The sequence below is a fragment of the Emys orbicularis genome, chromosome 3 (assembly GCF_028017835.1).
Source record: "Emys orbicularis isolate rEmyOrb1 chromosome 3, rEmyOrb1.hap1, whole genome shotgun sequence".
Classification (NCBI taxonomy): domain Eukaryota; kingdom Metazoa; phylum Chordata; order Testudines; family Emydidae; genus Emys; species Emys orbicularis.
The window spans coordinates 33,648,587-33,720,675 of record NC_088685.1 but is presented as its reverse complement, the minus strand read 5'-3'; the positions used below and the strand labels follow the sequence as shown (position 1 = coordinate 33,720,675).

At 42.8% G+C, this 72,089-nt stretch overlaps 1 protein-coding gene across 1 annotated transcript; it reads right to left on the bottom strand.

Annotated features, from left to right (window-relative positions):
* Window positions 1–24,630: 24,630 nt before the first annotated feature.
* Window positions 24,631–60,502, bottom strand: YWHAQ (tyrosine 3-monooxygenase/tryptophan 5-monooxygenase activation protein theta). Its single transcript, XM_065400418.1, has 6 exons — window positions 60,342–60,502; window positions 58,471–58,849; window positions 32,967–33,090; window positions 27,220–27,383; window positions 26,688–26,783; window positions 24,631–25,720 (listed from the first exon to the last, which is right to left on the bottom strand). The coding sequence occupies exons 2-6, from the start codon at window positions 58,762–58,764 to the stop codon at window positions 25,661–25,663; spliced, it is 738 nt and encodes a 245-aa protein (XP_065256490.1). The 5' UTR covers window positions 58,765–58,849; window positions 60,342–60,502; the 3' UTR covers window positions 24,631–25,660.
* Between the last annotated feature and the right edge of the window lie 11,587 nt (window positions 60,503–72,089).

Below are 72,089 nucleotides of genomic sequence, written 5' to 3'. Positions count from 1 at the left end.
GGCTCCTCTGGCCGTCGGGGGACGCTCAGGCTCCAGTGGGCAAGGAGGGTGGAAGGGATGGGGTAGGGGCAGGGCATTGGCAGAACTAGCCCCTGGTAGCCCTAGAATTGGAGAAACACAAGCCACTTCTCCTCTGACCCTGTGTTGGCCCAGGGATGAATCTGTCACCGAGGCCTTGATTCTTCACTGTTTTCTACCTTGTGGAGTCATTCACATCTGAACAAAGTGAATGTCAACCAGAGCCATTCTGGCCTGGTAATAAATGGTGTAAATGACTGCACAAAGTGGGGAATCAGGACTGAGGACCAAATCCTACTTCCTTTCTTACTACACAAGTAGTCCTGTGGACTGCAATGGAGGGTCACACCTGAGTAAGGCAAACAGGATACAGTCCATTTTGAGGACCTCCTCAATGGTTTTGGGTAGTATCCTGACCCTATGGAAGTCAATGGCAAAACTCCCATTTTGACTTCAGTGAGGCCAAGATTTCATCCCTTGTGTATAATCCTTCTGTGGAAAGTATCCACTCAGATACCTATTTCATTAAAGTTAGTGATGTTCTGTCTTTACCACTTCTGTGAAATATATTAGTAGGGTTCCCTCCCTTCCACAGGTGTCCCTCTATTCCCCTTGCTCCTGGGGACCCAGTCTCTCTTTAAGTCTGTCCTTGTAACCCTAAGAGCTCCTCCATGCCAACTGGCAAAGGGTCACTGTTCTGTAACAGCAATGTCTATCAGGCCTGACAAACTTGCTACACCTAACATTTTGCTGTCATAGTATTTATCTAGGTGTCGTGTGAAATCTTAAATGAAAGACAGCATCATGCTGATCCTTAATATCATTGTGAAATGTATCTACTGATCACATTAAAAAAATTATGTCAATATATTGAAAATATATCCACATAGTTTGTATCAAGCTGTTACTCCCCAGCAGGGGCAAAAAACCACTTTTGACAGACAAAGGGATGTGTATTCATGGTCTGCCTAGGATTAAGCATTGTAAGCCAAACACAATGGGAGCTACAATTGCATTTCAAGTCAACAGGAGGCTGTGAAGACAAGCTGAAGCCAGCACACAGGGGAACAAACAATGGGACAGCCTCCTGATTTTGGGGTCAAAACAATGAGTTTTGGAAAATATAAGTGAAGCAAAAAGCTATTTTGATACCCATTTACTGGGGAAACCTCTGGAAGGCCTGGGGATAATAATGAAAAAGTGGATCCTCTTTTTGACTGAAAACCAGCAGCTCTATCACAGACTAAATGCTTGGGAGAAGATCTACTTTATTAAATAGGGAGGGGGGTGACCATTACTAAGGGTAGTTGATTATGTGTTTTTGTTTTACATGTGTAACCAGCTCTGTTTCCACTCATCTTTGCTCAATATCTCTTAATCTTTCTTAATAAACTTATGATAGTTGGCACTAGAAATGTATTTCAGTGCTAGGTTGTTATCAAGGACCTGATCCTATGCTGTACCAGTTAAGCTGTGTGTATGCTGTCTCTTTGGGGACAGCCTACCTGGGAATTATGCTGAGTGTCCACTGACAGGGGCTAGGTACTGCAGGGAGCACTGTGAGGACTTGGTGGCTGGTGTGTACCCAGCACTAGTCTGCACAGAGAGGGTGAGGTTTGCGGAGACCTGGAAGTCAGTACTTGTGAGGCCAAAGACTGGTGGTTTCAGCAAGCTGATCCATAGTAGGCACAGACCAGGCTGCTTCATGCTAAGGGCAGGTAGTGACAACCTCTCCCACTCCCCCTTGCTTCCTTTCAGTCTTTGATCTCTCATGAGGTCTCCCTTTCTGTTCACTGGGATTTCCCTTTGTCTTCCTTCTCTTGCAGGAGGGCTACTGCTTCATCAGCTGCAGGAATGCGTGCAAGATTTGGGTCCTCTCTAATGCCTCCATTGTGTCAGCAATGTGCAAATAAGCTGGATCATTCACTGGGCTGCACTTAGGCGAGAAGCCACACTGGCCACTCAGCAAATGAACGAGCTCAGCTTTGCAGGCAACTGGTAGCTAAAAAGAAGTTGGGGTGGTTGTAACACTGCTGGTAGCAGACTAGCTCCACTCAGGGCCGGCTCTAGGCACCAGCAAAACAAGCTGGTGCTTGGGGCGGCACATTTCTAGGGGCGGCATTCTGGCGCCGGCCATGCCGCCCCTAAAAATGTGCCCTGGCCACCCTAGCTCACCTCCGCTGCTGCCGCTCGCGCGCCACAGCGCGCGAAACAGCTGATTCGCGCGCCGCTGCTCACCCTCCCTCCCAGGTTTGAGAGCCTGGGAGGGAGGGGGAGACCCCGAGCAGCCGCGGCGCGCACGCTGCTTCTCCCCCTCCCTCCCTCCCTCCTAGGCTTGAGAGCCTGGGGGGAGGAGGCAGGGCTGGGGATTTGGGGAAGGGGCGGAGTTGAGGCGGGGCCGGGGGTGGGGTAAGAAAAAAAAGGCGGGGCGGCCAAAATTGTTTTTGCTTGGGGTGGCAAAAATCCTAGAGCTGGCCCTGGCTCCACTGCAAACTGGTCATAGGTCATCCCAAAAATCAGATGACCCTTAGATAAGTCACCTCCCGTGCCTCAGTTTCCCTATATTTGAAATGGGGATAATTATACTGCTCTCCTGTGTAAAGCACTTTGAGATTTACAGATGAAAAGCGCTACATAACAGCCATAATGGGTCAGACCAAAGGTCCATCTAAGCCCAGTGTCCTGTCTTCCGACAGTGGCCAATGCCAGGTGCCCCAGAGGGAATGAACAGAATAGGTAATTGTTACAGACTTCAAAAGTCTCAAGAACCTGTCCTGGGTAGCTGGAGTGCTGTCTCTGAATAATTACTGACAAAATGTCACTGCTAGTTATGTTTTCATTTTGTAGGTTACCTTTGCATTGAAAATAACTGATTGACAGACACTTATAGGGTCCCAAAAATGGACCCTGTAGGTGTGGACTTTGCAAAGGCCCTAGTGGCCAGCCCTGAAGAACTCTTCCTTATTTCTTACAATCCTACTTTTCAGGATGGGTGTGGAGCACAGGCAATTTGAGCAGGGTGTTAACAATTAGATCTGGGGTAGGACTTCTGCACGCTTGTCACGGCTCTGAACCTCATAAGAACATAAGAACATAAGAAAGGCCGTACTAGGTCAGACCAAAGGTCCATCTAGCCCAGTATCTGTCTACCGACAGTGGCCAATGCCAGGTGCCCCAGAGGGAGTGAACCTAACAGGCAATGATCAAGTGATCTCTCTCCTGCCATCCATCTCCATCCTCTGACGAACAGAGGCTAGGGACACCATTCTTACCCATCCTGGCTAATAGCCATTTATGGACTTAGCCACCATGAATTTATCCAGTCCCCTTTTAAACATTGTTATAGTCCTAGCCTTCACAACCTCCTCAGGTAAGGAGTTCCACAAGTTGACTGTGCGCTGCGTGAAGAAGAACTTCCTTTTATTTGTTTTAAACCTGCTGCCTATTAATTTCTTTTGGTGACCCCTAGTTCTTGTATTATGGGAATAAGTAAACAATAGTACAATAGTACCTCAGAACAATAGTACCTCACGACTGACTCAGGGAACTAGTTTAGCTAAAAGCAAATTAAAAAGCTCTGCCTTAGAAAATGTAATGTTCAATTGAATTTATATTTTGAGAAAATGCCTGTTATTTGAGACTATGGTTAAGCAGACAGAGCTGTAATCAAAGGAGTCAAGAAACTCTTTTGAAGTTCTAGAGGAAATATGTGGCAAATGCAGTCAAGAATGAAGTTCAAAAGGAGTCTCTGCATTTAGACAAAAACATGGGGCCTGATTCTGATCTTACACTAGTTTTACAGCTTTTTACCGTCAACTGTTACTTCTGATTTTCTCCAGTAACACCCCCATATGGGCAAACCCCGATCCTCTCTTCTGTGGCCACAGAGGGACCGGGGTCAGTTCTGCTATAGAAGAGCATGGAAGGGTTTAGGGCTCTCCTACAGTGGATGTTATGGATGAAGGGAAGGTGGTTACAAAACAAAAATATGAAGCCATGTCACTTCCTACTGAGCTAACCTCTTGATCTTATCATCACCCTGGAACCTTCTTCTTTTACCTCCTTGACTGGTTATGAACTTAACAAAGACCAAGCATGTTAACCACTTTCTTACATGGTTGGTCCTTGTCTACACTTGTAATCAAACCATGCTCAGCACTGGTTTAGCTACCCTCCCCCGCATTGCTGACATCCATTATTAGCAGTCTCTTATTTGTATAGCATAGACTAGGTTTATTTGTCTGCCTCAAACATAGCTGGAGAATAGTTATACAGAATCAAGAGAGCCTCCACCTGCAGCAGATTCTGGACTAGAAACAAAGGCATATTCAGAGTTTCCAAGAGTCATTTGACCGAGGAAAAAAGCAGACACAGGTGAATTTTGTGGCACTGTCCCAAGGCCATTTGCTTATCTTTTGCATAGGAGTTGGTGATCTCAGTCTAGCTTCTTGTGAACAGGTGTCTATGTCACAAAACCACCACCATTCTCTTTACTAATTGACTCCCTTATTGGCTTCCTTCTGCAGGAACACTAAAAGGCCATGGGACCAGATTCTGCTAGTCACACACAGATTGAGTAGTACCTGACTCTAGTAGTAGTATCACCAAAGGAAATGAATAAAGGCAGCAGAACTTGGCCCATGGAAATTAAATTATCCTCTCACTCATTGAGATGTTCCTTCTAAGCCTCATGGTGGAGGCACATTGGTAGGGCCAGTGGAAGGAAGTCTGCATTGCCCTTTTACTTGGTCTGACTTTTTGGCTAATAAAGAGGGCTTCACTTTCACAAACTCTAGACTCACTACAAAAATTAAGGTGGAGGGGGGGACCCAGCAACTCCAAGTGATATTCACGGTGTATAGTTATCAGACATACTCTGTCATTACCCTCAGCTGATATAAATGCAGGGCTCTTTGGCATTTAAAATTGTCAAGAAATTACTTGACTTTATTGGTATCAGAGTAATATTTAATTCAAAGTATAAACCCCAAGATACCTGCCCACCTAGAGTGGGATGAAGGGTACTGATATTTCACAAAGCTTAGTCAGCATAAATGTTCTGAGTTACCACAAGGTATAATTTGGAGTTCAAGAGCTTTAGTGTGTTTCTAAGGCATCAATTTTTAAAATATATATAAAATTTAATTTTTATAAGCAACATGACCATTGATTACTTTGCTAAGTGGCTTTGAATGGTGCTCTACATGTGCTATGTGGCGTTTTTGATGTATAATTGAGTCCTAGAGACATTTCTCTTTTTCTATTTAAAAACAGAAATCTGAATCCTGCAGGGGATTGGCTGACTCAGACGACTGAGGTCCTTCACCTATAAACTACTGGTTTGAAGCCAACCAGCTCAGTAGTAGCTGAAAGCAGTAACCCTCAGCTAACTGTTCGGTAGCCAAAATGAAATGACTCATGGTCCAACAGTAGACAAGCGTCCACCTCCTACACCAACAATTCACCATTGCAATTGGCACTAATTGGTGCTTCCCTCAAACATACTGTATCCCTTCAATTATATGTTTGGGGTGGAATAACTCTGTTCCCATTGGAGTCAATAGGAGCCTTACCCTTAATTTTTATTATTTTTGTAGTCAGTTAAAACTCCTTCTAATGAGTCAATTTTGCAGGGCTGTGTGTGTATGTGTGTGTCAGATTTTGGGATTCAACTCAGACCAGTGAGAGGTTGTGTCACTGCCTGCCCTGTAACCCTGGGTGGCTTAAATGCTCTAATGCTGCGACTCACAGCCCACACAACAAGAGCCAGTGGACACACATGCAGTTCCCTGAGTGTCTGTGCAGCCCGAGTTCAGTGCTCTGACCCCATCAGCCTGCCTACAACGCAACAGGCCTGCTGTGGTTTCCACCAGCCTTGGTTACTACTTGCAGTAGTGACCCCAACACACTCCCAGTTCTGAATTTCCTCAACATGGTCTGCCCTGAAATGTCTAGCCCTCTCCTGGAACACTCAGAGGAGTAATAAGGCCCGTTGCTCTTTTAAAGAAACAAAAGCAGAGCAGCTTGTTGCTTTACCTGGAGTTAGCAATCACTTCAATACAAACACAGCACTGGGCTGGTTTAGATTAAAGTAAAACAAGTTTACTAACAACAACAACAACAACAAAAAAGAGGTTGTGAGTTCAAGCACAAGGGATAAAGACAAAAATGGTCACAAGCAAATAAAAGTAAAATACACTTTCTAATGGCTAAGTCCTAACTTTACCAGCAACAGCCTTAGTTCTAGCTGAATTTTTTTTACCAATCTTTTTCTTTTCCAGCCATGGCTGACTTTCTCTCAGTCAGGACCTTCCACAGAAGTACAAGTGTCAGGATTCCCTTGTCTTCCTAGGTGAAAAATCTTTGTCTAAGCAGGTTTCTCATATATATTCAGTTCCCAGAGACTTCAAACCAGAGGTTGGCAAACTACGGCCTGCGGGACCGTCCTGCCCAGCTTTTGAGCCACCAGCTCCTCCCCTGCTGTCCCCTCTCCCCCTGCAGCCTCAGCTCACCATGCCATCAGCACTCTGGGTGACGGAGCTGTGAGCTCCTGCCAGGCAGCACGGCGGCGTGGCTGGCTTCGACCGGGTGGCACGGCTGCCAGTCCTGCTGCTCTGAGCGGCATGGTAAGGGAGCGGGGGGAGTGGATAAGGGGCAGGAGGTCCCAGGGGGCAGTCAGAGGACGGGGCAGTTGGATAGGGCGGATGTTCGGGGGGGGGGGGCGGTCAGGGGATGGGGAACGGGGGGTTGGATAGGCGTGGGAGTCCTGGGAGGACCTGTCAGGGGGCAGGGGTGTGAATAGGGATCAGGGCAATCAGGGGACAGGGGGGGTTGGATGGGGGTGGGGTCCCAGGGGGCGGTTAGGGGCAGGGGATCCCAGGAGGGGGCGGTCAGGGGACAAGGAGCAGGGGGGATTGGATGGGTCAGGGGTTCTGAGGGGGGCAGTCGGGGGTGGGAAGTGGGAAAAGCAGATAGGGGACGGGGGCGAGGCTGTTTGAGGAGGCACAGCCTTCCCTACCTGGTCCTCCATACAGTTTTGGAACCCCGATTTGGCCCTGAGGCCAAAAAGTTTGCCCATCCCTGCTTCAAACCCTGTAGCTGAAGGACCCATCTTTTTCCACTTGCAAGAGCTCTGGCCCCTTGTGTCTGTCCAGTGATGGATGTCAAGATGGCTTCTTCTCTCTCCTTATACCTTCCCAAACTCATTGTTTTGTCCCCAGATTCCGGGTGATCGTGTGCTGTTCTTCCCTTTCTGTAGGCTTCCCATGCCCTGCTGATTTGTATGCCAATTAGGCTTCCATTGTTTTTGGTCATACCCTGTGTCAAGGCTGTATCCCTACTTTGAACTTTAGGGTACAAATGTAGGGGCCTGCATGAAAACTTCTAAGCTTATCTACCAGCTTAGCTCTGGTCCGCTGCCACCATCTTAAGAATTCCCTCCCTGGGAAGCCTTGAGAAACCTTTCACCAATTCCCTGGTGAATACAGATCCAAACTCCTTGGATTTTAAACAAGGAGAAATTGACCCTTCCCCCCTCCTTCCTTTCACCAACTCCTGGTGAATACAGATCCAAACCCCCTTTGGATCTTAAAACAAGGAGAAATCAATCAGGTTTTAAAAAAAAGAAGGCTTTTAATTAAAGCAAAAGGTAAAAATCATCTCTGCAAAATCAGTATGGAAAATAACTTTACAGGGTAATCAAACTTAAAGAGCTCAGAGGAATCCCCTCTGTCTTAGGTTCAAAGTATAGCAAACAAGATAAGCACTTTAGTAAAAGGTACATTTACAAGTTGAGAAAACAAAGTAAATCTAAGACGCCTTGCCTGGCTTTTACTTACAATTTTGAAATAAGAGAGACTTGTTTAGAAAGATGGGGAGAACCTGGATTGATGTCTGGTCCCTCTCAGTCCCAAGAGCGAACCACCCCTCAAACAAAGGACACACACAAAAGCCTTTCCCCCCCCAAGATTTGAAAGTATCCTGTCCCCTTATTGGTCCCTGGGGTCAGGTGTCAGCCAGGTTACCCGAGCTTCTTAACCCTTTACAGGTAAAAGGATTTGGAGTCTCTGGCTAGGAGGGATCTCAGCACTGTACACAGGAGAGCTGTCACCCTTCCCTTTATAGTTATGACACCCTGCTTAATTTCATTGGAGATAGCTGCCTTCCTTCCTGTCTGGGTGAAAACCTGTGAGTATTCATAATTCCTCATATAGTTTTAACACATACATTTTACAATGATATCAATCACCAGTACATCATTAGCTTTCATAAAAGACTTTAACTAACACACTTTTATAATACTGTATACAATCAGTTGATTTGATTACTTATCATTTCGGGATCAAACCCCTTCTCTTTATAGTTAAGAGGCTATCTCCCCCACTTGCTAGATTGATGGCTTTGTTTACCTTTTATGTAAACATGCCTTCATTGTCTCTGCCTGATGACCAGGCTGGCCAGCCAAGCAAATACACATCCTATTGTCTAGGGCAGACTGGGTTTATGCACTTATGTTAAGAACATAATTCTAGCACATATCCATAATGCTTTGCACAAACCCCATACATAGATCATGCAAGAATATTAATGACCAGTGAGCTATTAGTTTTCCATAGATGCTGCCTAGATACAGATTATGACAACAGTGTGTTAGATGTAATGAGTATGTCAGGCCTGAGAAGAGCTGCTGACACAGAGAACTGAACCACCAGTGGGCCTGTCTTATTACTCCTACATTGTCCCACTAGAGCCTTTCTTTGGTTAGTCCAAGATTTTTTTTTTAATTCCACTGGCAGATCTAAGAACCTTGCTGAGGAGTCAGGTTCTAGGATCCTACCAGAAATGCAGAGCTATCCAAGTACCACCCTACGTGTGTTCTAAGAGTACAAAAGCATTTGAGTGTGTCTGAGGCACTGAGAATTAGGGACAGGGAGGCCTTACAGGGGGATGCCCAGGCTGAGGATTAGGTTTTTCATTGTTTAAGTTAACAATAAAAGCCAACTCCAGAAAATAGGTACATTTGGATCATATGCAGTATACAAGTGCAGTATGAGGAGCGGGGTGGAAATACCACCTGAGTACAGTATTTTTGGGCTTCACGATCACATTAAGAGTCAACAGTGATGGTTCTGCTAAGGCTACAAGTGCTGTTTTCTTATCCAATAAAGAAGATCACTTTGATCTTTTGGATCCAATCTCTTTTTATACACTTTATTTTGTATGTTTTAGGAAGAAATGGTTACTCACCCTGTGCCGTAACAGTGGTTTCTTGAGATGTGTCCCCCTATGGGTGCTCCACTCTAGGTGCACTTGCAGCCCCTGTGCCTTTGATCAGAGATTTCTCATAGCGGTGTCCGTTCAACCCGTGCATGCATGTTACTCAGTCTTGTGCTCCGTGCTGTTGTATATAGCACTGTGCAGGCAAACTGCTCTCAGTTCCTTCTCTACCGCAAAGCTGCACAGCAGAGAACTCCAAAGCCGAGGGCAAGGACAGTGAGTAGTAGATCACGCATAGGGGGACACAACTGGAAGAACCACAGTTACTGCACAGGATGAGTAACCATTTTGAGTAGTATCCTTATGTGTGCTCCACTCTAGCTGACTACCGATCAGTTCCCTCAAAGAAAGAAGGGGGGGCTTCAAAGTTGAGTCCAGTTTTGAAGAAAATGTAGCCATGCCGAATGCAGCACTGGAAGCAGAGTCATGAGTTATTGCATAATGCTTAGCAAGTGAGTGTATAGAGGCCCAAGTTGTGATGGGGACTGTGGCAAAGCAGAGGAACCACCCACCAGCACAGAAGGGGCTCAGGAGAGCCTTTAGGCCTAGCTAGTCCCACTCCATTATACCCACGGCCAATGGCAGGCCTATAGAGGAGAGAAAAGGAGGGAGCATGCCTCAGTTCAGGGTTGACTGGCAAAGAGGCAGGAGCTAGCTGCCTCCCTATCTGAAGGAAGGACCACTAGCCTGCCAGCTGAGGCAGCCCCCAGGGACCAAGCAGTGTCTCTGTGGTCAAAAGAGATCAAGAAAGAGGCCTAGGAGGACCCGGCCTGAGAGAAAACCGGGTGACTGAAGCATGGAGACCTTGTGGGGGTTCTGACCCTGTCAAATTTACGGCTGCCCCCACTGGAGGAACCGAGGACCACAGCAGAATGCTACCCAGGGTCCACAAGAGGACACTACTAAGAGGCAAGCCACCACAGGAATTTGGACTGTAGGGACCATGCCCCAAACTAAAGGGGCAACAGTAGGAAGTAGTCCAGGGGAATGAATGTAGACTCTCCGCTAGGAGGTCCCCTACGCAGGGGTGACTTACACAGAGACCTGGGCTGGGACCTGGTGGAATGGGAGGGCATGGGTCTCCCTACTCCCCTAAATATTGAGGCACCTTGACCCCAGAAGCCAGGTACTCTAACCATAGACTGACTGGCCCTCCAAGCCCCTCTTGTTACAGGAACATTTTTTGAGAAAGGCTGTAGAAGTGGAAATAGATCACGTAGAATGAATTTGTATGTCCAAGTGTGCTTGGAGATTACAAGGTTGGTAGCAGTAACTAATGCAGTTGGAGATCCACTTGGAAAATCTTTGTTTAGAGAGTGCAGACCTTTTCAATCTGTTTTGCAATTGAGACAAATAATTTTGGAGTCTTTCTGAAAAGTTCAGTCCTGTCAACATAGAAGGCCAGGGCTGTCCTGATATCAAGGGCGTGTAACAGTACCTCCTCTTTCTCCAGGTGAGATTTAGAGTGGAAGATTGGGAGATGAATGGGATTGGTTAATATGAAACTCAGAAGATATTTTTGGTAAAAACTTGGGTGTGATCGTAGTGTGACCTTGTCTTTGAGAAATATTATGAAAGGGGGGGCGGTATGCCATAAGGGTCCATTGGTTCAAACGGAGATCTTGTAAGGTGTTTAAGAACCAGATTGAGGGCTCAAAGTGAAGGATGACGCTCTCTGGAACCCTAGTTTTTAACCTGTGACCTCCACTCCCGTCCCTGTTATTCCTTAGTTGTCCTCTGTACTTAGTTGGATCCTGGGTCCACTGGTTCCTCCCTCAAGGCTGGGGGAGGGACCTTTTGACATGGGCAGGTTTCCGCCCGCCCACCCCCCAGAATTTCAATAAGGCTTGACTGGTAGAAAGAGACATTCCCAACCCCCCTGGAGAACCACATTGTTGTTGGATGGGCAAATATGGAATAGCATTCTGTTGGAGAACAGAAAGCCATGATGGCTGCCAAGTGGATTCTAATGGAACTCAGTGACAGCCCCAAGTCTTTTAGTTTTAGGATGTAGTCCAGTATATCTGACAGTGATGAGGTTGTTGGTGGAATGTGTAAGATGTCACATCAGCAGTCAAATCTTGTCCATTTTTGTAAGTAAGTGTAATGAGTAGATAATTTTCTGCTGTGTAACAGCACTGCTTTTACTTCCTCTGAAAGGCTGTTTCTAATCCTGTGACCCATCAATCAGCCATGCTTTAAGGCAAAGAACTTTAAGATTGGGCTGAATGATCTTCCCACCTTCCTGGGAGAGGAGATTTGGAGGGCCCTGGAGAGTGATTGGTGAGTAAACAGCCAGCTGAATCAGGTAAAGAAACCATGTTTGTCTGGGCCAGATGGAGACTATTAGAATAGCTCTGGCTTTGTCCTGTTTTATTTTGAGTCGAACTTTGGATACGAGAGGAATCATGGGAACACATACAGTAGACCCGACAACCACTGAAAGTGAAAGGCATCTCCCAAAGATCGGTGACCCAGATCGTCTCTGGAGCAGAGTTGGGTGTATTTCTTATTTGTCACCCAGGTAAACAGGTCTATTTGAGGGGTGCCCTATTGTCAAAATATGTGGTGTAGTATGATGGAATCTATTTCCCACTTGTGGTCTTGAGAGACGGGTCTGCTGAGTGTGTCCACAGTCACATTCTGTACTCTTGGAAGGTAGCTGCTATGATGACGATCTGATTGCATATGCACCAATTCCAAAGCATGATAGCCTTGGCACAGTGGGAGTGGGATTTGCCCCTCCTTGTTGGTTGATATAGAACATGCATGACCTGTTGTCTGTATTTGCCCAATAAGTGGTAGAAATTGGAGACAGAAGTATCTGATGCCCTGAGTTCCAGAAGGTTGATGTGCAAAGTACCAACTGCCATATGCCCCAAGAGCTGAAGATAGTTCTTGAGGGTTTGAGGGCTGATCTGGATCGTGTTGGCGGTTTTGGACAGGGCCACGAATCTGTGCATTGGGAGGTAGGCTCTTACCACTGTTAAACTGAGATGAGCTCCTATGAATTCTAACTTTTGCACAGGGGTCAAGGTGGATTTTTGAATGTTCAATTGTAGGCCTGCAGGTCTATAGATTTGCAAGTTGGCTGTGAAGTTATGTCCAGAGAGTGACCTTTCAGAAGCCAATCATCTAGGTAAAGGAACAGCAGAATTCCTTTTCTGCAGAGGTGTGCCACTACTACTGATATGTCCTTTGAAAAGACCCTTGGGCCCTGAAGTTCTTTAACGTGTGCAGAGATTCATCCATGTTGTCAGCAAACAATTTAGTACCATTAAAGGGGAGGTCCTTGATGATATTTTGGACCTCCTTTGGAAATCCTGACAGCCGGAGCCAGGAGGTCCTCCTCATAACTACTGCTGTAGAAATCAAATGGGTAGCAGTATCAGCAATGTTGAGGGAGGCTTACAGAGATGTTCTGGTGAGCAACTGGCCTTCCACAATAATTGGCTGGACTTGCGCTTTATGTTCTCCTGGTAGATGCTCAATAAATTAGTTCAACTTGATATAATTTGTATGATTGTATTTTGCCATTAAAGTCTGGTAGTTGGTGATTCTGAATTGCTAAGTAGATGCCAAATACAATTTTTTAATCAAACAGGTAAAGGCGCTTATGATCCTTGTGATAGGGTGTGGATTTAGCGTGGTGTTGCCTCCCACATTCGTTAACCATGTTGACAACCAAAGAGCTAGGAGAGGGATGAGAGAATAAAAATTCTGAGTCCTTAGATGGAACATAATATTTCTTATCTGCTCTCTTGCATGTAGGTGGAAATGTGGATGGGGTGTGCCAGATAATGAGGCCCTACTGGACCTTGCAAAGGTTAACAGGCAAAGCAAGGCAGGCAGATGAAGTCATATGAAGGATGTCAAGCAGCTTATGATGTGATTCTTTGACCTCCTCAGAAGGGATCTGCAAAGAATCTGCAGTTCTCTTCACAAGGTCCTGAAACTACTTGAAATCATCTGCCAGGGATGGAGGAGGTGGCATAACCACTTCATCTGGAGATTAACATATATTGGGTGGTGGAGAGATGTCTTCATCAGCCCCATCAAAGGTTTTTTCCTGAAGTTCCTGTGTCCTAGAGAGGGAGGGGGAAGAAGGTTGTCTCTCTCTGTGGTGGGTGGTGTGAGACACCCTAGAGAGAATTGCTGGGGATAGGCCATCCAAGGGTCTCAGTATTGCCAAGGAGGTGGTGCATATGGCATGGGTGGAGACATACCAGCAAGATGGTGGTTGTGGCGGTCTCTCATGAGTGACACCAATCTTCTCAGGAGACCTCTGGAAAAGAGCCTGTATAGGAATGAAGAGGAGAGCCTTGCACCCCTATTTGGGAGACCAAGGCAAGATCTTCATCAAAACCCTCTTCCAAATCACTCCGTAGCAGTGGAGCACGGGAAGAAACATGGGGTGAACCATCTAGGAAATATGAGATTCCCTGAGGAAACGGATGCACCTGGAGTGTCTGTCACTAAAATTGCGTCCTGGCACAACAGGCAACATTTGAGACCGGGAGAACTGAGCATGCCCTTTCAGTAAAGAAAAAACTCCCAAGGAGGGGAGAAACTATCTAAAAGATACTACTACTAAGTACTAAATACTAACTATTACTAAGAACAGCTATAATAAACTAAGTACTAAAAGAGCTAAGGGGACACATTTGACGTAAAACTCAACATGGATAAGTGCTAAGGCTCCTTCTCAGGCCCAGGAGGTTGAGAAGGAACGGATGGCGCATCACCCACGCTGTGCTGTATGCCCCATTAAAGAGTCATCTCCCTGTACACAGAGGGACATTCCAGTAGTTTAGAGCTCTTGTAGTAGCTCCCATGTCATAATTCTACCAGGCTACCAGTGCGGGGGGGCAGGGGGAAGGGGGAGCAAAGAGTCAGGGGGAAAGGGTTATGACCGCAGATACCCTGTGTCCTAGCAATCCCCATTTACTGTAACTTCCCTCAGAGGTTGTTGGCAGCCACCACACCTGTGAGCGACACCACTGAAATGCAGCCACCTCTGGCAGAGACAGTGCTTCAGTGATGGGAGGGGAAATAAATATCAGGACAGGCTCCCATACTTGTTAAAAATCCCTTGAATCTTTACAGCAAGATTGTGAAGCCCAATACAGCTGTTTTGTGCTGCTGTGCACAAAAGCCAGCTCAACCAGCTACCTAGGGAGTCTCCTGGGGTAGAACTGAGCTGGACACCCACCCCTGTGCTGCCACCAACCTACCCCGGGCCTGCAGGGCATGGTGGTGTAGGAGTGGGTATGGCCACAGTGCTGCTGCACTCCAAGAATCCCTGACTTCAGAACAGTTGTTTTGGGGCCATTGCAGCTGGGCATAATTTAGAGCATTCCTGAGCCTGCTACTGAAAGTTATGCAGAGGTCTGGTGCACCTGAGGACCTATTCCTTAGTGTCTATATGGCGCCGATGGGAACATGGTTTTTAAGGTGTCAGCTAAAAGACTGACCCACACACAGAAAATTGTATAGTGTTCCATTAATCGATGTCTGAAAAGGTGGCTGAGTCAAGCATAGCAGGGTCGCTGTTGCTTGTTTCTTATGCAATGAGCTTTTCATAAGTTTTTGAACTTTCAGTCATGTGCCTTCATGACTAGACACAGAATCATCAACTTTAATGGAAAAAGACAAATTAGGTAATCTAGACTATCATCACTGCCAGGCCAGGATTGCTCCCTAAAGTCAATTACTTCCCCCACTCAGTTATCTTTCCAGTAGTCTTTTACAAGATGGACAGCAAGTTCAGATTTCCCTTTGAATTTCATAACTGGAAGTTTTGAGAACATCTACTTTTTTCAAATACATTACTCTGATAAAAGTGTTAACATGATTTAGAGAGCTGAACCCTCAAAACTAACTGAAATTTTAAATACATGAAGGAAAAAAATCCTAACCCTCCCTGGGTCTGAGGAATGTTGCAACAAGACTCTGTTAGTAAGAGATGTGTGGTTTTTTTGGTGCAGTGTTTAGGAAAACCAGGGGGACACAGCCTCTCTCTGAGCCAGGAAATTGTTTCTGTGACTCAATGTTACCAGTCAAACAATAGGTTTCCTGCTACAGCATCCAGCAAGTAAGTATGCTGTTCAGCAAGACACCAGCATTTGTGAGGCTATTAGCAGGTCCCCATCAGAAGACTCACTGCTTGTGTAACCCTTCTGCCAGGGTGCAGCAAAAAAGGGCTGAGGTCAATATAGCTTATGTTCCTCTTGACAAATAACTAAACTGTCTTGAACCCCACCCAGAAACTTGGAAAAACAACCCTCTCTCTCCCTGCGTGCCTCTAACCGACAGAGCTTCCCCTCTCACAACCACTCAAACAAGGAAAACTTTATTAGTGGAAAGAACAGTCACAAACTTGGGAAAAACACTGCAATAGCATAGCTATGCAAATAAAAAAATAAAATACCCCCTCCTAGTAACACTGACAGTAGCCCATTTAACACCTTTCTCACCCACTGGTGAGAATGTCACCAGTGCACCAAACCTCACTCATGGGTTGGGTCAGTGAGTAGCAGCAGTCTCGGGGGCCCTTTGGAGCTCAGTCACCTGTCCCAAAGGAGCCACTTGCTTGGTCTCACCTGGAGATACCACAACCTGACCCAACTAAGTGATTCAGTCTTGTTAAGTTTCTGGGTAGGCAGGGCTTCACTGGAGTCCACTCAGCTCTCCCGTCGCCCTCTGCATCATCTTTCAGCATGAAGTCCTCACTCTCAATCATTTCTCACTACAAAATACTTAAGTTTGTGTTATCCTTTGCCACAAAGTCCTCAATACTTTCTCTTACAGCAAAATCCTCATAGGAAAGAAATGAAGAACACTTAGAACCCTTGAGCAGAGCCCTAAACTACCTAGAAGTGAGAGCTTTCTCCCACAAGATCAGAAATCTTTTCCCACTTTCAGCCTCTAAGGAACCCACTTTCCCCTTGCCCTATAAAATACAAGTTTGTGTCTGCTTATGGTGACTTCCCAAGGGGTCACTAGAGGAATTGTGGGTAGGGAGTGTGTGCAAATGAAGCTAAGGGAGCACTTCTCCCTTTTCACCAATAGATGGAGTAGAGAGCTCCTTCCCCTACAGAAATTCTGACCATAAGGTTTACACTTACACTGCTTAATGGAAACATGAATTTACTTCCCCCTGACATCTCTTAGATGTGTGTGGCTATATATAAAAAACAAGAATTCTGCATATGACTGGAGAGGATACCCTCCCTAGTCACCTTAATGACTAAGCAAATTCATCCACAGATCCTTTTCTGAAGGGAGCAAATAGAACAAAGAGGAACTGAAATAGATACAATGAATAAGTTCTCTTAAGAAAGCTCTAGAAACAACTCAGAAACAACTCATCTCATGTTCCATTTTCTACTACATCAGATTTTGCCCTCAGTTACACAACTCCAGGGTAACTCCACTGAAGTCAGGGTAGAACAGTCATCTTTCTGTTAGGAGCAGTTGATTCCAAAGGCTTTCTTGCGGAATAGATTCAGATTCCTGAGATGGGAGTCTATTTAAATTTGGCTCTTCTTTACAAACAAATAAATCATTGCATAGCTCTTATTATAGTACTTAAACTGTTAAGTGTATGCAGGTGCCAAGGAGGTTAACTCCTTTTTTTTTTTTATAAATTATACTACATCCTGTTTTAAATGAAATTACCTAGATCTTATATTTTCTGCCATGACTGAGTGGTCCAGTCCAAACTCCCAAAGTCGTCAATGGAAGTTTTTCCATCAAGTAATGGGAGTAGGAGCAGGTCCTCAGCGTGTAAGCTCTTTTGGGCTAGGACTGTCTTAATGTTTGTAGGTACACAACTAGGCCCAGATTAGGGTTTCTGACTACTACTGTAATACAAGGACAGTAGAATCTTAGAGTTATGAACACCTCAGGAATGGAGGTTGTTCGTACCTCTGAAATGTTTATAACTCTGAACAAAATGTTATCATTTTCAAAAGTTTACAAACTGAATATTGACTTAATACAGCTTTGAAACTCTACTATGCAGAAGAAAAATGCTGCTTTTAAACATTTTAAAAAACAAGCACAGAAACAGTTTCCTTATCTTTTTTTTTTAAACAGTTTACATATAACAAAGTATTGTACTGCCTTTTTTTGGCCTCTGCTGCTGCCTGACTGTGTACTTCCGTTTCCAAATGAAGTGTGGGTTGACCAGTCAGTTTGTAACTTTGGTGTTTGCAACTCTGAGGTTCTTTTGTAATAAGCAGATCCACTCTTCCATCACAGAATGTCAACTGATTTTCTTGAAGTAATTCTAATAGTAAAGTCAGAGCCACCCACTTAACAAGAAAGAAAGAAAGGGCAGGTGCCATCATTAACAAAGGCAAATGCTAGTACAAGGGGAAAAAATAGTTTGTGATGAAATTATGGTGCCTTTTTTTTCTTGTGGTTACTTCTTCACACTTATGGAAGAAGATGGTTAATGAAACCACTTGATATGAAGTCACTGTGTGGTCATTTTGATTTATTTCTAATTTGTCATAAAATTTCTTTCATCAGTTGTAATGTCTATTAATTAATAATGCCCAGCTGTCCCTTCAGGTGAGTGTTTGGAATGTAGAATACCCGCTAATGATGGAGGAGTATCAAGGTCCAGGATATTGACAGACTCGTATTTACATTCAAATTGTGTATTGCAGTACATTTATAGGATTCAAGTGTTTTTTTAAAATAGTATTTTTTATATGCATGGCTGACTTTAATCTATTTGGAACCCAAATGGAGAGGCCATCTTTGCAGAGGGCCCTTTCCCAGACAGAAGCAAACAAGCAAGAAATTCCTACAGCAAACACTTCCTCCCTTCCCAGGGCAGTGCAACAAACAGGAGACCACCTTTATACACAGCAGTCTTCTGCAAAGAGAAATGGAATGTGGGTGTATATAGGAAAAAGGCTCCGGTTTTTCTGGAGAATGGTGATGGGTGCTAAATTTCCTTGCAAGATAAACAACTACAGCATTGTTACAGAGCATTACATGCTACCATCCAACACTGATGCGTGCTACAATAAACAGGCAACCACGGTAAGAGTACAAAGGATTTTCCCCCCTTTTCATTCATCCTCCTTGAATGTAAAGATTTTGCAAAAACAAAGTTGGCTACAATCACTAATCAACACAATACAGACCTATGCAGCAAGCCATCAGCATACAGAACACCCACTGAAATCAGCAAGAATTGAGAAGCAGAGGGTTTGCTACATTAGGCCCCATCTACGAAAACCTAGGACTGGTTTAGAAAAAGTAAATATACTCAAGTCTATACACAAGTCCTGTCATTCTTGAGAACTGCAGAACCTACAGAAGGTGCCTGGAATACTCTAGTCTAATGATTCATGGGAAACAGATGCCTTTCTGCTCAAGCCAACCTGAGGATGGAATGCTTACCAGGCACAGGCCTATAAATTGCTCAGGCCAGTGCAAAGGCTTAATTCCCCCCCGTGGAACACTTCTGTCTCTTGTGAGGGACGTTCTTCATGCGGGTGTGTAGGACACTTCTCTAGTACTTTCTTACTGGTCCCCAGGAAACCACTTCCATGACCTTTGTTTAAATCATTTTAAAAAGGTGTTACTTACCAGAGCTGCTTCCTGTACTGTATTTTTGGACCACAATCAACTACACGGTCAGAGGTAATGATACACTCTTGATAAACCACAGAGTGCAAGCTATTTTATTTGTAAGGTTTGAAGAATGGATTGCTATACATTAAGATAGTTACACTTATTTGACTTTTTACATTCTGATTGCGGAGGAAGATGTGTACCGCGACACCTCTACATGCCAGATTTAGGGCAATACATTTTACTAGTATTGTCCCACTTTTGAGAGAATCCCCAATAGCCTGGATGTTAACACTGAAATCAGGAATTTTAGCAACTGCAGGAAATTTCCCATCTCACAAAGCCACCATTCAGCGGCTTCTCCAGCTTCCTATACCCCACCCATCTCTCATCTGGGAATGCAAAAGATTACAGTTGCAATAGCCCATGAACAATCTCTCCCCACCCACAGCCCAGCAGCCCAATCTTTAACCCTAAGTCCAGGCCTTTGAGGGTTGGTCTATACTGCAATTAGGAGTGAGCCTCCCAGCCTGAGTAGACAGACTTGTGGTAGCGGGGCTCAAGCTAGCTTGTTAACAAATCAGTGTGTGTGTGTTGTGGCTGAGGTTGGAGCTCAGGCTCTCAAGCCTACGTGAGACACCCTAGGTTTGACACCGAGCTCCAGCCCAAGCCACAATATCCACACTGTAGAGCTGTCCTTTAGCATGAAACTGACTGCCACAAATCATGCTGTGGCTAATCAGCTGCTAGACTCCCACCAAGAACAGTATTTACTAGGAACTTCTTAACTCTCTTTCTCAGCTTTTTTAAAAGCACTTGCAATATAAATGGCATTTGGTGTGCCTGTCCATCAGAGTGTTTGCTATATAAGCCTAATGAGCATGAAGATGTGTAATTGCTCATCTAAAAATAAGTCACTTCAATAGGGAGCATAAAATCCTGCAAAACTGAAATCCAGATTGAACTACACGAATTAGTCATATGGATAAGGTCCACTATTTAAGCTGATAAATCATATCCCGTATTTAATACAGCTTTAATATTAAATATTTGAATAGATTACTAAAATTGTTAGCAAGATTTGAAAATGCCTATTCTATCAAATCCTCTCCAATGTGAATTTAATGCATTTATTTAGACCATACATTTGAAGACTGTTGGTACTGGTCCTAATTGTAGCAGAATAGTTCTGTTCCAGTCAAAACTTTCTCAAAAGGGATGGTAGAATAGCACAAACCTGACTGAGTTGGATTATAAAACGGCTTGGATGAAAGCAGCCTTCTGAGTGCCAAAACTAATTGTCTCCCAATACATACACTTAGAATATACAGTCAGCAGATTAGGTCACTGACATTTTGTAAAATAAAAATATGATTTTCAAATATTTTAATTCCTGAGTGAGCAATTGTACTTGAGATGCGCACTTATGCATGTGTGGTCTCGCTGGCAGGCAGTTCAATGGAGATGGCTTTCAGTTCACCCTTTCCACATTCATTTTTTCCCCCCTCCACCTGCACTTCTGGGACAAACAGCCCAAACATTTGTAAGTTTTGACAAAACTTCCCAGCTAGCACATCTCCAATAGTGCTGCAAGGGTCAGAAATAGACCTTTAGTACTACAGTAGTGACATCACTAAAGATAAATTGCCATTCGTGCATTACAAGAGAAAAAATAGCTATGTAGGGCAGTGCTTCCCTGCTAAAACATTTTTCCCAAATACGACCCAATAACAGGCTGTCTTCATTGCTTCCCCCAGATTCATAATAATGCCAAAGGGTCCAGCAACTGCTCCAGCAGTGGTGAGCACAGAAGCAATGAGCTGACTATAGTTTTTCAGGCCGGGACTTCAAATGTTTCAGGAACTGAGCTGTGGCTCGAAAGTACAAGTGTTTGAGGGTTGGGAAGGAGACTACAACCTGGAAGCAACAAAAACAAGAAGGAATTGACTGAGCAAAAAGAGACGCGATGACCGAAAGCTGTAACTTGTACTTTTCAGTAAAATACCATTTTTTGTAAGGAGCATATTTTGCAGAATTGCTGGTCCAGATTGATCCCTCCATTGATCTATGTGGAATTACAGAAGTTATAGTAGAACTGAATTTGGTTGTGTTTTTCTTTTACAGAACTGAAAGTTCTCATGTACAGAAACCTCAACTTTAAATACTTAATCATGACTATTACCTGTAACTGGCAAAGATTAGACATGAGGCACACTGGTAGTTACCAATTTAAAGATTCTGCCACTGAAAGCCTGGGAGGACAATCTTTGCCAAACTAGAGTCTCCACAGTAGAACATAGTTTGGCAAAAGTCCAAACTGGCACTTGTACCTTACCCTTCCCCTCACTGACATCTTATTCATCTGAACACCAGCCCAAACTGTTATTGTGCCAGCCTTCATCGATCATGACATCTTATATTCGCAAAGGGGGGGAGGAGGAGAAGTAATTTCTGAAGTTGCAAGTCTAGGACTTCATTTGCAGACTGATGAACTTGAAGTTCCAATTCCACCAACACCAAATATTAGCAAACTTGCCAGTAGAAAAGCATTGACTGCCAATCAATATATAGTTGGTCATGTTCCACCTTACAAGAAATAGGCTGTTAAAATTGGTTTGGTTTAGTAATGGAGAGGAATTTCGTGGGGCCTGGAACCCTGCAAGTAACATTTTAGATCCTTCTATGGCTATTATTAGCCAAAATGGGGAAATGGTATTACTAGTGTTATGTTGCAGTCAGCAGATTCATTCAGTGTGCTCCTGGAACCCTTGGCTGTTTCAATCAGCCATTTCTTTCTTAATTTATGTTTAGTTTCTTTCTACAAGTCAATATAAACACTTAATTCAAAGCTTGCTCTAGACACCATATGCTGCTTTCAACTGTACACTGATGAAGGAAAGGATGGTTCTGAGATGGCAAACTTCCTGCTTGTTTTATCTACAGTTGGTTGTGTAATGAATAGGCAGCCACCGTGCCAGCAAAATGAATGCAATGGAATATTAAACCGAGTTAAAAAGAATAGCAAACATTTTGCTTGAAGTTAAAGATTTTGAAAGAAAGTAGTATATGGCTATTGAAAAGTTACTGAATTTTAACAAAGTTACCTCACCAAGTTCCTAAGAAATAAATTGAAAGTTTCCTTTTCTCTGCTAAAGTGAGTTACAGTATAGAGACCCAAATAGATCCAGGAGGAAAACAATAAAATAACTCTAACCTTTTGTTTATAGTACTGTCTCCTGCATGATAATTGATGTAGTATATACTGGCTATGTTGTCTGTTAGGCTCTGATCAGCAGGAGGAAATGAGCACAGGTATTCCTGATCACTCTTAGCTCAAGGAGATTGATGTGAAGGGATATCTCCATGGATTACCACTTCCTTGTGCTGTCAGGCCATGTAGCTGTGTGCCTCACCCTATAAATGTGACGGTGGTGAGGCGTGACGATGGTGGTTTTTGTGAGAAGGGGATTCCTTTCCAAATGTTGGCTAGGTCCTTCCACCAGTCTAAGGAATTTTTGATCCTGTGGTTGGTGACAGAAGTTTGTCCAGTCTGTCACTGCTTGGTCTGTAAACTGAGCTAAACCACTTCTGAAAGGATCACATGTGAAGCCTGGCATGTGGGCTTACCGCTGTGCACGTTTCCATATGCCCCAAGAGTTGGAGGCCAAATCTGGCTGATATTTGTGGGCTGCTCTGAACAGACTATGAGCGTGACCAAGGAGAGGAACCTGTGTTGAGGCAAGAGAACTCTGGACTGTAATGAGTCAAGATCAGCTCCTATGAATTCCAGGTGTTGCACTGGGACAAGGGTTGACTTCTGGGTATTGATCTGTAGGCCCAGTTCTGTAAACAAGTGCATTGCAGCTTTGGTGACTTGCTGAGCCTCCTGGAGAGATCAGGCTCTGAGGAGCCAATTGTCAACATATGGGTAAAATCACACTCCCAAGGGATCATAAGTGAGTGGCCACCATTGAGAGAACCTTGGAAAAAACACTTGGGGGCCAATGATAGCCCAAAGAGGAGCACCCTGTATTGGTAGTGGTCTTGTCCCAGAGTGAATCTGAGAAATTGTCTGAGTTGGTAGGACAGATATTAAAGTAGGCGTCCTGAACGTTGAGGGCCAAAAACCAGTCTCCCTGTTCCAATGCTGGAATGATCGTTGATAATGTGACCATCTTGAACTTTTGAGCCTTGTAAAACTTGAGAGCTCTGAGGTCCGCTATGGTTCTCCAAACTCCCTTTCTTTTGGATATTAGGAAATAAGAGCAGAATCCTTTGCCTCGTAGATTTTGAGGTACTGGTTCTATGGCTCCTAACTGGAGGAAACGATCTACCTTTTGTCATAGTAAACTCTTGCAAGAAGGGTCCCTGAAGAAGGGCAGGGAAGGGTGTTGTGGAGGGGGTAAGAAGGTATAAGGGATCAAGTACAGAGTTTGAACAATCTCTAGGACCCATTGGTCTGATGTTATACATTCCCAAGCACTGTGGAACACTGCCAATTGGTGATCAAATGGGTGTAAAGCAATGGTCAGCTATATCAGGTTTTTTTGGGGGGGGGGGAGGGGAAGAGAGAGAAGTGGTCTAACATGTCTCAACTCATCCGTCAAAACTGGTAATTGGACGTAGAGCGTAGAGGGCTGGGATAAAGAAGACTGTAGGCCAGATGATTTGCTCTTGGGAAATTTGCCTTTTTTCTGTGGCTCCTATGTTGAGCCATATATTGAGATGTGTGGGGTCTATGCTGGGATTGGGAACTGAACAGTCTGTCCTGGTGTGTCAATGCCCAGCAACTGGAGAGTGTCCACAGAGTCCTTCAGGGTATGAAAAGAGGCATCCGTCTTCTCCGCAAAGAGCTTTGTGCCCTCAAAAGGGAAGTCTTTAACTGTAGACTGTACCTCCTTTGGGAAGCTTGACAGATGGAGCCAAGATGCCTGTCACATCACCACCGCCGTGGAGATGGACCTAGTCACCGTGTCGACTGCATCGAGGGAAGATTGCAGCAATGTCTTCACCACTAACTGGCCCCTCCTGGACAATGGCCTTAAATTGGTCATGATGCGACTGACTTTTTATGAATGGATGCCGGTTTTGAATAGTTTACAAATCAGAAAAATAAAAAACTAACTATAACAACTATAGAAATCAAATTGAAGTAATATAGTCTTAACGGACTGCGAATAGCTCCGTCACTAGTCGGGGTGGATGAGGAAAAACTGAGGGGGGGTTAGTCTCATAGTGTAGCATGAGGAGGGGCAGTGAATGTGTAGGGCCTAACTGACACTACCACCAAAGTTCCCTGATTAGCAGTTCAGGGATGCAAGCACACCTACAGTGGAGCACCCATAGGGATGCCACTTGAAGAATCAGGAGATAACAGATTTGCAGCAATGGAATACACATCAGGCTGTTTCAACTCTTAGTAGCAAGGAGTACTACTTGGTATTTAACTGCTTAGCTTCTGTCTTTTACAACAATTTCTGTCAGTACAAGTAGCTTCAATAAGAAGGACACATGCCACAGGTTATACTTTGAAGATTATCTGTCCCTGTGAACTATTCATATGAATAACTAACTTTCAGGTATTTTCATACAATTCATTAATATGTAAATACAAAGTGAATTCACCTGAACAATTGACTAAGTATGAGTTACAGGTTTGAGAAGGACATTTCTCATAGCAAGATTTGCTATAGTTCAGCTCTTAAGGTAATTGCATGGAATTGTTACAAAAACAGTAAGTGGTTTATAAAATGTAATTTTATTTAATGTTACTTTGCTGTTACATAGGGCATAACATTTTCACAAGGCTTTTTTGGGACTACAATCAATGATTAGCAACACACAATAGTGGTCCAACTCTCTAAATAACAATCACTGGACAAACTTGACACCTTCTCACATGTGCACAAATCTGCATGGAAAAGTACTAAATGTTATACTTGAACATGTGAACTTGAATTGGTTTTCCCATTCCAGTGTATTAAGAAATGACATGCACTTTAGTCTGCCAAAAAGCACTGTCTGTATTCCAGCAGTTCCATGCTGTTTCTAGTACATAGTAAAGTGAATACCAGAACTACAAAGGCAGGAGTGTAAGTGACTTTTATTGGGAAGGGATATCAACTTATAAACAGCAGCAACCGAAGACTGAGTAAGAAGACACCCTCATTTTCACGCAGACATACAGTAGCCCCTGCAGTATATTACACAGAAGGCAACTCAATTTGTAATTCTCAACCTAAAAATGCCAAACTTTCCGTCTGGCCCAATACTTCCATAACCTTCATGAAAAGAATACACAGTAGCATGAGAAAGTAAGTTACTGAAAGGAAACCCTGCAGAATAAGAGGGAATGTGGAGAATTAGAAAGCTATGTTGAACACTCTTTAGTTGCAATTAACTACATTTTAATATCTTTACTGAATACAAAACACAGTCAACTTGCAGGAACTGGTTCAGATTTTTGTTTTTAAATACCAGGTACACTTTAGTCCACTACATAAGTGTTTGGAAATTACTTATGTTTATATGAAATGAAGCTATTAATACTTTTCTACAGCAGTAACCGCACACAGGGAAGGCCAGGACAAACACAAATCAAGGAATGGAGTTTTCCCAAAGCTGCAGTGTGAAAAGACTATAAACTGATTTCCATACACATGGATGGGTTCTCTTTGCTATAGGAAATCCAAGTGGAGCTATAAGGAATGGAGACGTGTAAAAAGGTTTCTTGAGAAGGGAAGAGAGAATGACACACCCCATGTGCAGTTTAGTTTTCTGCACCTTCTGCAGCATCACATTCTTCTCCTGCATTGTCTGATGTCCATAACTAGAAATAAGAAAAAAGCCACATCAGCATGAAAACTTATTCATCTACCCTCCATGTTAGCACCAACTGTCCTATTACTAAAGTCAAGGACTAGATGGGAGGAGTTCTACATTTGTTAAGTGCTATAGTTTGGAGGTGTAAAGCTCTGTTGCTTTAATTTGCAGAGCTTCCACTGGCTTATGGTGAGCACCTTCTCATCTATAGGGTACAGCCATATACATAATTGTTTAAGATTTAACTAGCCAAAGTGGACATAATGCTAAACAAATACAGATCTGTTTAATATATTGTACCCAGTTATACTATTGGCACTTAAGAAATACACAAGTCTGTTCTCTGGAATGCCAAGATATCCCTCTCTGGTTGCACTTTCACCTCACAAGTCAAGGTCACAATTCCTATTGTTATGGAAAACTACAGTGAGGAATATTGCTGGAGTATGTAGCTAGCTCTCCCTTAGACTGTTAACATGGTATACAGTTGGTGCACCTTAAAAGTTCCAGCCGTATTCCCCATTTAAGTATGGGGGAATATTGCTGGAACCAGTAATACTTTTAAGACAGTTAACTTTTTTCATTCTTGTCTTAATGACTGTGGATCATCATCATTTTTTCCCACCAGATTTATAGTCCTATCTGCTAAGTCAAATGAGCCTGTTGGTCTTATGATGAAAGTGAAGTTGTATTTAGCTATATGGAAACTGACTAACTCATGCTATTATTTTAGTCCAAACCAAGTTTGAATCTGCCACAGATTAGTTTAATGCAATTAATTTTTCACACTAAAGTTTAAATTAGACATCAACCTACTTATGAGAGTAACTCTTCAATACAGCACATAATAGGCCTAAATATCAGGATGCTCAGTGCTAAAGACCATGTTTTGGTTTTATCACACAAATGAGGTCTAAGTATAGCCATTATACAATTACAGCTATTGGACCAATTAGCACAAAAGGGAAACTTACTGTTAGGTTGTCTCTAAGCAACTGCATGATGAGAGTACTGTCTTTGTATGAGTCTTCATTCAGCGTATCAAGTTCTGCGATAGCCTCATCAAAAGCCTAGAATAATTAAGTTGTTTTTCATATTTACATTGAGGTACTGATTATGAATATTCTTATTAGTGTTACTAGGGGTAGATATTAAAGGGACAATTCAAAATTAAGTTTAACCTTTTTCCATGAAGACAGCTTTAATAAACAAGCATGCAGCATTGAAGAAAGTGAAAAGAATTTCATTGATTTGCATTGCCCAAGTTGGTAAAAAAGCTTAAAACAGCACAAATCTTGTATGTTTAGGTTACAATATTTGTTACTGAAAGAATTTTAAAGTTGACAGTGTCCCTTTAAGTCAGTTGACAGTAGGCACCTGCAAATCAAATACATTAAACGAAATAGGATTTTATTGTACAAGACAGACTGATCAATTCACATTATTCAGATTAGCTTCCATTAATTAGAATTACCCTCCTTCCAAAAAAAAGATAGAGCAACTTACTGTCTTAGCCAGCGTGCAGGCAAGCTCAGGGTTGTTGAGGATCTCATAGTAAAATACAGAAAAGTTAAGAGCTAGGCCCAAACGAATTGGATGTGTAGGTTGCATCTCTTTCTTGCTGATGTCAAATGCCTCCTGATAAGCTGCTTGTGAATTTTCTATTGTTTCTGTTGAGAAACAGGAACATTTCAACATAAAAAGGGGGATGATATAGAGAAAAGTGCAAGCTGAGTCCCTCGCGCTAGCTTAAAATACCTTCTTAGAGAAATGCTTAGCCTCATTATTAAGGCTGAAAGAAACAATTGCATTAGCTTAACTAAGGGTGTGACTTTTAAACTGGGGCAACTGTGTACTGACATTTATAGGCTCAAACTAAACAGATATTACACACACACAAAAACCATGTTAAGATTAAAATTGCAAAGTGAAGGACTCAGGAAATCCCAGAACTAAGGTTGCCCATGTAACCTTTATTTAGCCCTCTTATGTGTATGAATCTTTAATTACATGATCACATACAATTTTTCCAGAGGACCCCAGTGGACAGGGTGGAGCTGCTCTGGGGATGCATCAGGGTTATGTAGTAAAGGAGGTTGGTGTCTATAGCACTCCTCCTTTGTTTGTTGCAGAAGCAGGAAGGTGTATGTAATAAGTGAGGCAAATGATAAAAAACAAAAACAAAAAAGTGTTTTCATGGTCAAGGCTATTTAATACTGCCCTGGAAATCTGGATTCTATCCCTGCCACAGAGCTTCTATGATGGTACGTAGGTCACTTAAAATCAAACTTTTCACAGGTAGTTACTAATTGTGTGTTCCTCATTTTCTGGGTGCCCAAATTGAGATCTGCAAAACTGCTGAGCACTCACATCAGTGGGATTTTGCTTTCAACATATGAAGTGTGATATAATACTAAGAACTCAATTGGGTATTAGGCGTATCTAACTGGGCAACAAAATTAGTAAATACTTTTGACCATATCCTTGCGACTGTTCCCCATCTCTAAAATGGGGATAATACTCCCCCAACTCCTCCCATCTCACAGGCGTGCTGTGAAAATAAATTCAGTAATACTTGTAAAGCACTCTACTAAATACTGTCGTGATAATTGCCATAGAAAAGCTCACTGTCTTCATAGCAGGACTTGAATAATGAGCAGTAAAGAGAGGGGGCCATGCACTGAGCAACAAGGTGAAAACTATGAACAACTTCTCATTAAATGAGCACAGTTCATTCTATGCACTGAATGAGGCAGAGGTCCTATGGCAAAAATAATATGTGATCATGTAAATACGGACTGTCATACTGGTACAATTTATTAGACAATCTGTAAGCACCTCCTAGAGGATAACAGGGTAATAAGAAATAGCCAGCATGGATATGTCAAGAACAAATCATGCCAAACCAATGTAATGTTCTTTTTTGATAGGGTTACTTGCCTAGTGAATGTTGGGGATGTGGGGGAGATCTGATAGATCTTGATTTTTAATGAGGCTTTTGACAGTCCCACATGACATGCTCATAAGCAAACTAGGGAAATGTGGTCTAGATAAATTTGCTATAAGGTGGATACTTAACTGGTTGAAAGGCCATACTGAAAGAGTTCACCTTCCCTTGGACCATGGGGCATGGGACACTGACTGATTTGAATTCAAGTAAATGTGAATTCTCTGGCTTGAAAGTCTTTAAATCAAGATGTGAGAACTTCAGTAACTTAGCAAGAGGTTATGGGCCTACTGCAAGAGTGGGCGGGTGAGGTTCTGTGGCCTGCGATGGGCAGGTGGTCAGACTAGGTCGGTGGACTACATGATCATGATGATCCCTCTATGGCCTAAAATCTGAGTAGTTGTCAAACTGGGAGGGGCATATCTATTGAGATCCTGCACGGGGTCTGGTACTATTCAATATTTTCATCAACAAATTAGATAATGAAGTAGAGAGTATGCCAATAAAATCTGTGGATGAACTAAGCTGGGAAGGGTTACAAGAACTTTACAGAACAGGATTAGCATTCAAACTGACCTTGACAAACTGGAAAATTGGTCTAAAACCCCCAACAAGATGAAAGTCAATAAAGACAAGCGCAAAGTACTTCATTTAGGAAGGAAAAAAAAAAAATCAAATCAAACAAATACAATTTGGGGAATAACTGGCTACGCCGTTGTACTGCTGAAGGATCTGGGGACTATAGTGGATCACAAATTGAATGAGAGTCAAAGATGCAGCTGCAAAAAAGGCTAATATTCTGAGGGATATTAAGAGGAATGTTATATGTAAGACATGGAAGGTAGTTGTCTTGCTGTACTGGGCACTGGTGAGGCCTCAGCTGGAGTACTGTCTCCAATTCTGGGCACCACACTTTAGGAAAGCTGTGGACAAACTGGAGAGAGTCGAGGAGAGCAACAAAAAGTGATACAACATTTAGAAAACCTGAGCTATAAAGAAAGATTAAAAACTGGGCATGTTTAGTCTTGAGAAAAGAAGACAGAGGGGACCTGATAAGTCTTCAAATGTATGTTAAGGGCTCTTCTAAAGAGGACAGTGATCAATTGTTCTCCATGTCCATTGAAGGTTGGACAAGAAGTAATACACTTAACCTGCAGCATAGGAAATTTAGGCAGGATATTGGTGGGGGGAGAAACCAAACTCTAAGGATAGTTAAGCTCTGGAATAGGCTTCCATTGGAGCTTTTTAAGAACAGGTTGGACAAACCACTATTAGGGATGGTCTAGGTTTATTTGGTCCTACCTCAGTGAAGGGGGATGGACTTGATGACCACTTGAGGTCCTTACCACCATTCTATGATTCTATAGTGCACATGTACAGGCAACCTGAATTCTGGCATTTAACTTCTGAGTTCTTGACTTGGTAACCTTGAAAATTGTATTTTAAACAATTTGTGTTTAATTTCCTAGGTTTTTAAAATACAAACTAAAAACAAATTCCACCCTGTGGCATCATATTGACACTCACATAGATTAGCAGGAACCATTAGATACACCACGCACGTCTGCCACTTGAGCTAATGGAATAGCTCATATTGTGTGTCCCCCCTCAAGAATTTGGAAGACTGTGCACCTTAATGGGCATTTCCCCCCACCACCACCCCCATTTCTCCCTCCCACTAAGCTTAACTCCTTTTTCCACATACCCTCCTCCACCCTGTCCCATCTCTTTCCCACACTGGCTCCTTATCCCAGTCCCAATCTCTTCACTTAGCCAGTCCCAGTCTCCATTCTTCAGGCTTCTGATCTCTCCCCCACTCCAGGTTTCCCACTCTGGCTCTCAGTCTGTAACTTTGTTTTGTGTCCCATTCCCCCTCCCCAACTCCTGCCAGTCTCTAGCCCCAGTTTCCTCATCCCAATCTACTTCCTCTCAAAGGTCTGGTTTTTGTCTCATCTGCATTACAGTCAGGCAGATTCCTCTTCCATGCTGCCTGGGCCCATCAGGGGGATCATTGAGGGGACAGGAGAGACAGTCTCAATGCTCTCATTTGAGGTGCGTGAATCCAGGCTGGCTTGCAGCAGCCCAGAGCGGCAGTAACAGGTAAAGTCCTGCTCAGCCCTGGGCTGCAGCATACTCAGTGCAGATGGAACCTTCAGGGAAGTTAACTGTTAAAAATTAGGCAGTACCTATTGGACATGGGGGAAGTACAATTCTTCAAAGGCTTATAACATAGCCAAATTTGGGTAGATATTCACTGGGATGGAAAAGGCACATCCCTGACACAAAGGCCACCTCCTGCCAAATTTCAAATCTGTGCTCCAAAGCTTTTCAAAGAAAAGTCCATCAGAATTTTGTTGCGTGGGCAAAGCATTTCTCTGTTGTTTTCAGAAACTACTGAACCATTTTGGCTGAAAATTTCTAAACAAATTTAGCCTGAGGCAAACACCTGCCAGAAAATATTAACCCAAATGGTTTGATAAAGTTATAAGCCACTGAAAACAGGGTCTTATTATGGAAAATGTCAAGGAATGTTAAAACCACAGGCGGGGCTGGTGGCACTGCCTATTGAAGTATCCACACAGGGATTTGCATCAGTTTACAAAAATGGGTTTTAAAACCCAAGTTTAAATTAGTGCAACTTCTGTGCTTAGACAAGCCCTTAGAGTTATATTGGGTATTGGAGATGAAAATGGAGGTAAGACTATCATGGAAGCTGAACAAAGATAGCGTTGACAGCTTGATTACATTCAATGATAGCCTTATATAAAGCTTTTCCCTTGATGCTATGGTACTGGCTTTGACTTTCTGCAACAGTCCTGTTAGGGCCAAGGACTGTAAGAGTTTTAGATTCAGTTCCCATTTACATCAAGGCCTCTTTACATCATTTTACATTTGCACCCATTTTGAGGTTCCTTTACACTGCCAGAAAAAGTGTAATAAGGCCTTTGTGTAAGTGAAAATCAGCTCCATGCCCCTCCCTCACATCTGGTTTAAATGGATTCATTTACAACTGGTTGACACTATCAGCAACCCATTCTGTTCTATGGCCAGCTGACAGCTCAGCTCCTCAGGGACTGGCAAACTCCCTTCTCTATCATGACAGAACTCCAGGACTACCTTGAGCTGTGTGAAGTTATCACTAATTCTGAATACCTGCCCAAGTTTTTATATTGCCCTTGCTGTGACATCTGGGTACCTTACAAGATAGTTCTCTTACATTGGAATGAGTGTCTTCTGAACATCTAGTTTAACTGTTACGGTGAACAGTTTTCTATGGTCCACAGAACAGTTGTTGACTGCTAACAGTGTCTGAATGCCCCGTATCAAGTGATAGGCTGTTTCTTTCCACCCCTGCAGTAAGTCCTAATGGCTGCTGAGGTTTCTGAGGGACTATAGTCCTTCAGGATCAGCAGAAGTAAACAGACTAGAATCACAAAAGGAGTGTACTAGCTCTACCAGCATCAGACAGCTTAAGACTGGAGCTCACCATAAATGTTCTTTCTTGATAGGGTACCGGATTACTATTACTTTAGTATCACTTTGTCCATCTAGGTAGTAATTTAATTTACATTTGTCATCTTATTTAGGGTATGTGTACACTTAAAGCACTACAGCAGCAGAGCTGCGCCGCTGTAGCACTTCAGCGTAGACACTACCTATGCAGATTCTCCCGTTGGCATAGGTAATCTACCTCCCCGAGAGGGAGTAACTACGTTGACAGAAGGATTTTTACACCCCTGAGACAAGTAAATTCCTAGTGTACACAATGCTGCATCTGACTCAAGGAGTCATGGCTTGACAGTTAAGTTTTGCCCAATTAAAACTATGGGTTGATAGGGTCAATGCAGACAGAAAGTTGTAGACAGCTTCCTCTTTCCCCAATACCTCTAGCCTACTTACCTTGTGGGGAAAAAAATACAAGTATAGTTTTAAGTATCTCTTAAGCCATTAGGAGACCTTTCACCTAAAGTGTATTTTGAAAGTTTCAAATAAGTGTGTTTCTTCAATAGCCATTCACATGGGAGGAGGCGGGGGAAGGGACTACTACACTAAATTCCATTCCACCATATAATGAAATCTTTCAGTGCAGAACCCTTGAGGTCTAGTAAAAGTCAATCTAAACTTTGAAAACTGGCACTGAGAGATCAGATCTAAACGCAGTCCCTCTCCATTTTATTGAGTGGCATATGAGTTATGAAAGTTAGTGACACATGCAGTGCATTCTAGCTCCTCTTTCCTCTCCCCACCACCTCAAAACAGAAGTAAGCGTTAACTATTTGAGCATGGTTGAACACAGTATGCTTACGTTTTCTGTCATCTCCACATGCAACTTCAGCAAGGTATCGGAAGTAGTCTCCCTTCATCTTCAGGTAGAATACCTTGCTCTCTGGATTAGTTGCATTAGCTATTAAAAATTTGTCCAGGAGCTCCTAAAGCAGGAATAGGAGATATTAGCATGTTGCATGCACTGCAATGGAAGATCCTCCAAATACTGGTTTAGCTAAAGTAATCCTGGTCACATACCACCTCAGGCACGTTGCGCATATGCTAAGAAGCTCAAAGTAAGAGTAAAATCTGCAAAGTATTTAGAAATTCTTTAACAATGTCTTTTAGACAAATGAATATTCACTTAACGAATTAGACTATTTGCATAGTAACAAACACTAAAAAGCCTAGAACATTTTAAAGGCTCCAGTTCGGTGAGCTGTCTAAAACATTGTGGAAAGAAAAAGTGATAGTAAAGTTAGAAAAGGGCAAAATCTAATAGCAAAAAGCAAGCCTGAATATATGCTTATGCACTAAGGAAGAATCCATGTATTCCAATAGAAAATAATTTTAACTGAAGATTAGTCTGAGACCAGTCCATTTCACTGGGGAAAAAAACAACATAATGCATCAGAAATTCAAGCCTCTTTAAAAAGAGGGAATTTTTATTTTCCACTTTATGGCCAAGACCTGTGAGCAGGATTTTATTTATTGTTTTCTTAAGTGATATTCATTAGTTAATTATGACTGAACATTTAGGTGTGGAGTATAAACTTGTCTGCCAATTTGTTGTAGCTATCCAGCAAGCATGACATCCAGATTCAAATGAAAGCTTGCATCCCACAGAAAACAGTTTCTAGGCCTCATTGGTATAAATATAACCTTAAAAATATGAACATATGTCTGAGCCTGGAGAAGGCTGTATGAACCTGAAGCAGCTCAGACACATGGACCACCACAGCAATCTCAACAGGGAATTAACTGAAACAGTGGGGCAATTTACAGGCCAAACGTTCAAGTGTACATGTGCATCATGCACACTTTATTTGTAGATGAATTATTTATTGATTCATATAATTTAAGGCCAGAAGGTACCATAAGGTCCATCTGACCTCTTGTACACGAGACACCACTAAATTTCATCCAGCTATCCCATTCTGAACACAACATGTGGTTGGCTAAAGCATATCTTCCAGAAAGGCATCCAGTCTTGATCTGAAGACTAAGAGATGGAGAACCCACCACTATTTCAATGGCTAATCAACCTCATTGTGAAATTCAAAATTAAAAGCAATGGACACATTAGGTACGGCTTCAACTTCCGACCATTAGTTCTTGTTATACCTTTCCCTGGTAGACTAAAGATCCCTTTAGTTCCCATATCCCATTTCCTGCCCACTCCCCAGATACACTATAATCAAGCCACCTCAATCTTTTTGATAAACTGAAGAGACTGAATTTCTTAAGTCCACTGCAAGGCATTTTCTCCAGCCCTCAAAAACCATTTTTCTGGGTTTCTGCTCCCAAAATCCTTTAAAAAAAAAAAAAAAAGTGGACACTAGAACTGTACATAGTATTCCAATATCTGCCTCTCTAGTGCCATAGACAGAAGTAAAAATCATCTCCCTAGTCCTATTAACTACTCCCGTTTACACATCCAAGGGCCATATTAGCCCTTTTTTTCCCCCCACAGCATTGCATTGGTAGTTCATGTTGAGCTGCTTGTCCAATACATTTGGCTGTATTAAAACATTTAATTTGTATGAGCCCAGTTTACCAAGTGATCCAGATCTCTGTTTGCCCTGTCACTTACTACTCAAATCTGCATGCCACCCTCAGATTTGATCAGCAGTGATTTTATATTTACTTCCCGATCACTAATGAAAATTTTGAATAGCACTGTCGAACCTCACTGGAAACAGATCTGATTTGATGATTTCTCTATTGACTATTTTTTAAAGTCTGTCAGTTACCAGCTCTTAATTCATTTAAGACGTGCTCTGTTGACATTGAATAGCGCTAACTTTTAAAATCAGAATGTTATGCTTTACCAAGTCAAACTCCTAACAAAAACTAAGTTTATTACATTTAAACAATTGCCTAATCAACCAAACTTGTAATTCCAAAGAATGAAAGCAGGTTTGACAAAATCAATTTTCCATAAAACTAAGAGAATAGGAATAGAATTCCAGCTTTCCCATTATTTTGCCCAGGACTGATGTCATGTTAACCAGTTTATACTTCCTAGGTGACCTGGCTTAACCTCTTAATATTAGTACAATGTTAGCACTCTTCCAGAACTTCCCTGGTATTCCAAGATTTATTAAAAAGTAAGAGCTGTTAATTCCCCTCAGCCAACTCCTTTAGGTCTTGTAGGTGCATGTTATTGAAGCCTGCCGATTTTAAAATGTTTATCCCTAGTAGACGTCTAAACATCCTGCTTTGTTACTAATAGACTGGATACTACTTCATCCTCTTGATATCATCCTGATTCTTTCCAAATACAGAACAGAATTATTTATTGAACTCTTGTCAATTTTCTGCACTTCACAGTAAGATATAAATCAGTAGTTACTTATTCTGTTTCCATTTGTTATGTATTGCTTTTTTATTTCTAATTGCTTCCTTCATTTTACCACTCAACCCAGATGGACTTTTAAGCCAAGTTGTCTTCTCTCTTGATTGTGGCATTTTGGACATGTACTAAACTTTAAAAACTCCCAATTTTCATTCAGTTTTCTGTCCAAATTTTTGCTTCCAGTACATTTTGCTCATAATTTTCCTGTCACAATCACTAGTCCCTAGACAACCACAAACTTCCAGTCCAGTGATTAATCAATCTTTAAAATGTCCAAAATTATTACCTGCTGTATATGTGAAAGAAAGCAGAGTCAAATATAGTAAAAATCTCAAATGAATCAAATCAAACAGAAATTTCACGCTTGAATAATAAGAGCACAACAGTAAGAATATGTTACCGACCACCTAACTAAGATGGTGATAGTGATTTGAAATACGCCCACACCTTGAATACTGCATGTAGTTCTGGTTACCCCATCTCAAAAAAGATACAATAGAATGGGAAACGATACACAGAAGGACAACAAAAATTAAGGATTTGGTACAGTTTACATAAGAGGAGAGATTAAAAAGACTGGGGCTATATTCAGCCTGGAAAGGAGACACCTAAGGGGGAATACGATAGAGGTCTAGAAAATCATGAATGGTGTAGAGAAAGTGAATAAGGAAGTGTATTGTGAATGGGTAAATAACAAGAACCAGAAGTCATCCAATGAAATTAATAGGCAGCAGGTTTAAAAACATCATAAGGAAGTACTTCTTCACACAATACAGTCAATCTGTGGACCTCACTGCTAGGGGATGTTGTGAAGGCCAAAAGAATAACTGGGTATTAGATAAGTTAATGGAGGATAGGTCCAACAATAACTATTAGCCAAAATGGCCAGGGATGCAACCCCATGCTCTGAGTTTCCCTAAGCCTCTGACTGCAAGATGCGACTGAACAACAGAGGATGGATCACTCAATTGTCCAGTTCTGTTTATTCCCTCTGAAGCATCTGGCATTGCCCACTGTTGGAAGACCGGAAATTGGGCTATATGGACCATTGGTCTGATCCACTATCCTTTCCAATATTCTTACCTTGTATTGGGTGCAGCACCTTTGTGTGTTTTACTGCTAGCTGCACGGGACTAACACCATACGTTCCCCAAACTCAAGACCCCTGAAACAATTCATCTTTCCACACATCACATGAGCGGACACTGCTGTTTTGGAGGCTGCAGAAACTAGGGACCTTACCACACACAGACGCCTCATATATAATCCCCTCTGGAAAAGTCCCTCCATCCCCAAAGAGACCCAAGCTATTGGCTCATCATGCCATCATCCCCAGCAACATGACAGCAGCACGGCATTCCAGTGATGAACATCGGACTTCTCTGTGAACTACACCCAAAGCAGCTGGATCATAGGTGGCTTTATTTCATCCTTCTCCACATCAGAGACAGAGTTTTCAATTATTTCTGAAATAATTTGCATGCTTCATTGCAATATTTAAAATGAATTATTGGCAAATGTAATGGCTAAAGGGCAGAAATGGTGGTGGAATTAAACACTGTTATTCTTCCCCAAACGATACTACTGATTTAGCATCTACCAATTACTACACGAGAGTCATATTTTACCCACCATCTTCATAATGCCTCAAGGGAATACTAATACGCAACTCTGCAGTCTCAGACAATAATTTAAAACTAATTCATCCCTTTCCACCAAGCATTTGAGATCCTTATTCAATTGAGGAACTAACAGGTCAGATTAGCAGAAAGCATCCATTAAGCGTGCAAATTATAGCTAGTTTATTAAATTCCAATTACTAAGTAGGCAGTTTATATTAAATCCAAACCCATGAAGTAGCTACAAGTATGAAGTTTACACTACAGTTGCTCAATAACATATGTTAGCAATAAGATTAAAACATATTTTTTGCCTGATTGGCAAAGTCGATCAAAACAAGGTATTGTAGAATTCAGTGACGCTCATCACATTCAATATTTGGTGAACTACCACCGCTGCCAAGTTAGCTGTATAATGCAGGGTTGTTCAACATAACAGCTTGTGAGAAAAAAGCCACTTTTTGGATTACTTGCTCTTAAAGATATGCTCTAGAAGAGCTTTTCTGGAATGCTATTAACCATATTTAAGCTGCTGCTTGGAAAACACTATATGAATATAGGTTTGTTTAGAGAAGCGTGTAGACTGATATTTTCCTGATTTGGTGAAAACAGATTTCCACAACACTTGTATTTATTGAGACAAAAGCTTCTCTCAGTGCAGCTCACCAATGGCAGTTATCACCAAGTATTATCATCTGTATATTACAGGAGTTGTGGAACACTCATATTGAGCATTACAATCTAAAAGGGAGTAAAGGACGTGTACCCGACCTCCAGCATCCTCCCAGACCACAAAGCAGGAGCTCTTGGGACTTCCTCCCCCCAAAAAGGGAAAATACTGCAATGGACTAGAAACTGGCTAAGAGGCAAGAACAAGTTGGAATAAATGTTAAATTTTCAGCATAGTAACATCTTATCAGTGGAGTACCCACAAGGTTCCATATTAGGACTACATTAAAAAACTTGGCTACATCACTGTTCTCTGCCTCTTTCAGATCAGGAACTGAATACAATCAGCGTGACAAGATTTACCCTCAAATGTAAAGACTGAGGAATTCAGAGGGTCAGGGACCAGGCCACGGTAGCCAAAGGCATAGCATGATGAAAGACTGAGTTCTGTATTGAGGCTACACTGTGCAGCTTACAGCAGCACAGCCATGCTGCTTAAGTCTTGCCGCTATAAGGCATGCAGTATAGCAGCTTTTTGTCAGCAGGAGAGAGCTTTCCTGCTGACAAAATACCCCCGCTCCCCCAATGAGGAGTGGTAGCTTTGTTGGTGGGAGACTGTCTCCTGCCGAAAAAGTCCTTTCCCACAACAGCACTTCTTGTCAGTAACACTTGTGTCTGTCAGGGAAGTTTTTTCTCACACCCGAGCGACAAAAGTTTTACTGACGAAAGTGCAGTGTAGACATAGCCTGAGAAGTGCCAAATAATGCACACAGGAATGAATATGAACTATTCACACATACACCTCTACCCGGATAGAACGCGACCCGATATAACACAGTAAGGCAGTGCTCCGGGGGGAGGGGGGGGCCGGGGGGCTGCGCACTCCGGCAGATCAAAGCAAGTTCGATATAACAAGGTAAGATTTTTTGGCTCCCGAGGACATTATAGTGAGGTAGAGGTGTACTACTGGGTTATAAAGCAAAACACGGTAATGAGATAAAAATCTTAGAATCAAGATGCAGAGAAAAATCAAGAGACAAGGACAGAGGTCAATGCTGGGCATAAAAGCCATTAGCACTCTAGAAATCAGCAGTCAGAACACTACAGAAATGTACACATAGTACAACTGGATTGGAAGGTAGTGTCAAGATGAGCTATTGTTGGGATTCAGGAGAACTTAAGCTACACCTGACATGCAAACTTTTTCCAGCCTCCTTCAAACAGTCAGGGAGGAACTGATTAGAACATTCAGAGGACAGAATTTTGCTTGGGAGGATGTGGCCTGCAATAGCCTGGCTCATGGTCTACCCTCCTCTGCCAAAAAGCCTTAGAAGTAGGTGGGATGCGCCAGTCTAAGAGCTAACACTCAAGAAGTGAAAATCTCACACAGAAGGTTTTCTGTAAAACCAAAGATTTGTCAAAGCATGTCATTTTTTGGTTTGTAACAATGTCAGCCTTTCCATTCCCCCACCCCTCCAAAATCACTGATGTCAACTCTAGGAAGTTAGTTATTTCAGCAAGTAAAGCTATATTAGTGGAAGGGGTTTAGGAAAGGACCTCATTTCATCAGTTAAATTGACTTATGCTTTCTGTAAACTGAAGATTTATTGGAAACTTTTAGTACCACACAATGTTACAGAAATACTTGAACAGCTATCTACAAAAAGAGAAAGACAAACCAGAAGTTTACCTATTATTCTACTTGCAAACTGAAGAGTGTCAAGAAAGCAGTAACACTGAAGCTACTGAAACTATATGAAGTAAATGAAGCTTCTAGGGAATTTAGCTAATCTAAAATACTGTAGAAACAACAAAATAAGTGATTTTTCTTCACCATTCTTGGCACATTCCAAAACTAAATACATGTGGTAGAAGTATTAAGTTATTGCATGTTTCTAAAGCATGCTCAGAAGATGGACTGATGCTAATAATTTAGGTATGTCTGCTGAACAAATGTTGGGTCTTAGCTAGTATTAATATACTATACACAATATAGAAAGACTTGTAGATGTGAAATAAACTAAGATATATGATGTGTTATAGTTACTTTTCATCCATAGAGCTCACAGAAAAGGGTGTCATCTCTCCCCTCCCAACCCACCTACCCTTAGATGGTGACACAGAAGTGGAGAGTTCAGTGACTTGCTCCAAAAACCGCAGTAAGTCAGTAAAAGAGCCAAGAGCAGAAAAAGTCTGGCACCTATTCTCCTCTTCCATCCACTTGGACATACTTACCTTTCCATAAAACATTTAATGTCTTACAAATAACTCATTTTATGTACATTGTCACTTGTGAAGTGAGCAGCAACCTTGAATATAGGTGGCATGAATGATTCCTTCTCTTCCCGCCATTTATAATTAACTTTATGTAATGAAACAAAAGGTTCAGGAAACTTATTTGCAGTGTGCATAATATATTCTATGTTAAAATAGTTTATGTAAACACACATTTGATGCCATTCATGTCTACACAGTGGCCAAGGAGAAATAGTTAACTTGTTGTGTAAAGGAGTGGGAAAGCATGTTTACCGTCACCAATATGTAATCATAAAATGAATTCTCTATCAAGGACCTCCACACTTTACAAGTTTTAATCAAAACTTGTAATACCCCTCCATGATACACGTGTCTCATTTTTATAAAGTGAGAAGTTTGCCAAAATCACCAAGGAAGTCTGTCAGAAGCAAGAACAGAATTTAGATTCTCCAACTTCTAAACCTATACTCAAACAACATAGGAGCGAGTGTGCTAGAATAATTAAGACACCAAAATGAGTCAACTTCAAGCACAAAAATATTCCGTTCCAAACTAAGAACTTCCTACTTCCCCTGTTTAGACAGGTTCTTACTGTATTGAATCATGGTCATGACGACAAATTCCAAATGGATGTGGCCTCCTTGCAAATCAGGTGCCACCTGGATCAAATTTCTGGCTAGGTCTTTAAGGTAGTCTGGCTGGATATTCCTATCAGATCCATCACTGGCAATCATTGTGCTTCTGAAGCTTTCGGCACCCTCGTAATTGCTGACTGCGTAGCGGCATTCCTTGGTAAACACGCTTCAGAATTTGCTGGTCTTCAATATGTCCATGCCAAGAACGCCAGCAAAATTGAACCAGTGCTGATGGAGACAGCTGCTGGGTTCAGCTTTAAATATCCTAATTTCTGATCTCATCCTGCCACTTCATAAGGAGCAGCTGATGAAGATGAGAATTGAATACATCAATCCTGGTGTGTTTCAGCCTCTCTCAGCACCCACATTTCACTTCCATACAACAGGGTTGGTACAACTCTGGTTCTACAGAGCCACAGTTTTGTGGCGAGCTTCACGGCACAACATCCTCACAGAGGCCAAAGGGCTCAAAGAAGTGTAGCAGCAGTCGCTGCTGCAACACAAGTGTCCACATCTTTTGAGTATCCTCCAGAACCTTTCACAGTGCTTCCCAAATATTTGACAGTTGACATCTGCTCAACATCCCATCCAGACACAGTAATACTGGGACCGTTGTAATCTGGAGCTGCAAGCAGATTGATGGCAATGGCCAAGGAGTTAGTTTTATCTGGACTAATCAAACCAATGTGCACTGCTTCTTGCTCAAACACATCAGCCATCAGTGAGTGCAATTCTCCAAGCTGAGCCAACAAGACAATGTCAATGCATTCAAGATCTTGAAGCAGAATGTTGTTCAGCTCAAGGCCACTGATAATGGATAAGCTTGAGGAGGCAGTTAACTAATCAATGTAAATACTGAATTGAATAGATGGTCATGATAATCCCTTTAGACCGTAAAGCCTATGAATGATGGTGATATAATGCAGAGTGCCAAACACCTGTGGAGATAGGAAAGCATTCCATGTATCTGTCATTACTCAAGCACAGCTTTGTTCTACTCTGCAGAATGCTGACTTATTAGGACAACTGTAGTGCCTAGGAGCCCTAATTACGGACCAGGACCACATTGTGTTGCCTACCTTCCTGAACATAGGTGATTTCCAAGGGAAGGGTGAGCTAGTGATGGGCACTGCAGTTAGGATGTGGTGTTCTAGAGGATCCATACTCTCTTGTGCCTTACGTGATTAAAGCAAAGAACAATGCTGTCAGAATATTTGCAAAGGGTCTGTATGTGTTAATTGTCTACACCTACCACTTCATCCCTTGAAGAGGTAATCCAGAAAGCTCACAACTTTAAGCAGAGTTCTGGGAGAGGGGGTATTTAAGCTCCGGAGGAAATCTGAAGGGTGAGCACTGAGCTGATGGGCTAGGCAACTGGACAGCAGGTTCTAGCTTTCAGGAGGAGGCGACAGAGAAGAGAGTGTGTGCTTAAAGTGTGTCCAGGGATCCCATGAATAAGGCAGTAGTTAGGCTTCGTTCAGGGCTGGTCTACACTAAGAAATTAGGTCGGTATAACTACGTCGCGCAGGGGTGTGAAAAATCCACTACCCTGAGCAATGCAGTTAAAATCAACCTAACCCCTGGTGTAGATAGTGATAGGTTGATGGGAGAATTCTCCCGTTGACCTAGCTACTGCCTTTCAGGGAGGTGGATTACCTACGCTGATAGGAGAACCCCTCCAGTCAGAATAGGTAGCATCTTCACTGAAGCACTATAGCAGTGCCACTGCGCTGCTACAGCGTAAATGTAGATATGCCCTCAGGCTCCGGAAGCTTTAAAATAACGACTGCGTCTCTGGGTAGGTTCCCTCATAGCAGTCTAGTGAGTGGTCACAACGGGGCAATCAGCTAGAAGCTGTGACAGGCAGTATACAAGGAAACAATGAGAATGCTGGTTTGCGTGATTGGCACTGGTCTCAGCATACCAGCAGCCTAAGAGTTGTCAAGTTTTTCGTAGGAATCACAGAAAAAAGGAGAGTATTAAGAAGGGTTTTGAAGGAGGATAATCATGTTTGTGGATGTTTACAAGGAACTCCTCCCAAGCATGAGGGGCAGCATGGGAGAAAACATGAAGGCTCTTGTTTCACAATTTAACAAGTGAGGGATGGAGGCGGCCATCATAGGCCAACTGAATGTGAGAATCAGCATCCTGATAGAAAGTAGGGTAGGCTCTGCAGCATCTTCAAAGTGAAAACAGGTAGCTTATGTTTGAAGTGACAGAAAGAGGCCCCTGGCTGCCCTTACGTGTAGGAGATGGAAGGGGGATGTGCCGTTGCTTCCTTTCAGTACTCAAGCCCATTTTAAGGCTACACAGCTGCATGCTTGCATTTTAGTCCTTTGTCAGCCCATACACTAACTCAGTAGTTTTCAACCTTTGCAGACTACTGCACCCCTTTCAGGAGTCTGATTTGTCTTGCATACCCCAAGTTTCACCTCACTTAAAAACTACTTGCTTACAAAATCAGACATAAAAATACAAAGAAGTGTGACAGCACACTATTACTGAAAAATTGCTTACTTTCTCATTTTGTCTGTATGAAATTTTAGTTTTTACTGACTTCGCTAGTGCATTTTATGTAGCCTGTTGTAAAACTAGGCAAATATCTAGATGAACTGATGTATCCCCTGAAAGACCTCTGTGTACTCCTGGGGTACACGTACCCCTGGTTGAGAACCACTGTACTGACTAACTACACATTTACATTCCACATTGAGTTTAGGTGAACAGAATGTACGCAAAAGGGAGAAATACAATAGTGAAACTCTAGCCATTTATTTTCCCTCCCTCAAACTCTCTAGTAAAGCTTTCTGCTACTAATATTCTTGTACCTGAAAGTGCAGTTCTCCAACTATAAAAGTAATTCAATGTATACCTATGTCATCTTCTATGTTTACCCTCTTTCCACCTTGGCCACTAATTTTGAGTGTTTGAGAACAAAACTATTTTAACTGAAGGAGGTTTTTAAGGCCCAGCTTGACAAAGTCCTGGCTGGGATGATTTAGTTGGGAATTGGTCCTGCTTTGAGCAGGGGGTTGGACTAGATGACCTCCTGAGGTCCCTTCCAACCCTGATATTCTATGATTCTAAGGAGTCCCACAAAAGGAACAATATTAACTAAGTCAGCTTTGATGACTATTTGCTGACCACATTAATCCAAGAATATTAAGGCTGCACTTTTTAAGTCAGGCTAAAGGAATTAGGTGCCTAATTCCCTTAGGCCCCTTTGAAGATCTTAATTTCACATTGTGTACTTTCATTTTGAAAAGTTCTGGATGCTACAGCAACATTCAGTAGATTGGTTCTACTATGTGCAAACAGATTATACTACCAGTACTTGAGTTATTTGGTTTCAAGGTAGTTAAAAGCAAGGTGATACAAACTAATGTTTTGTATTTACCTCCTCAACTCAGAATAGCTGAAAGTTCTTATTTTTGCACCACCCAAAATATGTTGAGTAATCTTGCTTTTATAACTAGGTACAGATTGTTAAGCAACATCATGCAAACAAAAAAAGCTAGTTGGAAAAAGGAGCTGGTTGAGTCAGTATTTAGTTTCAAGCAATAATAAGTGTGTTAGTGTTCAGAATTCCTGATGTAATAAAAGTTACCCTCTGAATGAAGTTCAGGTTATATTAAATCTCGATTCTTAGGTCAAACTGCTTAAACACTTGAGTTGAAGTGCCATTTAAGTTTCTTGCACTAACTCAGATATTACCACCAACACCTCAAAGTTTGACTTTGACTTGTAAGGAACAGCATCTTAACAGTATTAATTTTGTAGAAAGCACTTCAAGGTTACTAAAGCTTGAAATCCAGTAAATATGATATAGGTAAATCCCAAACACTACTTTTTATACCAAGGCAGACAAGATAGCTCCTTTATCATTTGAGCTTCAGAAAAAAAGAGTTCAATAGGATCAGCCTAGTCAGCAAGAGACTATTAGGATACTGATCGCAGTTGTCAATGCTGATACTGCTCAAAGGCAAGAGCTCAATTTCTGCAATCTTTTCCAGCCTGAGTAGAAGTAACAGATTTTAGTGATCTTATGTTAAAACCAAGACAAATTTAGTTGCAAATCCCAGCTAGGATTCACTTAACCAAGTTCTTAGATGTCTGAACAGGAGCCAACATTCAACTCTTGAAGGAAAGCTAATTTTTCTGCAGTATGTGGGAGAAACTAACTTAATTTCTACAAACAGCTTCACCCATAGATCTTAAAATAGTATCTTCAGTTTTAATACTATTTTCTTCAGCATGTTCTCCTAACTACTTAAAAATACAGAACATTTGAATACTTCTAGGTTCCTAAGAACATTGCCATTCAGTCATCAAAAGATGCTACTTATGACAGAACAAATAGTGCTGAGAAAGTATTTAAGAACAGTTAGCAACAATATATACAAATATACACCAGAGAACTGTTTTCCACCTCTTGCAGTACAAAGTGACACTACAGGAGCTGTTGAAGTAGTTTACTTAGGGTATGTGTACACTGGCAAGTTTCTGCACCACAAGTTATACCCTTATTAAAACACTAGAATTAAATCGCTGTTGAGTGACCACACTGTGCTCCTTGTGACACTGGAGCACATCCACATTAGCAGCCCTTGCAACAGCAAAGGCAGCAGTGCACTGTGGTAGCTATCCCACTGTACAACCGGCCACAGGGTGCTTTGGGAAGGGTTTGCAATGTCTCATCATGGGGGCAGGAACAGCGTCACATGATGCAGGTTTCCCAATCCCTGCTCCAGCACTCCAGCTGGGGCGCCGGGTCGGGGGCCGCGCCGGGTCGGGGGCCGCACCACGCGTCTCCCGGAAGCAGCTGCATTGCCCCGCTCTGAGGGTCGGGGGCCGCTTCATGCGTAGGAGCTGGAGAAGGGACATGCCACTGCTCCTGGGAGCCGCTTGAGGTAAGTGCCACCCCAGAGCCTCTCCTCACAACCTAACCCCTGCCCCAACCCTGATCCCCCTTCCGCTCTCCAAACCCCTTGATCCCATCACAGAGCACCCTCCTGCACCCCAAACCTCTCATCCCCAGCCCTACCCAAGAGTCTGCACCCCTGCCCCAGCCCTGATCCCCCTCCCGCCCTCTGAACCCCTCGGTCCCAGCCCAGAGCACCCTCCTACGCCCCACACTCCTCATTCCCAGCCCCACCACAGAGCCCGCACCCTTAACCAGAGCCCTCACCCCAACCCCAATTTTGTGAGCATTCATGGCCTGCCATACAATTTCTATTCCCCAATGTGGCCCTCGGGCCAAAAAGTTTGCCCACCCTGCCTTAGACCAACTCACCCACTCAAAATTAGCTTCAGTGACAGTATCAACAGTAGTTAAAAAAGATGCTAAGTTGCTTTAGTTTCATAGCACACTGATCAGTGTGACTTTAGAACACTTGTAGTTATGCTTGTATTCATGGATGACTGCATTTTTCTGTCCCCCTGCCAAACATCTGAACATCAATTGCCTATTTCAGGCTGATACATTTTAGTGGTCCCTTTATCCCCCAGTAAAGCAGAAAGAATTCCCCGGCCCTAGTCAGTAAGGGTATTTTGCCTTTCATAACAGTATTCCAGAAGAGGCAAGACCATTCTTGTAGATCCAATTTTTGTGCATCAGTTTACTGTTTGAAGACATTAAGAGGGGACTGGATGACAAGCTATTTAAACACTAGGCTTTTATTACCAGATGCCATAAGCAATTTAGGGATCAAGTGAAGTGATTTTCCATTTAATTCCTTTCCAATAATAGTGGAATGACCTTTATTAGAATAGTTTAAAATGACCTGACAACGTTCTGCAGAAAACACAGGAACACTCCTATATGGCATGGAAATGGATAAGATGAACTAATCTGCTTTTTCCATTTTGATTCTGAATGCTTGCCTACATAGTTTTAAGAACTGGCAGCCAATGCTTAGGACTGGCTAAGGACTAAGTAAATTACTTTATGTACATAAGAATCCTACAATAGGGTCTCACCGACATTTGCAGAAGTGGTGATTCAAGTGAAACTCCTGAGGAAACAGTTTTTTCCCCCCCCCTTAATAGGAAAGGTTCACAGGAAGACACCATCTTAGTTTATGAAAATTAATTGTAGTGGAGACACCCTGACACCAGGCAGGATGTTAGGTTTTTTAATAAGTAGATTAAAATGGTGTTAATAGCTAATGGCATAGTTCTAAGTCACAGAATCATAGAAAGGTAGAGCTGGAAGGGACTTCAGGGAAGTCATCTAGTCCAGCCTATGCACTGAGGATCAAGCAGGTTAGATTAATTTAAATAATTTGTTGATTAAAATCCAGGCTTTCCATTTGGTAATTTAAATAAAATATTTACGTATGCAAAACTTCTCTTATCAAGACATGTTTCACATTTATAACTAAGGTTTCAGAGTAGTAGCCGTGTTAGTCTGTATCCACAAAAAGAACAGGAGTACTTGTGGCACCTTAGCAACTAACAAATTTATTTGAGAAGATTATTATGCTCAAATAAATTTGTTAGTCTCTAAGGTGCCACAAGTACTCCTGTTCTATTTATAACTAAACGATTTATTAAACAGAAGGATGAACTGTAGCGTTAGTGAATTAAACTAATTATTTCACGTCAGCCTGGGAAAAGTTTCAAATATGCCTAAGTGAAAGTGATCTTAAATTCCTACTTGCTTAAGTCTCTTGCAAAATAAGAGTCTCCTGAGTTACTTACTCAGGCCTATCGTGCCATATTTATAAAACATGAGCTCAAAAGTTAGATGTCCTTCCCCTCCACCCTCGATTCTCTCTCTATATAGAAAAGCAGACTTGAACTCAAAGTTTTTGATCGAGGCTCATGGATTCAGCATATTTATTTTTATTTAAATGTTTTAAGGGATTATAAATTTAGGCCTTAACACATTTTGTATTACATTCAGATTTCATTTTAAACTGATTTTTTAAAAGAAAAAATAATTTAAATTAAAAAAATCTGATTTAAATTTTAAAAAGGTACTTTTAGATTGTCAAAAAAATAATTGATTTTTATCCATCCTGGAACCAAGTACAGTAACTTCGCTTAACGTTATAGTTATGTTCTTGAAAAATACGACTTTAAGCGAATCCAATTTCCCTATAGGATTTAATGGGGGTGGGGGGGAAGAGAGAGAAGAGACTAATTTTTTTTGCCAGACAAAAGACATTAAAACTTATACTGTATATGTATATAAACAATTTTAAACAATGTAATACTGTACTCAGCAATAACGATTGTGAAGCTTGGTTGAGGTGGTGGAATCAGAGGGCGAAAGAGGGTGAGTGTCTGGCTGCTCCTCTTGCTGTTCTTTTCAAAGTGCGGGGGGGGGGGGGGGCAGCTGATTGCTGCGGATGGGAGGAGGGGGAGGCTGCATGCCCTCCTGAATGCTGCAAAATAGCTGATCGCTGCGGGCGGGAGGCCTCCCCCCTCCTTCCCCACACCTCCCACCCGCAACAATCAGCTATTAAGGGGCATTCAGGAGGCTCTGGGGGGGAGAGGGGACAGGCTGCGTCCTCGCTCCTCCCCCCACAGCCTCCTGAACCCCGCAAAATAGCTGACTGCTGCAGGTGGAAGGCACGGGGAGGAAGGGAGGAGTTGCTGATCCACTGGGCTGGGCTGCCGGTGAGCGGGAGGGGAGCTAATGGGGAGCTGATGGCCCACCCTGGTTCCAAGCCCCCACGACCAAACATTATAAGCAAACATTGCGCAACTTTAAATAAGTATGTTCTCTAATAGACCAGCGATGTAACAACGAAACGGGACGACATTAAGTGAGGAGTCACTGTATACCAAGATCATCTCTGATAGGTGTTTGTCTAAACTGTTCTTAAAGACCTCCAATGACCAGGGCCCTACCAAATTCATGATCCATTTTGGTCATTTCAGAGTCATAGGATTTTAAAAATCATAAATGTTCATGTCGTCAGCCATTTAAATCTGAAATTTCACAATGTTGTAATTGCAGGGTCCTGACCAAAAAAGGAGTTTTTCCACAGGGGGAGACCAGATTTCAGGGTCTTGTGATGAGTTTTTCATGGCTGTGAATTTGGTAGGGCCCTACCAATGACAGGGATTCCACAACCTTCTTTGGAAGCCTATTCCAGGCTCCTTAACTATCCTTATAGTTAAAAAGTTTTTCCTAAATCCATGGAACTTAAGTTGCCTCAAAATGGCAGCTCTTCACTTCACCTGGTGGATAGCCTGCCCCTTAGCAGGGAAAAAAGCTTGTGCCAGTCAGTATGTTTAAGTATAGGCATCTGAATTAAGTAGCAAAGTTACAGAAGTTAAAGATCACAGAGGCACAATAATCTTGAAATGGAGATTTAATATTATAGGCAATTCATAAATGGACAGAATTGTTTGTAAGGCACTTTAGAACCCTAAAGGCCATCACAAGTCTTAAGGAAACTACATAATCACTAGATCAGAGTTAAACTTCTGTCATTGATCAGAAACTGTCAAAGACAAAATAAGAATAAATGGTAAGTTTGACATGATACTGCACAGTCCCTTATTATCAAGGTTGAAAATATTCACTAATGACCTAGAAAGGACAAATGGGGGAATGAGATGGCAAAATTTAAGTCAGAACTAAAGACTGAGGCCTGGTTTACACTTTAAGTTAACCCAGCTAAATCGTCAGGGGTGTGAAAACTCCACACTTCTGAGCGGCAAGGTTAAGCTGACCTAACCCCCAGAGTACACAGCGCTATGTCGACGGAAGAATTCTTTCCTTGACCTAGCTACCGCCTCTTCAGGAGGTGAAGCACTATAGCAGCACAGACGTACCTCTGTAGCATTTCAAATGTAGACAAGCCCTGAGGCACTTAAGAGCCCTAACGGGCAGGCGAATGGAGAGCACCCAGGTATATGAAATTCAGTATTGAAAAAGGAAAGTAATGCACACTGGAAGGAATAATTTTTACAACTCAGATATTGTTAGTAAATAAACAACAATTCAGGTAGACCATTTGATGTAATTGAAGCAAACATTAAAATGTCTAAAGAATGGATTAGGATTCACTGAAATTATAATTTCATTATATTAGTATACTCCAAAATGGAACACTTTACTCTGGTCATGCCTTCTCAAGGTGAAAAAAAAGAATGAACATGTTCAGAGACATGGAAAGACTTCTATATTAGGAAAGACAAAAATACTGGATACAATTCTGCAGAGATGGATGCATGCAATAGCAAAAGGTATATGGAAAAAGTCTAGCCGACATTCAAAAAGGAGGAAACATAGCAAATGGGTAACATGCAGTTACAATAGATAGGATAGAGTTTAAAATATATAAACCCTCATGTTTCAGGGCATATGCTAACCACTCATGGGATCATGAAGGAATTGTTCCTGTAGACTATTTTCCATGATAGATTTTATTAACTTTTTTGAAAAACTGGTATTGGAAAAAGGATACCTGACCAGGTGAACTTCCGATCCAGTATGGAAACTGGAATGTTTTGTTGTTTCACCAATGCTATTAAGATGTACAGAGCCAAATGAGTGCCGTGGTGGAGAACCCTAAATTAATTATCTTCAGTTTTTATAACTTCTAGAGCAGTAGTTAGGGCTCCCGAACATTTTCATCCCACGTCCCCCTTTGGGCTCACCTCTTAACGTGACTCCTCCAGGGCCAGCAGTGATGCCAATTCACATATTTCAGGGACGGGAGCAAGTTTTTCAGCCCTACATCCCCCAATCCACATCCAGCCTTGCTAACCCATTCTGCAGGAGGGAGTTGCCATTGGAATCCAGACTGGGCACGCCTACTTCAGCAGTATCAGCAGCACAGGTTCCCCCTACCTGCCGGGCTGGGGGGGGGGGGGGGGGAATAGGGAGGCTCAGCACCATCAGTCCTTGGAATCTGCTACCAGAGCCAACTCTGTGCCTCTGATGCCTTCCCTGGGATGAGATCATGAACAGCCTCCCTCCAAAATGGCATCCCTGGCCCATGCTGTGCGTACCCCCCCCCCCCAACTCCTTATGCCTCCCTGATGGCTTGGGACTTCCTGTTGCACTGAGAGGAGCTGATGTGGGTTCCAGCAGGACCATGAAGCAGACAGAGCAGGATCCAGATGTGAGCTGTGCTCCCTCCAAGGCCCTTGCCTTCCTCACCCTGCTTCTTACCCCTCCTCCCTCCTGGCTTGACATCTCAAACCCTCCCCTCCCAACCCCCACTTACTCTTTCACAATACCGGGGGAGGGGGGGGGCGCAACACAGTTTAGGAAACACTGTTTACAGTGTTACCTTTTTTCATTTCCATTTCTTTGATGGACGTACAAACTCTCACTTCTAGTAGTAATGGGCATCTTTGTCACACTGTCTGGATTGTTTCTCGACCATGAGTGCCAACCTCCAGGCAGACACCTAAACTGGTGCTGTGTTCTATAATTACATTCCACCAAGCCAGTAACAAATGTCAACTCCTGGATCACTGTACAGTAACAATATGGCTATGGAGTCACAGACAGTCCCCTTAAACTCTCCAGTCTATCTGGTCTACCAACAGCTCCTTTAGGAGGTTTATGCTTGTGTAAATGATTGTCAGGCAAGCAGAAGAAATGATCCACTGAAATCCTAATAAAATGTAATTTTTCAATTATTGCAAGGTTTGGGTTTTCCTCTTTCTAGAAACTGCTTCCCTTAGGTTGGAGTGGAGTGGTAACATAAGTTTCATAGTTTTATATAGCTTGTTGGATTAAATTTTATCCTTTTAACTTTTTAAAATGTATCTTTCCAAAAATCATGTACTTATACCAGAAATGTAACAAGAAATTTCCACAAGAATTGGAGGGGTTTTGTTTAGGGCTGTTGATTAATTGCAGTTAACTCACGTGATTAAACTAAAAAAATTGTGATTAAAAAAATTAATCGCGATTAATCACAGTTTTAATCGTACTGTTAAAAAGAATACCAATTTAAATTTATTAAATAGTTTGGATGTTTTCTACATTTTCAAATATATTGATTTCAATTACAACACAAAATACAAAGTGTACAGTGCTCACATTTTTGTTTACAAATATTTGCACTGTAAAAATGATAGAAATAGTATTTCAAATCACTTCACACAAGTACTGTAGCACAATATGTATTGTGAAAATATAACTTACTTTTGCCTTTCAAAATCTGAGAGGGATGAGGTGTGGTGCATGCTTTCAGAAGTCTTAAAAGAGCAATGCTCTGGTGTGGAAACTACAAAACCCGAACCACCAAAAAAGAAAATCAACCTTCTGCTGGTGGCATCTGACTCAGATCATGAAATTGAACATGTGTTGGTCTGCATTACTTTGGATCGTTATTGAGCAGAACCTATCATCAGAATGGACACACATGCTCTGGAATGATGGTTGAAGCATGAAAGGACATATTAATCTTTAGTGCATCTGGCACATAAATATCTTGCGACGCCAACTACAGCAGAGCCATGCGAACACCTGTTCTCACTTTCAGGTGGCATTGTAAACAAGAAGCGGGCAACGTTACCTCCTGCAAACGTAAACAAACTTGTTTGTCTGAGCGACTGGCTGAACAAGAAGTAGGACTCAGTGGACTTGTAGGCTCTAAAGTATTACATTTTTATTTTTGAATGCAGGTTTTTGGGTTTTTTTAAACAATTCTACATTTGTAATTTCAACTTTCATGATAAAGAGATTACACTACACTTACTTGTATTAGGTGAATTGAAAAACACTTTTTTTTACAGTGCAAATATTTGTAAACAAAAATATAAAGTGAGCACTGTACACTTTCTATTGTGTTGTAACTGAAGTCAATATATTTGAAAATATAGGAAACATCCAAAATATTTAAATAAATGGTGTTCTATTATTGTTTAATTGCTTGACAGCCCTACTTTTGTTGTTAAGACAAGTTATTTTTAGTCAGAAACCTGCAGAAAGCAAGTGTGGTTTCTCAGACCTCCTATTGATAAACCAGCATTCACACACAGTTCTTAAGCGCCCTGAAATCTAAGTATTCATTCTCTAGATATTAATATAACATACACAGCATGGAACTCAAATGCTATGAAATTAGATCACACCGATAAGATGATGTCACTTAGGTCAGATACAAAGAGGGGGGTGGGAAATCAATCTTGAGCAACACCAGTGTCAGTTCTTCCCGATTCAAATTTCAATGAATTCCATAAAAAAAAAAAAAAAAACAACACGTGGATAAAAATCAATGACTTAAAGTCAGATTTTTTTTAAATTGGTATTTAAATTAAATACAGGCATTTTAAAAATAATTCTAAAGTTGTTAAATTTTTTAATTAAAATTCAATTTGAAATTTAAAACTTATGTTGAGGACTAAGCTGATATCTATTAAAGTCATTTAAATTAAATAAAAAAATTACTATTCAGAAGTACACAGTAGTTGCCAAGTTTTAAAAAAGTCACTGGCTAATAAACTGGAATCTGAAGCGCTAAACTGGCTTTTGGCAGCAGGAGCCTCCTTCTGCACATGGAGACTCCTTCTTAATTACAGTCTACTCATCTAGATTAGTTCAATTACTAGCTCATACCAGCCAAGAAACCAATTCAGTTGAAAAAGCAGGGAAGCTTGTTTTTTTTCTACCAATCAGAAGAACAGAGGGGATGAGATCTACTAGTTCTAAAGTCTTGAAGGACATGGTGATCAGATACAATCAGTTCAATTAAATAATTACAGATAATACTGCCTTTGTTTAATAAAAAAGTTTTAAATGCAAAACACATTGAAAAGATTGTGTATCCATTAAAGGTAGTTTTACTAAATAAATAATAAAAACGCTGTTTTTGTGCATTTCTAATTGATTTTGAATTTCCAACCAAATAGAGATTGACACAAATTGCAAGCCAAAAATTAACCTAGTTAAAATGTTATTCTATTTACTTTCTTAAATAAATGGGAATACATATAGTGTATACTCCTGGTTAGCAAAGAGAAGCACCAAATTTAGTTGCAGAGTGACATGTTTTAATGGTTACCCATGAGAATCAGCCTCTCTAATAAAAAGTACAAGTGCAAAACACAAGTAAATAGATTTAAACCAAGGTTTCCTGCTTACTGATTTAAAATGACGATTTAAATCCTTTTGGTTTAAATCAATCCACCCTGTAAGAAACCTATACGTACAATCTGAAGTAGAAAAGATTTCTCACAAGATGAAGTTTTATGATTCCTACTGTACAATTGCATATGTATATTAAAGGTGCATTGTCTATCCTTTCTATCCCATTCATACTACTTTCCAAAATAGTAACCTCTCACTGAAAGCAGAGGATAGGAAACTGAGTTATGTGCACACCCATACTGATATCAGTAGCATGCAAGTAGCAATCAAAAGGTTCTCAGACACCACTGTACTGTTGTTTATACTCTGTTTATACTCTGCTACACTACACTTTAATTGCTTCTCAAAGAAAGGGTGCACCACAGCTTTCCATAGTATGGTGCATTTGGAAGCATTCCATTTTTTAAAAACCTGAAAGCTGTAGCCATTAAGATGCACTGGATGATTGCGAATGTAGCAATGTTCATGTGCTAGAGCTTTGAGCATGCCATGCAAGTTTAACACTACATTTAACCATACTCAAAGTAAACAATCCACAACTCCTACTTTTATCTTTATAATGAATAAAGAATTTTAGAATCAGTTATATAGAAATTAAATTCCATGGCCTCCAAGTCTGGGGAATTGTGGGATCTTCAAAAGCACTCCAGTGACTTGGAATTGTGCTCCTAAATCACTTAAGCACTTTTGAAAATTCCACAGTTTTAGTCATTCAACAGTATCCAGTAGAACAGTCAAGCAATTCAACCAGCTTTACTGAAAATTTCTCAGCTTATGGGCAACAAATGACATTCAAACTGCAAGTTTTCTGCCAAATCCATATGGTAACTGGGCCATGCTTTTGTTTCAATGACCGTTCTCTTGCCTGAAGGATTAAATCCCCTGTCACCTGTGAAACTTCATCAAGATTATCTTGTTTTAAGTTCCATCTTCTGCTTTTGGAACACAATTAGCACCAACAACATCTTATCACACAGTTGTGACCAGCTCTGTGTCCACTGATGAGAGCTGTATGTGAATGGCTTGCAAGAGAGCAGATAAAGTCAAAATGAAATTAAGAATTTTAAATGGCCTGCAGTAGAAGCATTTCAGTGGAGATAAGAATAGTAAAGTAATTTTTTTTTATTATTATTAAACTAGGAGAGCTGGAGCACTCTTTAGGGAAAAAAGGAACGTCAGACTATGTTACAGCATTTTAGTTACTTAACCACAGTAGAACCTCGAGTTATGAACACCTCAGGAATGGAGGTTGTTTGTTACTCTGAACAAAATGTTATTGTTCTTTCAGATGTCTACAACTGAACAATGACTTAATACAGCTTTGAAACTTTACTATGCAGAAGAAAAATGCTGCTTTTAACCATCTTAATTTAAATGAAATAAGCACAGAAACAGTTTCCTTACCTTGTCAAATTTTTTTAAAACTTTTTTTAAAGTAGTTTATGGCTAACATAGCACTATGTTGTATTTGCCTTTTTTTGGGGGGGTGTCATTGCAGCTGTCTGATTGCATACTTCCAATTCCAAATGAGGTGTGCGGTTGACCGGTCAGTTCATAACTCTGGTGTTCGTAACTCTGAGGTTCTACTGCAGCATGCGAAATACTGCTAAGATTATTTATAAATGCAGATTTCTAGAACAGCATGTATGAATTTCTGAAAGCTGAGCTGTATAGACAGCGACAAAGCTTTTTTTGTTAGTAACATAACTGAGTAATAGCAGCCACCTACTGCACCCAAAATATCCACCCTTTTTAGATCGCAACAGTTTAGTGACTGACAAGGAACCCTTCCATATTGTTTGCAAGCAGTTATTGCATTTACCACAGACTAGACTACAGAGAAGTTTTGTACTAACGTGATAACCTCCAAGAGGTAGCTTACCAGAGTAGGAACTTAATGTTCCTGGAAACCAGGAATAACTTCAAGTTATTTTGAAATTTGATTAAAAGCTATGATGTGCTGAAGGGGGCTCACCAGAGCACTTTTTGTTCCTTCTCTAATTCATATGCAAGCACTGGGAAATTTGTTCTTTATAGTGGCAGTTTCAATCTTTCAGCTGCTGACTCATGGAACAGACAGAGTAGCAGAATGAAGTAGGTAACGGAAAGGAAAATAGGGTAAAACTATAGATGGTGCTGGGAGGGAAAGCAGCAGTATCACAGCTAGCAGTGAAAGCGGATAATAAACCCCTTTCCCCCACTACAGGAAGATGTGCATCTTTGTTTTTGCTGATGCCAGGGAACAGGAAAAGCATGTGGCTTTGTAGGTTTCTGTCTTCACTACTTCCTGCAGACTTTACGGGCAAATGAAAGCAGGCAGTTGCCAATGGGGTCCCAGATGAGAGCAGAGGGAGCACATGCAGTGAAATTGGGATAAATTTACTGGGATACGCACAAACATCACCTTTGTGAACATTACACATTTGCACTAGTGCCGCTACATCAATTACTGACCAATTGATTAGGGTAACTTCAGCATAGACAAGACCCAAAAGGGCTCAATGCTCACATCTCATTCAGTTCCAGAGCCACTAGATCAGGGGTGGCCAACCTGAGCCCGAGAAGGAGCCAGAATTTACCAATGTACATTGCCAAAGAGCCACAGTAATATGTCAGCTCCCCCCACCGATCAGCACCCCCCCCCTTCCCCACACTGCCTGCTCAGCTGTTTCGTGGCAAGCAGGAGGCTCTGGGGGGGGAGGGGGAGGAGCGAGGGCATGGCAGGTTCAAGGGAGAGGTCAGGAAGCGGTGGAGTGGGGGCAGGGCCTGTGGCAGAGCCAGGGGTTGAGCAGTGAGCACCCCCCAGCACATTGGAAAGTTGGTGCCTGTAGCTCCGGCCCCAGAGTCAGTTCCTATACAAGGAGCTGCATATTAACTTCTGAAGAGCCACTTGTGGCTCTGCAGCCACAGGTTGGCCACCCCTGCACTAGACCACTTATAGAAGCATCTATTAAGATGAAGTAACAAAACAGGATGAGACGGTTTATCACAAAACCTCTTGAGAATTCAATTTGACAGGAAGTAAAGGGCACAAGGGGGTAAAAGTCTCAAAGTTTGGAGGGTTGGTTGGGTGTATGAATCCCAACACATTGGTAGCTAGATTGGATCACAGAAGAGGAGAGATGATTTGAGGGAGCCCCATTGTAAAATATTGGCAACACATCAGTAAGTCTAATTAGAATTCTGTCACAGGAAACAAGAATCAGTCTAAACCTGTGGTTTATGAGTCATACTATATTTAAAAAAATGAAGCTTTAGCAAGTTTTAACCATGCCTGAAACAGTAGAAGTTTTTTTTAAGAAATGAAATACCCTTTAAGTGTATTAAGGAAAAAGTAGTCATTGTCTTGACTGATTTACTAAGTAGTTTCAAATAAATCTTTATAAGAAAACTGCTTAGAATTGTTAGACCACATTTTTAATTCAGAAAAAAAATTCTAGGTGGCAGCAAACATTGGAACGTGTAAGTATTTCCACACAATCCAGGAAGATGTTCCCCCTTGTCAGATGAGCTAGAATTCTTAGCTTGATTTTGCTTCTCAATTACTACTGAAAGAGACAGCAATAAATACAAGTCTCCTAATCCAAGTGAGTACAAGTTTACCTCCTGGCTAAACTAGAAATACTTGTTTATTTGTAAGAACTGATAAGAACAGATACTACGCTTGATCTTAGCTCATAGAGAGCCGAGAATACTCTTGTCCTAAGATGCCTGAAATATTAGATACCACTTGAAATGTTATTTTATCATTACATTGGTAATAAAGTATTCAAGATTATTTGCTACATGTTTCCAACTGCATTACACATCTAGCTTTCTGCAGCCAGAACTTTCATTGATCATGTGGAATAGGGTGCTGCACCTTCTGCACTGCTGATACAGATTGAGCCCCCACTGTAATGCAGTATATTTGCACCATTGCGAACATCTAGAAGACATGGGCACTGTCGTCGTCCCCCAATAAATATATATAGGCATTTCTGTACTCTAGTATTAATATTCATCTGCAGTACCTCTTACAAGCTTAAATCTTTGTAGTTTTGCATTATTCCACGACTGCATCTCTACCACACAAGGCAGTCTGAAGAGTACATCTGCAAGTAAACAAAGCCTAATTTTCTACAGATTTAATATTTACATCTTCACTGAAGATGACTTTTTATATTTTATACAATATAATATACACATTTTATTCAAGACCCCCTCTAAAGCTATTCAACTTCTTACAAGTCTCCTCTTGACTGAAGTAACAGAAGTTTGTGACCACCACCCCACTGAGCACACCAAAGCAGATAATTCAGTTATCACTTGGTCTAATCTGGATGCTTACAACTGTTTTATTAATCAAGAACCACAAAAGGAAGAAAGAAGCTTTCTTGTTTTTCCTTCCAACCCTGTTACTGCAGACAGATGAGCGTACTTACATGATGGTGCAGACAAACTTGAGCTCAAATCCTCCTATAGCCCCCATAACTACAAGATAGTGCTGCATATTGATCTCACCCCCGCCTCCATGCTCCTTTCCCACACTTCACCATAACAACATCCCTGCATCCTTCAGTCGAGTGGTGCAATGGCTTACCCCACACTCCAACATAGTGTCACACATAGATCTCCCACACCCAAACCTACGATCTCACTCCCAAGCACAGAGGTATGTACAGATCTCTTGTGCGTCAAGGGTTACGAGATGTATCCCCAGTTCCTCAACTCACCAGCACAGTGGTGCAGATGGACCTGAGCTCAGACTCCACCTTCTCCCGATAGTCCTTGACAAGCTGCATCTTCTTGTCGTTGGTGTCTGTTTTCTGCTCAATGCTAGAGATGACCCTCCAGGCAGAGCGCCGCCCCCCCACTACGTTCTTGTAGGCCACCGAGAGCAGGTTGCGCTCCTCGTTGGATAACTCAGCACCCTGTTCGGTTACTGCCTTCATGCAGGTGGCCATATCATCATAGCGCTCAGCCTGCTCAGCCAGCTTGGCTTTCTGGATCATCTCGGTCTTCTCCATGGTGGCTGGCAGTGGGGAAAGCACAGCAAGGCAGAAGGAGAGGCTAGGGCTGTCACACTGTCAAGAGGAAAAGGCACCTCAAAACCTGCAAGGGAGGAAACAGATTAGCCATGTCTCTGGGAGCCAAGAGCTGCAAAACACCACACTTTGCCCCTCCCCAAAACTGAGAAGACACGAAACAAACCATCTCCCCAGGAACCAAGAATCACAGGCCACACGGGGTCCCCACCACTGCACCACCCCAAGAGCTATCCTGGAATGAAGAATCCTAGGCCTATACAACCAGCCCATTTCACAGGGAATTGGTTACAGGAGAGGGGAAGTGCACCCATCTCCAGAGCCTCTAAGGAAGGTTAATAACCCAGACCACCAAGACAGGAAAAAAGATAACACAATCTCTCCCCACAGGAGACCAATCTAGAGACCAGATGGTGGAAAGAGGCACTCCAGCCTCCTCAGAATGGCTTTTGTCTCCACCTCCACTTTCCTCCCTCTCACCCCTGTGTGCACTAGCAGGGCTTGCAGCCTGCGGTTAGTCAAGATATTAGAGGGGGGAGGGGAAGAAACAGACGGCTGGAAGTCATTAACCCAAAGGGGCCATCCCCAGGAGCCGTGCCCAAACCCTTCCCTCTAGGCGTGGGGGTCAGAGTGGTTTGCCTTGAAGGTGGGAGCACTAGAGAGGGGCAGTAAAAGAACCACCAGCCCCAGGGCAGACACAGGAGGACGAACAGGCCCAGAGGACACGGGGAGGAGAAGGCGGTTACCTAGTGTGTGTCTGGGAACACAATGGCCTCAAAAAGAGAGAATCTGAGGACAGGGGTAGCAATCCGTGTTCCCGCAGGGCAAGCAGGGGCATCGGGAGGGGCGCCCGTTCCGGGCGGATTGGGCAGACACGTGGGGCCCGGGGGGGGGTGTCCCTGAGATGAGGAGACAGAATAAGGGAACCTTTGTCCCTTGGCGAAGGAGGGGGCGCGGGACGAGGCCGGGAGACCACGGGGAGCCTTTCCCTAGAGCAAAGAGAGGGGATCAGGCGCCGGGACTGGGGCAAGCGGATCCGCGTCCCCAGCGCGAGGCAAGGGGGGAAGGCGGCTTCACGTTCCACGCGGGGAAGCCCCTAGCCGAGTCTCCAGGGGGGGGGACGGCGGACACCGAGACTCTATCCCTCGGGAGAGGGCGGGGACGGGGGAGTCCCATCCCCCGGGGGGGGCGCGGCGAACAGGACTCGCTCAGGCAGGGTGGGTGGGGTCTGCAGGCTCAGGCCGGAGCGGGCGGGGGAGAAGCAACTCTGTCCACGCCTTGGGCCCGGCCCGGCGGTCTCCCAGGGAGAACGGGGCTCGGCAGCTCTCTCCGGGGCAGGGCACGACCCCTGCCCGGGTAGGCAGGAGGAGCTGCCCCCCAGGGGGGCCCGGACGAAGGGGAAAGCGTGGTGTCCCGGCAGCCCCGCTGGGCGTGAAATGGCGGCGGCGCTGGCGGCATCTCCCGCTCCCCGACGCGGCTGAGGACTCCGCGCCGCTCTCACAAAATGGAGGACGCGGCGACCCCTCTCATACCCGTGGCCGACCTCGGCCCCCACTCACCTGGGTCTGCTCCGCTAGGCCAAGCCGGCTGGCGCCGCTAGATCGGGTGCGCTCCGCTCGGGGCTGGGGCGAGGAGAAAGAGCCGCTCCCGTCTCAAGCGAGAGCCAGCGCTAAAGGGCGTTGGCACAAGCAACCCTACCCGCTGCCAGACCCGCGCTCACACGGCCAATCCGAACGCCTGCTCCGAGCCGGGGCCCACCCTCCGCGTGCTATTAGCCAATCAAGACTTAGCGCGCCGTCGCGGGGGAGGGCACAGGCAGGGCGCAAGCTCGGTTGGCCCGTGGGCTGCGGCTGGGGCCACGGGGTTTCCTCCAATTAGATCCAGGGTGAGCTGACGTCACTGTCACCATGGTGATACTGCTACAACCCCCTCTCCCTTCCACGCCCTGCTCTGGCACTGAGAGCCAAGTCTGGGCGCGGCACGAGACAGTGCGGGGGCGCGGCTGGGGCGGCTCGTGCTGCTGCGGTTGGGAGGGGGAGAGGGAGACTCGGAGGCCGGAGAGCGGGTGGGAGCGTGGGAAGCTGGGGTGTTGCTCGGGGGAGCGTGCACCGATAGAGGGGAGCTGGGGGTGAGTGCTGAGGGGGAGTGTGCACCGATAGAGGGTGGGTGTTACAAGGGGGAGCGTGCACTGATAGAGGGGAGCTGGGGGTGAGTGCTGAGGGGGGAGCACGCACTGATAGAGGGGAGCAGGGCGTGGGTGTTGTACAGGGAAGCATGCACTGATAGAAGGGAGCTGGAGGATGGATGCTGAGGGAGGAGCATGCACTGATAGAGGCGAGCTGGGGGGGTTACTGAGGGGGGAGCGCTGATAGAGCAGAGCTGGGCTTGGATGTTGCACAAGGAAGTGTGCACTGATAGATGGGTGTTGAGGGGGGAGCGTGCATTGGTAGAAGGGAGCTGGAGGATAGATGCTGAGGGGTGAGTGTGGACTGATAGGGAAGTGGGGGTGGTGCTGAGGGTGCAGCATGCACTAATAGAGGGAGAGCTGGAGGATGGATGCTGAGGGGGGCGCATACACTGATAGAGGGGAACTGGGTGGTTGCTGAGGGGGGAGGGTGCACTGTTAGAGGGGAACTGGGGGTGGGTGTTGCACGGGGAAGCGTGCACGGATAGAGGGGAGCTGGGGTAGGTGCTGCAGTGGGTGGGTAGAAGTGATGGAATGTACTGAGAGAGTTATGACTGGAGGGTAGGGAGGTGGATGTGAAGGCTAGTTAAGTGTTAGTGCTGTTGGAAGTTTAGGGTGCTGTGGAAGTAGGTACTGGGGTTCAGAATGCTACTGAGGATATGGCAGTGGGTATTGAAGGGCCAGTGAGCTGCTGGAGATGGGTTCTGGGGTAGTTGGGAGCTGTTATAGGCATTGGTGGCTTCTGGGATGCATGGGGTGGTGAATGGTATTGCTAGACAATAGGGTTTACTCTACAGGTAAGTGTGAGAGAAATGGGTGGGTGATGCTGGACAGATTTGGTGCAGATGTGCTTGGGGAAATAATAGATAGCTGTTGGGAGGTGTGCAGAATGAGTATGTGTTGCTGGTTGGTAGATGGGAGTTAGAATGTGTTGGGGGGATGAGTGGGAGATGTGAGGGAATGAAAGAAGCTTTAAAAATTCAAAAATTATTTTCTCCTCCACCTCAACAATAGTCTGTTTCTGTCCTGGGTTTTGATGATGATCAGCAGGAGAAGTAAATGAGCAAGGTTTTTAGGCTTTTTTTTCTCTTGTGGATTTTGTGGGGATAGTTGATGAGGGGGTATTTCAAGAGGGGTGTAGACTTGAGTGGATAAGTTTATCTTTTTCCTTAGGTGGAGGTGAAAGATCCATAGGACAAATAAAAAATAGTGGATTGAGTTTTCCTTGATTTTAGGCCTTGTCACCAATCTTTGACCTCTCAGGGGCAGAAGCATGGGGTTGATGATGCAGACAAGAACACCTCTCTTGCCAGCAGTTAGACACTCATGATGGAGGGAGTAATGTCTTTTGGAGGGGTTGGTCTGGGGTAGGAGGAGTTTCCTGGAGTAAGAGGAGGGGCCAGGGAGAAAAAAGGTAGGAGAGGGGTTGGGATAAATTCCTCCCTGTTTCTTAACCTAATGATGGCATTTTGAAGATGTTTGGTAATCTTTAGTATAAAGGCAAGAGCCTCAGGAAAAGGGAAGGAGGGATGGATTTTTTTCTCTCTGCTGATTGGAAGATAGGGGATTAATAGAAATGGGTTTTGCAGCCAGCCCTGGAGATCCTTAACTGCCATAGCTGGTTGTCAGAATATGTCCCTTCAGGGTGTCCAAGAAGGTGGAACAGCTGTGCTGTGCACTGTGGATACAAAGGCTTGGAATGAGGGGCTTGGTTGTAAAGCTTAGGGTTCTTTGATCCCTGTGGTAATGGGTTGGGGAGACAAGGCAGGAAGAAATCCTGGTTTAAACAAGAAATTGTTTAGTTTCTATTCCATTGGTTCATCTAGAGGTTGGGGGTATTGGTGGACAAATATTCCAATCTTATGCTTATACATGCTGTTATATATAAGATTGATGGTTAATAAAGTGTCATCTGTCCATGATTTAATTAAAGATGACCTCTGCCCCACCAGTCTTGCATGCATTTCTTAAATGCTGATTGAATGATCCTGCTGGACAAGTTTTGGCATAGTTGATTCTAGACAAGCATTGGGTACAGCATGAGCCTAAGAGGAAGTGACGAAGAGATACTGTGGATGTGTTCTTTGTAGCCAATCTGAAATGCAGGAGGTCTCCTACCTCAAAGCTGAATTAAATACATACTTGTGTGAGTCCTGGGATTTATTCTAATGGGGAAATCATCCTGCTGCATTGCAAAGTCCCTGCATGAGCTAATACAGTTTCTCACCACAGTGGTTTTGGAATCGTCAAAGATGACAACGCTCAGTAACTTAAACATCCATCTCAGATGATGAGTTTTCTATATCAGCTCAGGATTTCATGGATACCATGGAGATGAAGGAATTATTGTCTCAAATTCTTGATTTATTGTGTGGCTAGGACTGGAGATTAGGCATTTGGATATTAAATCTATGTCATGGACTAATCATTACCTAACTCTTGTGGTTTGAGTTTGGGACACATCTATTCTCCACAAGGGACTGGTTGATAATACACCCTATGAAGTTAATGGAATGGGAACTCTTCCAGAAGGCCCAAAGGGAAGATATGACACATTCAACAGACTTCGGGACTTGGTAGGATTTATGTTAATCTACTATTTTCAGCCATTGATGGGATGGCCTTAGTGCCCTCGTCTTCAGTTATGTCCTCACTGATCACCTTGATTTACAGATGACGTGAGAGTGAAGACTGTTAGAACACCAGTGACCGAAGTCATGGGCTGAAACTGACCAAGTGCACTACAAAAGCTTTTTGAATTCTTATATCATGGCTCTGAAGGAGACAGACAAATGTCTGCAAAGTGCTGTTCAGTGGATTTTGAATTATGACAGTTGGGTTAATCCAAGCTATCTTTATTCAATGGCCCAACTCAAAAAGGTTAGGAAATGCCCAAATTAAGGTTGCCCATGCAACTTTAATTTGGTCCTCTTCTGTGTATGCATTATGATACACTTCTTAATTACATGATCACATACTGTTTTTCCACAGGACCCTGACCTAGTCAGTGCACTGGGAGGACGGTGTTCAGAGAATGGGTAACTATTCAATATTTCTTTTCATCCTTATCATTCAGTGTGTGGTCCCATGCATTGTTTAGTGCATGCCACCCAAACTCTGCACTGAATACAGAATTGTTAATTTCCTCATGGGCTTTTCTATGATGCTGTCATTGTCATAGCTTAGTTCTTAACAAACTTTAACGAGTTTATCTTCAAAACCTTCTTGTGACGTGAGCTGTTATTGTTTGTCCCCATTTTACAGATGAGAAAATGAGATATGGAGATAAAAGTAAAAAAAGTTAACAATTTTGGGTGCCCAATTTGAGACACGCAGGTCCTGATTTTTCAGAGTACTTAGCACTAAATAGCACTTTGTGTTCAGAGCAGAGCTCCCATTGTTCTCAGTTGCAGTTGTGAATGGTCAACACGTCTGCAAATCAGACCTCAGCTGTCTCAAAATTAACATCCAGAAAATGAAGAACACACAATGGCCACCAATGAAAACGGTGTAATTTCTCAGTATCCCATAAGAACTCTGGCAGAAGCAGAGATCTAGTTCTCAGGATGGCATTCAACTGCCTTAACTTTGAGACCCTCCTTTCTCTTCCTGAAGTTCTCTGCCTCATTCACTACACATCTTCCAAAGGAAGTTGGATGGGGTGGGAGTGGAGGTGCTCTGCAACTGTAGGGCCTATTTCCGTTTCCTTGTACAGTGACTCCTCCAAGCAGATTTCCTCTGGGCAGTGTTCACTGAATTCATTGATGCCTTTGAGAAGCAGAGGGTGCTGTTGGGGGCTCTCTGCTCAGTGTCCTCTTCTGGTTACCAGATTTTTATCCTATGACCTTCACTCCCACCCCTGTTTTTTTATTTGTTGTCACCAGTGTTCGTTTGTGGCCCAGGTCGACTTGTCCTTTCCCCTCAGATGAGGGGGAAGGCCTTTAGCTATGTGCGGGCTTAGGCCCACCATCCCCCCCCAGGTCCACAATAGACACACTCGTTCCAATTTCTGCAACAAATTAAACGAGGCCTATGTGAAGTCAGTAGCCTCAATCACTACACAACCATGATTAATTCCCAGAGCAGATCCAGCATTTGCAGTGAATGAAAGAAGAGTCTTGTGGAAAAAATAGTACGTGATCATATAATTAAGGATTGTCTCATAATGCATATGCACCGGGGGCTAAATTAAAGTCACATGAGCAATGTTAATTCTGGCATTTCCTAACTTTGAAGTGCTTAACTTTGCAACTTTAATAATGCTCTTTTAAGAGCATAAGAACAGCCATACTGGGCCAGACCAATGATCCATCTAGCCCAGAATCCTGTCTTCCGACAGTGGCCAATGCCAGATACTTCAGAGGGAATGAAGAGAACATGCAATCATCAAGTGATCCGTCCCCTGTTGTCCTCTCTCAACTTCTGGCAAACAGAGGCTAGCAACATTCAGAGCATGTGGTTGCATACCTGACCATCTTAGCTAATAGCTATTGATGGACCTATCGTCCATAGAATCATAGAATATCAGGGTTGGAAGGGACCTCAGGAGGTCATCTAGTCCAATCCCCTGCTCAAAGCAGGACCAATCCCCAGACAGATTTTTGCCCCAGATCCCTAAATGGCCCCCTCAAGCATCGAGCTCATAACCCTGGGTTTAGCAGGCCAATGCTCAAACCACTGAGAATTTATCTAAGTTCTTTTGTGAACCCTGTTATAGTTTTGGCCTTCACAACATCTCCTCGTGACGAAGTTCACAGGTTGACTGTGCTTTGTCTAAAGAAGCATTCCCTTTTGTTTGTTTAAACCTGCTGCCTATTAATTTCATTGGGTGACCCCGGATTCTTGTATTACGTGAAGGAGTAAATAACATTTCCTTATTCACTTTCTCTACACCATTCATGATTTTTATAGACCTCTATCATATCCCCTCTTAGCTGTTTCTTTTCCAAGCTGAAAAGTCCCAGTCTTTTTAATTTCTCTTCAGATGGAAGCTGTTCCATACCCCTAATTATTTTTATTGCCCTTCTCTGTACCTTTCCCAATTCTAATGTATCTTTTTTGAGAGGGGGTGACCAGAACTGCATGCAGTATTCAAAGTGCAGGAGTTTTTTAAATGATTTCCTATGTTTTTTGAAAACTTAAAAATTGAAAAAACAAACATTTCACCATGTGGAAGTATGCTGACTCCCTCCCCCAGTGCACACTCAGCATAGTTGGGATATTTAGATCTGCAGCACAGTCCTCTGCCACTTGAGCTAATGGAGTAATGGGTAGCAGTAAAAGACTGTTATTTTCCTGTGTGCCTCTGCATCTAGAGGAGGATGGGGACACACACATTGCCAGTGGGTTTCCCAGCCTTTTGCTACACAGTAAAGGAATGTTGAGACCCAGGAATTGTGGGTTTAATTCCAAGTTCTGTAAGGGAATGTGCTGTAGTGGTTACAGACCTTTTTAACCCTGCTTCCCCAGCCTTTCCCTATCCCTTTCTGCTCCTGTCTTCCCCTCCCTCTGCTCTGTCATGTTCCCATCTCCCTGTTCCTTTCTTCTCTCTCCTAATGCCTCTCTGCCTCCATTCCAGCTATTACACCTCTTCTCCCACCCTCTCCTACCCCACTCTGCTTATGCCCATGCCCCATCCCCTCTCCTGATTCTTGCTCCTAACCCCCCCTTCCTGTCTCCCTGTTCTTCACCCCACTACAGTTGAATCTGGTTGCTCTCTTCCACACTGCTTGGGTTCCACCAAGGGGAACACTCAGACAACAGGAGAGACTGGCTCCATGACCTCAGTTCTGGCACCATAACAGTCCCTAGCAGCCAGGAACAATAGCAGGTAAATTTCTGCTCAGTCCCTCTTGCCCCAGGATTGAGCATGCTCAGTTACCATGTGAGGATGGTATGTGCACAGTCTGGTTGACACTTAGAAGTTGTGAGGGGTGGAATATGCTCAGTGTAAAAAGAATCTTCAGAGAATGTAGCTGCCAAGCTCTAATAAATCTCTACTGAGCGTGTGTGAACTGAGATGTTTCAGAGGCTTATAACTTGGCCAAATTTAGGTGGATTTTCACAAGAACAGCAAAAGGTACATCCTCAAAATGAGGGTGACCCCTGTGCCAAATTCAAGGCCCTGCTCTGATGCCTGAGATGCTAGAGCTTCTCAGTGAAACGGTTGTAAGGCTGTTGTTAACATGTGAAAAACAGGTATTTGTCCTTAATCTCATTCTGAGAAATGGCTGAACCATTCTAACTGAAATTTGCCAAAAACATTCAGCCTGAGGCAGACACCTTGCATGGAAAATTTCAGCCTTAGTCAGCATAAGTTTAGCAAAATTATAAACAACTGAAAACAGAATCTTATGCTGGAAAGTGTCAGGCAACATTAAATATAGATGCGCTTCCTGCATCACTTATATCTTATCCAGTTGAGCCACTGCTGCTGAACCCTAGCCAGTGCCTACTTGAGACTTCGGCATGGATGAGAGCTGGTTGCATGAAGCTCACTGGATAAGACTGACATGATGCTGATAGGCTGAGAGAAAGAACTGGAAGATATGGCAAGGGTTATTTTGATCCTTCATTGGAGGGTTTATGCTAGCCCTTTGTAATCAGAGTTTGCAAGCTGGGGGTATTGTTACATCATGTACAGCAGTGATCAAGAAAACTCTCCTCAGTCTCCAACAGGCCTGGGGGATATAATTGTTTCTTTTAGTTGCAAACCTTGCTACTATAATCTATGCTTTTGTCTTCTCAAGACTAAATTTCACCTTAAATCAGCCTGGAAACTGAATGCAGCAGCTCACTTATAAAGCAGTGCATCTTGTTGAGAGCACCAGTTCATCAGAATCTGCACTGGCTACCTATTAGTTTCCCGTTGAATTTAAGGTGTTAGTGTTATCCTATAAAGCCTGAAATGACTTGTGATCTAGCTACTTGAGTGACCTCTTCCCCCTCCCCCGCATCAAATACTGCGATGGCTTAAAGTATAAAAGAGAGGGAGTTGCCAGCAGAACATTATCTGTTTGGAGCCCTCAACTTTGTAACCCACACCAGTAACACAAATCTGTTGAAGTTTGGGGCAGATGCAAGATCCACTCTATTTATGCAGGCGTTTGGAGAGGGTAGGGTGTAATGCAGACTGGCATTTGTGGGCAAAGTGAAGTACTGTTTTAGTTTGTTATGGTTCTTTTTTTGTTGTTGTTTAGGGTTAGGAGAAGCTTCTAGTCTTGTTTCATTATGCTGAATTTTTAAATTCATGGCACAGGTGCTGGAGCTTGAGATACCTGCTTTTCTAGATATAGTGTACATTAAAGGGTTAAATAAAAAAAAACATACAGGTGTAGAACCCTGAGACAAAGGAGAGATATGGCTGAGAAATCATCTGCTACCAAATCAGTCATGTGGTAGTGACAAATGATTACATCAAACCCACTGTGCAATATTGTATCTACTGGTGATGAAGACTACAGAGCAGTTTTAGCTTTGCTAACACTTGCGTAGCTTCTTCATTATTGGAATAAAGTGGGTGCTTCTAGGAGAAGGGGCTGCTGTAGGAAACTTGTGCGAGGAAGGTTAGTGTTGCTGCTCATGCATACTGTTTCCTGTAGCTGGGAAGTTGGGTCTCAAGAGCTTGAAAGTGCTATGGGGGAGGTGGGCATAGGGGAGAGTGCTGGTACAGCTTGAATGTTGCTTGTGGGTGCTGTTTGTACAGTTCAATTTGTGCTGCTGAGGGAAAGGTTTTGCTGCTGCTGCTGAGTATTGATTGCTGCTGTTTGGGGTGGGTGGAGCCATGGGGTAATATTGATGACTGTGCTTGTGTACAAAACCCCCAGCCAACCCTGAGTCTAAAGCTCTTTTTTTCCTTTGTCATAACAACAGCAATGTTAAATTCTACTCCTGGATCCCGGGTGAAATAGTTATTTGTTGGTTACATTCATCCAGTTCTCCCCATCATGCTTCCATCTTCTGTAGAGCATGCAGCAAAACAGTGGATAAAAGCCCTGGGGAATAGGGAGCAGAGGGATAAAGTATCCATGTGAGATGTCCACTTCCCCTTCTGGAGTAGCCATCTCTGTCCTCCACATGGCCTGTCTGAACTGTGAGGAACAGAGGACACTGGCTTGGCACAGGGCTGTTTCCCTTTCCACACTGTTGGTGTAAAAAGCACAGGTAAATTAATGCTGCATTTCAGTACTGTGCTTTGTGAGTCCGAGCAGAGGGGACCCCAAAGCACTAGTGCTGAGTGATGCTGCCACTGCTGGGAGGAGGGCCCTAAGAGAACAGCAGTAAGAGAATTCCTCCTTGAAGATTCACAGGGCTCGAAACAAGGTTTCTGCAGATCCTCACTTCCCCCCCCCACCCCCCCGACCTGGCCCCAACAAGAGTGAGTTGAGAATGGGACAGCATGGAGCCAAACAGCTATACAAAAAACTTGTCTTTAAATGGAATGGAAACATATACCCTAGTAATGGCTTTTTCTAAGCTACATGCAACTTCCTCTGCTCAAAAGATAATAAAGATGCATGAAGGAGCTGAGATGGCAACACTCAGTGAGATTTTCAAGTTATATCTTCCTGTAACTTTCTCAACTGGTGGCAACTATGGGGGCCATGATTTTTGGATAAATGCAACTAATTTTCCCCTTATGGTGATTTGATTATTTTTTCATTACAAGTTAATTATAGGACTAGCTTTTACCCATGAAAAATTGCCCATGTTGTGGGATTGCACCATTAAGCTCAGTCATTTCTGAACAGTTCTGTGGAGTGAGGAGATTGTTAGAATCATACAATGCATGTATCACAACAGATATTTTCATTCATAAATTTCCAACTCATTTGCTACATTGCCAATGGTAATAACAGATAGCAGAAATGAAAGTGCATGAGACATAAATATGAAGTGTGCAGGACAAACAGCATAAAATCCGCACACAATTTGCATGTTTACAGGAGACACAGAAAACAAGACTTATACATGTGTAGATGAGTTGGTACCTGTGAACACTTCATGGGTTGGTGGATTAGTAATTTTAGAGGTAGCTCCTCCTCTTCCACCCTTTGCCTCTCCACTTCCTTCTCTTCATGTCTCCTTAACCTCTCTTTGCAGCTACCTTATAAACAGTTTCTTGCCAAATGGTGAGATTGTGACATCAGAGATAACTGTTGCATCAACCACTTAAGGGGCTGTGAAGTTAGAAGTGAGTGGATGATGTGAGGGACGGGGAAAGGACATGTACACAGACCAACATAGCTAATTGTATGTAAATTTGTGTACTCTTAAAAGACTATTTTAGAACAAACAACCAAATCCAGGTGGTGGTTTAAAAAAAAAAAAAGTTGATTGCAAACAAAATAATCACTTTAAGATACTGGAAGGTTAACGGATATCATTAATATAATTGACAAGGAGCCAAAGTTTGAAGTTGTTATTCTTTAAAGACTGGATTAGGACTTCGGATTTCATTCAGTGTAATTATGAATCCTATTTATTTATTATTTTGACTTGGTAGGTACTTGTGGGTTAAATAAGGGCTCTGGGTTACAAGAGGTTAAACACATTTAGTGAGCTTATATTACTGAAATACAAAGGCATCTCATTTGATCTATTTCATAATTCCAGTGCACGAATCATCATGGCCTCTCGGCGCCATCCCCCACAGGCGGGCTGTACAGTGAAGGCCCATTCTAATTTAAATTGCATCACTTAGTGTGTACAGTAAATGCAGGGAGACCTGCCTCAGATGTGCAGCACAATATTATGTAGAGCTTCCACACAAGAATAAGACCCAGGACTACTAGAATGGGTAATTGGGTCATGAGTTGCCTCCCACTTTGGTGAGGTCAGATTATTTAACACATTTTTCCTTGACCTCCCCATTGCATGAAAAGGGGAGAGGGAGAATTACGTTATCGGTTCCCTTCTCCACAGCTGTTCTGCTGCCAGACAAGGAGGTAGAGCTGGGGAGTTACTGAGCTTGCATACAACAGTGGTCCAAAAGAGCAAGATCCACAGGCTAAATAAATAAAAATCCAGGGCCGCAAAGCTTCCTTTACTTTGTGCTTAATGCTGTTTCTGCAGATAGGAGGTGAGGGAATTAGGCAATAATAGTTTTGGATGGAGAGATGCATGTGTGAAAGGGATCATAAGGTGGGTAAGATGCTTTGTATGTACAGCATGTATTCTGACAGTGCTAAACATACACAGTCCTAAACAATGACACTAGCATAGGTATGGATTGTAGGAGATAATAGGAAGTTTTCCATTCTACTGTGATTTCCATGATTCTATCACAATTGAATACTGGATAAATGCAAACAGGAAATTCAGGGACATTGTAATTTAATTCTAGAATTTGTTCCACTTCTGTGCCCTTATAGATTTCCTTCCCTTTCAGCTAAAGGACTTCTAATCCTTCTCAAATTATTCCTGATGTGTGTAACTTTTGCAAAACATTGTAGATGTCATTAATACATTACCAGTAGAGCTCCTCTTCTGGGGAACTGAGTTCTACAGATTGATTTTATCTTTGTAAATTTTAATAAAATTATTTAATGTTATTTGCCTGTATGTGGATCAGTAAGATCTCAGGATATAGAATAAATTTCTACTGGAAATCCACATGAGCCCAGTCTTGCCATCTACATAACAAAAACCCACTCCTGACAACCAAAAACCTAATCACTAAACATGTTTCAGTTAATAATTTTCACATTTTTGGTAGGTTCTCAGATCCTTTGGTGATGAATGTGATATTAAATACCAAGATCTATTTCAACTTCTGAACAATAACTAAGTCACCTCTTTACACTTACATTCCCACAAAACTGTATAGGTCAGTGAGCATCCCCTGCAGTAAAATGAGAAGTCCTGTCCTTATACATTCAAATTGTTTAATGAAAAGATGAGGTGGTGGAAAAGATGAGTATCTTAACTACTCAAGATAGTTAAGACCAAAGCAGATTGTGAAGAACTTCAAAAAGATCTCACAAAACTAAGTGATTGGGCAACAAAATGGCAAATGAAATTTAATGTGGATAAATGTAAAGTAATGCACATTGGAAAAAATAACCCCAACTATACATACATCATGATGGGGGCTAATTTAGCTACAACGAGTCAGGAAAAA

Coding starts and splice junctions, on each gene's coding strand:
- YWHAQ (XM_065400418.1), bottom strand. CDS start 58,764: ATGGAGAAGACCGAGATGATCCAGAAAGCCAAGCTGGCTGAGCAGGCT. Junction 27,384..32,966: donor ATGTGGAGATGACAGAAAAC/GTAAGCATACTG, acceptor GTTTCTCAACAG/AAACAATAGAAAATTCACAA. Junction 26,784..27,219: donor CCTGCACGCTGGCTAAGACA/GTAAGTTGCTCT, acceptor TAATTATTCTAG/GCTTTTGATGAGGCTATCGC.